Below are 68,082 nucleotides of genomic sequence, written 5' to 3'. Positions count from 1 at the left end.
GCAAATTCTTAGTTTAGCATCACTGGAACACGAACTGTTTGGGGTGGTATCTGGGAAAGTTTGGGTATTAAGGCATCTTTTAAAACAACAAAAACGTCCTTGTTTAACACCTACAACTATAAATGGATGCAATAGGTTTCGAGCATGGTTAAGCCTAATTTGTTATTAGATAAAATAATTGTTAAAATTGCTCACCAACAGTCTATAAAACCAAAAATATTAGAAGTGAGCCCGCTCCCAAAATTGACCATGGGATCCTTTTGGCTACCCTGGGTTATGGGTCAGTGGGCGTAAAAAAACTGCTCTCCCTTGGGTGTACGGAGTCCAACCCTCAGAAATGGGGGTGCTTGTCCCTACCTGGCACCACAAAACCGTGTAGAAAAAATACCTTCTTGGAATCATGTGTGTAAAATAAACTAAAAAATGTATCGTGTGTTTTGTACAATGAACAATGCGTACGTGTTACAAGCCGGAAACCAGTATTTTGGGAGGATGCACGTATCAGCCAAGCCTCAGCGGACGCCTGCAGCCGGAATGCCCCTGTATCGTATACTAGCGATCACATGTACTGCTTCCCAAAGATGGAAGAAGCACGGAGCACGATAACCGCCACCCCGGTTAATTGCTCTGGGTCTCGATTGGCATGATCTAACTGATCGCCTGTTGTCCCAAACCAAGGTGACGAGTCTCTACAACGGACACAGAGGGATATAGGGATGCGGGTCATTCCAATATTACATGCCCATGGAGACACGCTGAAAAAGGTCTGACGGCCTGTCCCTGGTACGACGTTTTTACAGGCCTCTCAGGGCACATTGCCTATTATGGGTCGCCCGTTACTAGTTGTGTTAATAGTGTCCTGTGTCAGCCGGCTCGGAACGGGGTGTACGTGCTGCTGGACAAAAAGAATGTTTCTTAAATTACAGCCACAACCTCCAATGGCCTCTCAGTCTATGGCTCTGAAAGAGTTGTATAAAATACCACCCACTCAAGAATTGTTCTTGAAGGGTCAAAAGGGGGATATGCAGTAGCAGGAGTTTATGTTTGTGTTTTGTATAATTCTGTATCTGAGCTGATTTCAAGGCAGTTACAGACCTTTGAGGGTCACCACTTTGTTGTAGGTTTAGCACGGGGGTAGGCAACCTACGGCACGCGGATTTTCCGTGGCACTCACGCTGCCCGGGTCCTGGCCACCGGTCCGGGGGGCTCTGCATTGTAATTTAATTTTAAATGAAGCTTCTTAAACATTTTAATCTTATTTACTTTACATACAACACTAGTTCAGTTATATATTATAGACTTATAGAAAGAGACCTTCTAAAACCATTAAAATGTACGACTGGCACGCGAAACCTTAAATGAGAGTGAATAACCACTTCTGAAAGGTTGCCGACCCCTGGCTTAGCATTTTAAAATAAGTAGAAGAATGCCGGGATTGTTTTTCTTCTGCATTGCAACTTGATGTTCCTGTTCAGAATTGCTCTGTGTAAATCAATTCTGTGTCGTGTGTGAATGAGGAATGTGGGTTAAGAGATCCGTGGGAAGGCCATCGCTGAACCAGATGCTCTAGGTAGGAACCGGAGACAGACGCAAGGGCTCCAGGAGGCTGTAACTCGCCCCTATTGAAACATCAAAGAAGAGCAAATTAACGACTCTAAAGACGAGACAGGCACCTACCAATGGGGACAAGAGAGCTGGGATCAAAACCAGCCTGGGGTAACTCCCCGAGAGACTTGATGAAAGAACAAGATAAAGGATGAGAAGGACAATTTAAGAAAACAAGCACTCGTCAAACGACAATTGGTTACAACATCACCGTGCAAAACTCATTGGTCCCATTAAAAAAATCACTATATAAACAGGGGGCCCGGCCATGAAACATTGGGTTCATCCTGCCAAGCCTTCCCCAGAGCATCGTGTCTCGACCGACGAAACCCGGCTCCTCCCTACCCATGATCAAGCGAGCTGGCCACTCGATTGATCCAGACGCTGGACTGGTAACTATAACATCGACTGGCGGGACAGCGTGTGTGTGATTGAATGCATATGCTAATTGTTGTATATTCAATAAACGCAGCGTTTTGCCTTTTCTCCTGAAAAAATCCCATGCACTTCTTATAAGCATAACAAGGGGAGGGGCCCCTGCTGCCCCCACCCTGCCCCCTACAGCACAGCCCCTTAGCGCTGCTCTGGGGCAATGGGGCCAGCCCTGACTGCCAGGGGAAACCCCCATGCTGAGCCCCACTATACATTGGAAATCCCATTGAAAAATGAGAATTCAATCCCTGTTTTATAGGATTAATTATTGTCTTTCATGAATAAAATGTGATTCGTGCTGGCGCTAGTTAGACCCCATTGCGGGGCGTGTTAATTAGCTGGCGTTGCTACAGAAATACATTGTGGTCTCTGGACCCAATGTGAGACTCGTCTCTGGTGCAGACCAGCCACCCCTGGGCCAGGGAAACCCACCCAGAGCCTCACCCGCCCCGGCCGGACAGATGGAGAACGGTGTGTAGGGGAGCCGAGGGCTGGGCTGGCAGGGGGCTGCGGGTTGGGAGTGAGGGGCACCAGTAGGGATGGGGGGAGCCCAGGGCTGGGCTAGCAGGGGCGGGGGAGGAGCAAGCCGGGACAAGGGGGGCATTGGGCTGGTGACCTGGGGTAGGGGGGCAGGACGGGGTGGGGGGAGTGAATGCAGGTGACCTTGCCCGGGGCCAAGCAACGAGATGCAGAGCCAGCATGATGGGGCTGACGGAGACGGGCTTGGAGCCCCTGTCCCTGCGCTCGGAGCTGTACAGCCAAGACCCAGCCACCCACGGACCCGCCTGTCTGGCCTGGCGTCCAGCTCTGAGTCCAGGGTCAGGCGCTGGGGGGATGCTGGACTCCAGACCCCGGCAGCTCTTGGGCACATCCGGCCCCTGCCCAGCTGCTGGGGACGGTGGGGGGCCATGGGGCAGATGGATGGTTTGTGGGGATCCTTTCTGCTCAGAGCCACCAGGGGGCGCCAGGGACCAGTCGCGCCATTCGGGACAATGGGGCCATGAGCCAGCAGATGGCACCAGCGTATAACTCTGCCGGTGCCCCTCACTCCCGACCTGCAGCCCCTGCCAGCCCAGCCCTGAGCCCCCCCAGCTCTGCCGGTGCCCCTCACTCCCGACCTGCAGCCCCTGCCAGCCCAGCCCAGCCCAGCCCTGTCAGTGCCCCTCACTCCTGACCCGCAGCCCCCTGCTAGCTCAGCCCTGCACCCCCAGCCCTGCCGGTGCCCCTCACTCCCGACCTGCAGCCCCTGCCGGCCCAGCCCTGCCCCCACAGCCCTGCCGGTGCCCCTCACTCCCGACCCGCAGCCCCCTGCCAGCCCAGCCCTGCCCCCACAGCCCTGCCGGTGCCCCTCAATCCTGACCTGCAGCCCCCTGCTAGCCCAGTCCTGGGCTCCCCCCACTCTGCCGGTGCCCCTCACTCCCGACCCGCAGCCCCTGCCAGCCCAGCCCAGCCTTGCCCCCCAGCTCTGCTGGTGCCCCTCACTGCTGACCCGCAGCTCCCTGCTAGCCCAGCCCTGGGGTCCCCCTGAGCTCTGCGGGTGCCCCTCACTCCTGACCCACAGCCCCACACGGGGCCTCTTGGTTAGAGCAGGGGGGCTGGGAGCCAGGACTCCTGGGATCCCTCCCCAGCTCTGGCAGGGGAATGCGGCTTCATGGTTAGAGCAGGCCCGGATGCCTGGGTTCACCTGCCTGGAAACAGAAAGCCGTGAGTTATGTCACTGCAGCGAAAGGGGTTTTCACCTGAACTCGGCTCCCTTTGAGTCACCAGGCACTGGGGCAAAGTCTCCCCCGCCCCGGCTGTGACCCAGTTTCTGAGCCCCCCCCCCCAGTCCCGGGGTGTGGGAGAATGGAGGAATCGAGCAGCCAAGTGGGCTGAATCTCGCTCTGCCTCTGCTTCCTGCTCCGGTGTGGGGCTCAGCCCTGCGCTGCCCCCTGCTGGGGGGATCTGCACCGAGCGGGGTGCTAGGGGCCTGTGCTGAGGAGGACGGGGGTTGGGGGCACCAAGGGGCTCTCCCCGGGCAGTCAGGGCTGGACCAAATCTTTACCTTCCTAAAATACCGGAGCCAAGATTCCCACTTCGCTTTCTGTCCCCAGCTGTTTATATTGCACAGCAAACCAGCCCCCGTGCCCCACCCCAGAGCCGGCTGCATCTCAGGGCCGGCCGAGGGGTCCCCGTATAACTCGCCCCCGCAGCCCACCCCAGAGCCGGCTGCATCTCAGCACTGAGCAAGGGGTCCTTGTATAACCAGCCCCCGTGCCCAACCCCAGAGCCGGCTGCATCTCAGGGCCGGCCGAGGGGTCCCTGTATAACCCACCCCCGCCAGCCGTTCACCTCTAAACAGCGGCTCATTTTGGGGGGAGGGCGACAGGGCCATTCGGAGAAGCTTTTAGGATTGTGAATTCCCCCTCCCCGCTTACCCAGAAACCTGAGTGAATCCGGGAGCAGGAGGTGCATAACCGCAGCCCTTCCCCCGGGGCCCCCCTGCCCACCCGCCCGGCCGTGGGGTGTGAAGAGGAGGTGAGGTCGAGATTGCTTCTGGGTACCATGTCCGGGGGGGGGAGCCGGGAGGCAGCCGGGCCGGGGCGCCCCGAGGCGCCGGGGGATTTCGGGGCGCGTGCATGGCAGAGGAAGTGGTGGAGACGCCTCGGTTCATCAGTTTCGGAGCCGGCAGGTTAGAGAGAAAAATAAAAACCACCGGGGAGATAAACCGGCCACAAGCCAGCAGGGAGCGGCTGACACACGGGGCCTGGTCTCTGAGCCAGCCGGGCCCCACAGCTCGGCCCCCCCGAGAGGGGACAGGCCCCTGCCCCGTTCCCTGCCCCCCCGAGCCAGCCAGTCCCCGCCCTGGGGCCGGTGGGAGCCGGGGCCCCGGAGAGGGGACAGGCCCTGTTCCCTGCCCCCCGCCCCGGCCACTCCCCGCCCTGGGGCCCGGATCCCGAAGGAACGTTTCCCGACGGAGTCCGCCCCATTCCCCCCGGCGCCCTGCCCCCCCCCCGGGCGACGCTAGCCCCAGGGCGGGGGTTGCTAGCCACACGCCCCGGAACAGCGGCCGCGGGTGGAAGCGAGGGCAGCGTTTCTGTTCCACTGCTGCGCTCGGGGAGTTTTCCTACCGGGGTGCGCGTGAAATAGAACCCAGGAGTCCTGACACACGCTGTAACCACTAGGCCTTGTTCCCCTCCCAGAGCTGGGGAGAACCCAGGAGTCCTGGCTCCCAGGCCCCCCTGCTCTAACCACGAGGCCCCCCTCCCCTCCCAGAGCCGGGGAGAACCCAGGAGTCCTGGCTCCCAGCCGCCCTGCTCTAACCACGAGGCCCCACTCCCCTCCCAGAGCTGGGGAGAGAACCCAGGAGTCCTGACACACGCTGTAACCACTAGGCCTTGTTCCCCTCCCAGAGCCGGGGAGAACCCAGGAGTCCTGGCTCCCAGCCACCCTGCTCTAACCAACCAGCTCCTGCTCCCCTCCCAGAGCTGGGGAGAGAACCCAGGAGTCCTGGGTTTTAAGAGTCCCCTCCTTGGGGGGTTCTCCTGCTTTGCGGCTGGGTCGTCCCCACCTGCCGATCCCAGCATGTGACCCCACTGTGACAAAATGCCCCAGAATGCATTGCAAGGACCCCGTGCGAACCCCCCCGTGCGAACCCCCCGTGCGAACCACCGGCCCAGAATTCCATGCGCCGCACCGTGACCGGCTCTGAGCTGCAACGACCCGCAATGCCGCACGAACGCACCAGCCCGACTCACAGCGCCGCCCGGCAGAAAAGGCCCCACGTCAACGCAAGACGGTCGCAGCCGGTGGGGCAGGGCAATGCCTGTCAGCCCTCGCAAGGCGACAACGCCGAGACGGGGACAAACCACGGTGTAACACACCCCTGCTTCCCAGCCACCAGCGCCGGCCTCCCAGCACAGCCCCGCCCGGTGCAACACGACAAACGCACAAACACGGAGAAACACAACCCTGCTTCCCAGCCACCAGCGCCGGCCTCCCAGCACAGCCCCGCCTGGTGCAACACGACAAACGCACAAACACGGTGTAACACAACTCCTGCTTCCCAGCCACCAGCGCCGGCCTCCCAGCACAGCCCCGCCCGGTGCAACACGACAAACGCACAAACACGGTGTAACACAACCCTGCTTCCCAGCCACCAGCGCCGGCCTCCCAGCACAGCCCCGCCCGGTGCAACACGACAAATGCACAAACACGGAGTAACACAACCCTGCTTCCCAGCCACCAGCGCCGGCCTCCCAGCACAGCCCCGCCCGGTGCAACACGACAAACGCACAAACACGGTGTAACACAACCCTGCTTCCCAACAAGTGACAGCCGCCCAACACAATCACCCACCGCACAAGAAGACACAGTGTCACACATTGATACCACGCACACCATATATCAACACAATGCAACACAATGACAACGAGTGGAAGAGGGCAGTGTGTATCAATCCTCGCAGTAACCCACACAGCCACCCGCAACGCAAAACACACAACGCGACATTGCCCTGAGACGGGACAGACAAGAGTGCAACACAACTGTGCTTTACACAACGAAGAGCAACCACCCCACCCAACCACCCACAACACAACACGACACGGTGTCACACATCGATCCCACGCACACCGTACGTCGACACAATGCAACACAACGACAAAACAGCGCCACAGGGCAACGCCGACTAGCAACCCAGCCCAACACAACAAGACACAACAGACTGTCACAACCGCGCTTCACAGCCACAATCAACAGCCGCCCAACACAACCCCACGCCGCACACCCTGCCGTCTCCGGCACGGGATCACGCCGCGGTCCGAGACCACAACGCGACTCGGCAAAACACAACCACGCCACCCAGCAACACAACCCCACAGCACGGTGACAATGGGTGACGAGGTACACCGAGCCTGGGAGTGGGTGAAAGGGGGCGGGGGGCTGGGAGCCAGGACTCCTGGGTTCTCTCCCCGGCTCTGGGAGGGGAGTGGGGGCTGGTGGGTCTGAACAGGGGGCTGGGAGCCAGGACTCCTGGGTTCTCTCCCCGGCTCTGGGAGGGGAACAAGGCCTAGTGGTTACAGCGGGGGTATACGTGTGTCAGGACTCCTGGGTTCTCTCCCCGGCTCTGGAAAGGGAGTTGGGCCTCGTGGTTAGAGCTGGGAGCCAGGACTCCTGGGTTCTCTCCCCAGCTCTGGGAGGGGAGTGGGGGCTGGTGGGTCTGAACAGGGGGCTGGGAGCCAGGACTCCTGGGTTCTCTCCCCGGCTCTGGAAAGGGAGTTGGGCCTCGTGGTTAGAGCTGGGAGCCAGGACTCCTGGGTTCTCTCCCCAGCTCTGGGAGGGGAGTGGGGGCTGGTGGGTCTGAACAGGGGGCTGGGAGCCAGGACTCCTGGGTTCTCTCCCCGGCTCTGGAAAGGGAGTGGGGCCTCGTGGTTAGAGCTGGGAGCCAGGACTCCTGGGTTCCCCCGGCTCTGGGAGGGGAACAAGGCCTAGTGGTTACAGCGGGGGTATACGTGTGTCAGGACTCCTGGGTTCTATTTCACACACACCCCGGTAGGAAAATTCCCTGAGCGCAGCAGCCGGGTGGGTGGAACAGAAACGCTGCCCTCGCTTCCACCCGTGGCTGCTATTCTGGGGCGTGTGGCTAGCAACCCCCGCCCTGGGGCTAGCGTTGCCCGGGGGGGGCAGGGCGCCGCGGGGAGTGGGGCGGACTCAGCCCGGAGACTTGATTCCACTTTTCTTTGGGGCACCGGCCCCAATCCTGCTCTGGAGCTGGGACTGGATGGGGCAGGGGCCTGTCCCCTCTAGGGGGCGCCGGCCCCCACTCGGCCCCAGGGCGGCGTGAGTGCGGGGGGAAGCCCCAGGTTTCCAGCCCCACGGCGTGCAAGGAGCCATGACGCAGGCAGGGAGCTGGGTCCCTCCGGGAATTCAGCCCCCAATCCCCGCCCAGAGTGCACCGGACATGGGTGGGGGTGAGGAGGCCAAAGTGACGAAGGCTGAACACGGGCTGGGGGTCACATCCTCTGGGCTTCCCAGCAGCAACCCACAGGCCCTGACCCACTTTCAAGGCCAGGTTAGAGCAGGGTGGGGGCTGGGAGCCAGGACTCCTGGGTTCTCTCCCTGGCTCTGGGAGGGGAGTGGGGGCTGGTGGGTTAGAGCAGGGGGGCTGGGAGCCCGGACTCCTGGGTTCTCTCCCTGGCTCTGGGAGGGGAGCGGGGGCTGGTGGGTTAGAGCAGGGGGGCTGGGAGCCCGGACTCCTGGGTTCTCTCCCCGGCTCTGGGAGGGGAGTGGGGGCTGGTGGGTTAGAGCGGGGGGGCGGCTGGGAGCCCGGACTCCTGGGTTCTCTCCCTGGCTCTGGGAGGGGAGCGGGGGCTGGTGGGTTAGAGCAGGGGGGGCTGGGAGCCCGGACTCCTGGGTTCTCTCCCCGGCTCTGGGAGGGGAGCGGGGGCTGGTGGGTCTGAGCAGGGGGGGCTGGGAGCCAGGACTCCTGGGTTCTCTCCCCAGCTCTGGGAGGAGAGCGGGGGCTGGTGGGTCTGAGCAGGGGGGGCTGGGAGCCAGGACTCCTGGGTTCTCTCCCTGGCTCTGGGAGGGGAGTGGGGGCTGGTGGGTTAGAGCGCGGGGGGGTGGGGCTGGGAGCCCGGACTCCTGGGTTCTCTGGCAGGAGGTGGGGCTGTTGCTGGGGGGGGCGGTCCCTGTGCCCAGGGCTCGGGCGGGGGGGAGCAGCGAGCGCCGTGGCGCAGCGGGAGGAAAGCGGAACTGACCCACTTTCAGTGCCGCGAGCGCCGGGGGGGGCGGGGGGGGGGGAATAAGTTGCTGAGCAGTTTCCATGAGCTGGGGGAAGCCCCGAGAGGAACCTCCACCTCCAGGGGCCGGGAGTGCCCGGGATGGGGGGCCTCTGCCAAGAGAGAAATGCACCGGCTGGCAGAGCCCTGGCCCCCCCCCGCCTGTGCCCCTCACTCCCGACCCGCAGCCCCCTGCACCCCCCATCCTGCCGGTGCCCCTCACTCCCGACCCGCAGCCCCCTGCACCCCCCATCCTGCCGGTGCCCCTCACTCCCGACCCGCAGCCCCCCTGCACCCCCCCACCCTGCCGGTGCCCCTCACTCCCGACCCGCAGCCCCCTGCACCCCCCCACCCTGCCGGTGCCCCTCACTCCCGACCCGCAGCCCCCCTGCACCCCCCACCCTGCCTGTGCCCCTCACTCCCGACCCGCAGCCCCCCTGCCCCCCCCACCCTGCCTGTGCCCCTCACTCCCGACCCGCAGCCCCCCTGCCCCCCCCACCATGCCGGTGCCCCTCACTCCCGACCCGCAGCCCCCTGCCCCCCCCACCCTGCCGGTGCCCCTCACTCCCGACCCGCAGCCCCCTGCCCCCCCCACCCTGCCGGTGCCCCTCACTCCCGACCCGCAGCCCCCTGCCCCCCCCTGCCGGTGCCCCTCACTCCCGACCCGCAGCCCCCTGCCCCCCCCACCCTGCCGGTGCCCCTCACTCCCGACCCGCAGCCCCCTGCCCCCCCCACCCTGCCGGTGCCCCTCACTCCCGACCCGCAGCCCCCTGCCCCCCCCACCCTGCCGGTGCCCCTCACTCCCGACCCGCAGCCCCCCTGCCCCCCCCTGCCGGTGCCCCTCACTCCCGACCCGCAGCCCCCTGCCCCCCCCACCCTGCCGGTGCCCCTCACTCCCGACCCGCAGCCCCCTGCCCCCCCCACCCTGCCGGTGCCCCTCACTCCCGACCCGCAGCCCCCTGCCCCCCCCCACCCTGCCGGTGCCCCTCACTCCCGACCCGCAGCCCCCTGCCCCCCCCCACCCTGCCGGTGCCCCTCACTCCCGACCCGCAGCCCCCTGCCCCCCCCCTGCCGGTGCCCCTCACTCCCGACCCCGCAGCCCCCTGCCCCCCCCACCCTGCCGGTGCCCCTCACTCCCGACCCGCAGCCCCCTGCCCCCCCCACCCTGCCGGTGCCCCTCACTCCCGACCCGCAGCCCCCTGCCCCCCCCACCCTGCCGGTGCCCCTCACTCCCGACCCGCAGCCCCCTGCCCCCCCCCACCCTGCCGGTGCCCCTCACTCCCGACCCGCAGCCCCCTGACCCCCCCCACCCTGCCGGTGCCCCTCACTCCCGACCCGCAGCCCCCTGCCCCCCCCACCCTGCCGGTGCCCCTCACTCCCGACCCGCAGCCCCCCCGCCAGCCCAGCCCTGGGCCCCTCCCCTACTCAGATCTCTGCCCTGGGGTTGTGCTACTCATTGTATTGCTCAGCTTGGAGATTTCCGCAAATATGTGTGGAGAAGCCGATGTTACCAAACTGTGGGTTTCAGTTTTGGTGCCGAGGTGGAAGCGTGGGTGTGGGGGAGCCCCGGGCTGGGCTGGCAGGGTGCTGCGGGTCGGGAGTGAGGGGCACCGGCAGGGTGGGGGGGGCAGGGCTGGGCGGGCAGGGTGCTGCGGGTCGGGAGTGAGGGGCACCGGCAGGGTGTGGGGGAGCCCCGGGCTGGGCTGGCAGGGTGCTGCGGGTCGGGAGTGAGGGGCACCGGCAGGGTGGGGGGGGCAGGGCTGGGCGGGCAGGGGGCTGCGGGTCGGGAGTGAGGGGCACCGGCAGGGCTGGTGGGGGCAGGGCTGGGCTAGCAGGGGGCTGTGGGTCGGGAGTGAGGGGGTACCGGCAGGACTGGGCTGGCAGGGGGGCTGCGGGTCGGGAGTGAGGGGCACCGGCAGGGCTGCGGGGCGGGCAGGGCTGGGCGGGCAGGGGGCTGCGGGTTGGGAGTGAGGGGCACCGGCATGGCTGGGGGGGGCAGGGCTGGGTGGGCAGGGGGCTGTGGGTCAGGAGTGAGGGGCACCGGCATGGCTGGGGGGGGCAGGGCTGGGTGGGCAGGGGGGCTGTGGGTCAGGAGTGAGGGGCACCGGCATGGCTGGGGGGGGCAGGGCTGGGCTAGCAGGGGGCTGCGAGTCGGGAGCGAGGGGCACCAGAGAGCTGGGACAGACAGACAGACACCCATGTGGCCGGAACTGGGGAAATCCTGGCCCGGCCTGCCCAAGGCTGAGTTTCTTCCCGCTGTTGTTGTCGTCGGGCGATTGTTATTGTAGGGTCTCTCGGGGGCCGCTCAGGCTGGCTCGTTGTGGCGAGGTGTCTAGGGAGGCGGTTTGTTATCGTAGGGTCTCTCTGGGATACACGGTTGTTAGTGGAGGGGTTTCCCCTGGCTTCAGGCACCCGGGGGGGGGCGCACACCCAGCTGGATGGGTGGGGGTGGGGGCCGCCCCGCCGGCTGACGGGGTGGGTGGCGGGACGTCCCAGGTCCTTGTGCCCCAAGGTGGGGGTGGGAATCGGAGCTGCAGTCGAGATTCACCCGCCCACCCCCCAGCGATGTGGTGTCCCGGGATAGACAGAGACGGACTCAGAGTCCAGGAGCGCCCCGCCCCCACCACAGCGGGAGCAGATTGAGCCCCCCCCAGCCTCGCACGCCTGCCCCACGCCCCACAGCTATGCCCTCACCTCCCGCCACTGCCCCAACCCCATACAAGCCCCACGCCCACCGGGGCACCTCCCCACCTCCCTGCCTCCCCCTCTTTTGGGGGGGAGCCATCTATGAGAGACCCCCCTCCTGCAGGACACTGGGAGGCCAGGGCCAAAACCATGGACCCCCCCACCCAGCTCCCCTCCCTCGGCTCCCCCCAACCCCCTCCCCCTGCGCCCCACCCACTTGATTTCAACCCCCCCAAACTCCCTCCCCCGCCCAGCTTAGCAGGGCCTGGCTGGAGATTCCCGAGGTGCAGATGAGACAAATCTCTGGATGCTCCGGCCGGGGGGAGCCCGGAGAGGCCTGTGGGGGCGGCCGGGATCGGGGAGGGGGGTTCCCCGGGAGATGCCACATAGCGACTCCGGGCTTCCCCAGTGCCTGGGGCCCCTCACTCCCGATCAGCAGCCCCCTGCTAGCCCAGCTCTGCCTTCCCCTCCCACACCCTCTACTGGGGGAACAAAAGGGGGTGGTTTGGGGGTGGGGGATGGGGTGGATGTGATGGGGGCAGGTGCGTTTGGGGGACACAACTTCTCTTGACACGTCAGCCACTAAAGCAAAAGCAGAAGGAAATATGTAGCCTCAAGACCCAAAATAACCCAGGGCCTTCCGCTGGGTAGGTACAATAGAACCCAGGAGTCCTGGCTCCCAGCCCCCCCGCTCTAACCCACTAGACCCCACTGCCCTCTTGGAGCTGGGGAGAGAACCCAGGAGTCCTGGCTCTGACCCACCAGCCCCCACTCCCCTTCCAAGCCAGGGAGAGAACCCCTGAGTCCGAACTCCCGTGCATTAACCACTTGGCCCCACTCCTTCCCTAGCACACCCAACCCGTGGCCCAGGCCCTCTTAAAATACCAGCCCGGATTTCTCAGAGGATGTGACTCACTGGATTGGGTAAGGCAAGAAGATGGTTATTTGCCAAGGACTAAATTTAGCTTCCTTAGAAAGCAAGGAGTGGGTTGGGAGCACCAGGAGACAATGAGCCAAGAGTCATCTGCCTACAGCTTGGATTGAGAGGAGTTTAGACCTGCCCAGCACCAGGAATGGCCAGGACTGGGTGTCTAGGATCGTTGGGTGGGAGGAGATTAGAGGCTGGGAGGACCATGAATGGTCAAGACCTGTCCTCTACGATAGAATCGGAGAATCGTAGGCCTGGAAGGCACCTCGAGAGGTCGACTAGTCCCGTCCCCTGCACGGGTGGCAGGACTCACGATATCGAGACCACCCCCGACAGGGGTTTGTCCAACTTCCTCTCACAAATCCCCCTGGCCCCGGGCAATTTATTCCAGGGCTTCACCACCCGGACAGCCAGGGAGCGTTTCCCAACGTCCAACCGAAACCGCCCTGGCTGCAGTTTAAGCCCAGTGCTTCTTGGCCTGTCCTCAGAGGTTAACGAGAACAATTTACCTCCCTCCTCCTCCTAACAACCGTTACCTACTTGAAAACCGTTCTCATCTCATCTCCTCTCCAGACTAAACAAACCCAGGTTCTCAATCTTCCCTCCTAGCTCAAGTTTTCTAGACCTTTCATCATTTTGTTGCTCTTCTCTGGACTCTCTCCAATCTGTCCACATCCTTCCTGAAATGTGGCACCCAGAACCCGACACAAAACTCCAGCTGAGGCCTGATCAGCGCGGAGCAGAGCGGGAGAATTACTTCTCGTCTCTCGCTTACAACACTCCTGCTACTCCAGCCCAGAAGGATGTTCGCTCTTTTTGCGACAGCGTTACACTGTTGACCCATATTTAGCTCTTGCTCCACTCTGACCCCCAGGTCCCTTTCTGCAGGACTCCTTCCTAGGCCGTCATTTCCCATTGTGCGCGTGCAACTGATTGATCCTTCCTAAGGGGAGGACTTTGCATTTGTCCTTATTGAATTTCCTCCTACTTACTTCAGACCGTTTCTCCAGTTTGTCCAGATCATTTTGAATTTTAATCCTACCCTCCAAAGCACTCGCAACCCCTCCCAGCTTGGTATCGGCCGCAAACTTTATCAGTGTCCTCTGTATGCCGTTATCTAAATCATCGATGAAGATACTGAACAGAACCAGGCCCAGAACCGATCCCTGCGGGACCCCACTCGTTCTGCCCTTCCAGCCTGACTGTGAACCACTGATAACGACTCTCTGGGGATGATTTTCCAACCAGTTTGGGAAAAAGACGAGTAAGGGGAGATATGAATGAGGTCTATAAAAGCATGACGGGTGTGGAGAAGGTAAATAAGGAAGTGTTATTTACTCCTTCTCATAACACAAGAACTAGGGGTCACCAAATGACATTAATAGGCAGCAGGTTTAAAACAAACACAAGGAAGTATTTCTTCACCCAATGTACAGTCAACCTGTGGAACTCCTTGCCAGGGGATGTTGTGAAGGCCAAGACTAGAACAGGGTTCAAAAAGGAACTAGAAAAGTTCATGAAGGATCGGTCCATCAATGGCTATTAGCCAGGGTGGGCAGGGATGGTGTTCCTAGCCTCTGTTTGCCAGACGCTGGGAAAGGGTGACGGGGATGGATCACTTGATGATTCCCTGCTCTGTTCATTCCCTCTGGGGCACCTGGCACTGGCCACTGTCGGCAGACAGGACACGGGGCTAGATGGACCTTTGGTCTGACCCAGTACGGCCGTGCTTATGTTCAGTTTTGCACCCACCTTATAGTAGCTCCATCTAGGTTGCATGTCCCTAGTTTGTTCATGTGGAGCTCATGCGAAACATTATCAAAAGCTTTACTAAAGTCAAGTTCTACCACATCTACCCCTTCCCTCCGTCTACAAGGCTTGTTACCCTGTCAAAGAAAGTTATTACTCTGGTTTGACATGATTTGTTTATGACAAATCCAGGCTGACTGTTACTTATCACCTCATTATCTTCTAGGTGTCTGCAAATTGATTGGTTGATTATTTGCTCCATTATTTTACAATCATAGGACTGGAAGGGACCTGGAGAGGTCAATCTTGCCAGGTCCTGAAGTTAAGCTGAATGGTCAAGGAGGAGAAGGATACAGAGAGCAAGAAAGCCCCTGCTTCATAAAGAAGCCCCGCTCTGTGTCTCTTCTCTGGGGACAACATTAGACCATAGCAGAGGGTAGGGGATATTGGGTAGAGGAAGCCATTTGTGTGATATGGAACAGGCCAGATACCGCGATAGTTGGGCACGTTCATCTTGAAAGAGACACAAGCCCAATTCAAATCTCCGTTTCCAAAGTTTATTGGTTGGCCTGTTTCATAGGCCATTTCAAACAAAAGACAAACAGCTTTCCACCCCCCACTTCCCTCCCCGCATAGGGGGAATAAACACACAATAAATAACCACAATAAATAAAACCCTACACAAAATAAAACCACGCCACCGTTCCCGCAGGAGTGGCAGGAGATTCGTTCCAGCAAACATTCAACGAGTTGGACGCATGAGCCCCACCCCCCGCGTGTGACATTTTAACATAAAACGTAAGACAATTTAAATCCCTGAAGAGACACGAGATCAGGGATTCGACAGTAAACTGTATCTCAGATACAAATATCTCTTCCCCTCACAATGAGAACATCATTCTCTTGAGTAACTCAGGAGTCCTGGCTCCCAGGCCCCCCTGCTCTAACCACTGGACACCACTTCCCTCCCAGAGCTAGGATAGAACCCAGGAATCCTGGCTGTGTGTAATATACATCCATATAGCCAGCTAGGGTCAGGTATACACCGTATACATAAAGGGATCCTATACTGAATCTGTACCGATGGGGGCGTTTTGACAGCTGAGGGCCCAGTGCATAGTCCAGCCACCACAAAGCACTTGCAGCGACATGGCGGGCTGGGGTGAGGGTGTGTTGCTGCTCACGTCAAAGAGCAACACAATGTCACACCTTCCGCCAGCTTGATCTGGAGGGTGGCTGTCTTGTTGGAAAGAAGACTTTGTGACACTCGGAGAGATCATGCAGCGCTAAAGAGAAACATAACACTGCTGTGTGTGTGCGTGGTACGTGCACACAACATTGTGTGATCTCTGCACACACACACACACACACATTCTCCTAAAATCTGGGTGTTTTGTAAACACACAAATGGCTAGAATTGCCAAAAATTGGTGTGGGTTTGTGTCAAAGACCCACAGGCAACAACTGTGTGTGTGTGTGTACACAAAACTGTCTATTATCTGCAGCTGTGTGATACAAACACACAAACATTACCTGCCGTTTTGTGGGTCTACGCGTAGACCCCCCCCAGGACCCCCTTCTGATGCGTATATAGAAGTTTAGAATGTGTGGGCACACGCACAATCGCCTACACTTGCCGTAGGTGTGTACAACACACAAAAAAACTCTCCATGCACCAACACAGCTTTGTTAACCCCAATAAATATAAATACATAAATAAATAAATTATTAGCCACAATAATTAGCAATAATAACCATAAAAATAACACAATATTAGTTAACACAACATTTTTGTAGCTCAGCGGCTCTGACCAGGTGTATCATTCTCTTGGCAGGTTCTTGTTTGGTCCTACCAAGATGCAACCCAATGCCCCATCCTGACCGCCATAGACAAGCCAAGTCTAAAGAGATTGTGGTCCCCTCTGGTCCCTAGAGGTGGGCACATCTGTGGCCCCATGGGGCATATTGGTAGAGAGGCATAAAGGATGTCCATAGAGGTCTTCCGAGCATCTCTGATAGTCAGTTTGGTGTGGTGGGATGCAGGATGGCAGTCTTGGCTTTGGAGGCCAGTTGGGTAGGAGGGTTGAAGGGTTGACCAAGGATGGAAGATGGTGGGTTGACCAAGGATGGAGGATGAGTTGGCCAAGGATGGAAGACGGTGGATCATTATTGGGGAACTCCTAATTCCAATGCGATCACCCCAAAATACACCTGTCCGTTGCTGTTCAGATCTAAATATTGGGCCGAGTGGATTTCAGAGGAGATCTCGTCGCCTTTCATCAACTGGAAGACAGCTCCTTGGTAGATGGACTCGAACTGTACCCCCTTCTCGTTCTTGGCTGCCTTGGACCCCTCGCAGAACGACTTGATGGCCCTCAGCAAGGCAACGTTTTCTGGGTACTCTACAGAGTAGCGAAAGATGGTATGCTGGAGATAAATGGACTCCTCCGGACATTTGTCTCCCTTGAAGACCACCTGGGAGTAGATGAAGTAGAGGCCGTCGGACGGGACCACCAGCTTGTTGTTTACCAGTGCCATCCCGTTCTGCATCATGGTGTGTGCCACTTTGTCAGTCCAGATCAGTTCTTTGGAGTCAGTGGATGCTGGGAGGGACAGAAGAAGGCACACGTGGTCAAAACCCAGCAGGATTATTCCCTAGGATCCATCTATGAGTGGTCAAACCCTACTCGGATTGTCCCCTATGGTCAATCTACTCAGGCTTCGGCCCACGTCATCCCCCAAAATGGGGCCACCAGCCCTTGATAACTCTTGGTCCTAACCTTAGTCTCTCCCCTGCAGTCAGTCTACCCAGGCTTTGGCCTACAACACAGTCCAGTGATGGCATGCCTAATCCTTGACAACACTAGGCCAAAACCTAGAGGGATTGAACCCCCTGCTGTCTGGCATCTCCCAGACTTCGGCCTACAACTTCCACGTAACCCAAATCTTTGGCCTCCATCACTCCGAAAGACAGGGCCCTTCCTCTCTATGTTTATGAGCAGAGGTGCACCGGTGTCTGTGGAAATGTGTGCTTGTGTATGAGTGTGTCTTTGTGGAAGTCTTTGCTTGTCTGTTGCCTGCCTCAGACATAGAAATCTGCAACCACAAGCACTCCTGCCCCCGCCCCTGCAGGGCCCAGTTCCTCAAGCCCTCCCCAGTCCCAGCTGTAAATTCCTCTTACCGACGACATGGGCAGCTGGCTTGTTCAGCGACTGGGCTTGCAACTTCATCGTCATCGGACCTGCTTCAGAAAGGACAAATGGACAAATGTCAGACAGATCGTCCCTTGTTCACCAGCCCCCCCACCTTCTCCTGGCTAGTGACCCCGTCTTCTCTAGATGGGCTTTAGAGAGCTCTGGCTGAGTGGGAAGGCTCCCGGGCTGGGGAGCCTTGCAGTCCCTAGGTTGGGGACTCTCTGGTCTCCTCCTGCTAGGTCACCACGATGCATGGAAGAGGAGAACTGGGATAGAATTGTGCTGGATGCGGACGATGGCCAGATTTTGGTGGGGATGGGTCAGGTTTGGTGGCTCGGGAGGGGAGTTAAGGTGATGTTGGGGAGGTATTATCTTTGCTCCATATGTTCTAGTCTCCCAACATTTAGCTGCTCTCCATGTTTTGGTGGAGCGGAGCCACCCTCCCGAAGCTTCGGGGAGGTCAATAAGCTCTCGAGGCCGATCACCTCGAGGCCCCAGATGTGGCCGGAGTGAGCTGAGATTTGCAGGGCGATGTTTTTCCCAAAGGGGCTAGCAGCGTTGTCCGTTTCCATTTCCTTTCACCACGTCAAATTCGAAACACTTTCAGTGAACGTGATTTTTCAGGGAAATCCCGAGCCAGCAGCCTCGGAAAAAACCCGGAGGCATCTCAGGTCAGGCAACGGGACAGAACAATTGAGACCAGTTGTAATTTGCTAACCCTTTTGGGAAGATGATTGGGGGCCAGTAAATAGATCTATGGTAAATCTGGCAAGAGAAATTTCATCTTGGGAGGGGAGATTTGACTTAAAGCCTGCAATTATCAGTGGGCTAAAGTTGGAAAATAAACCTTGGGAAATACTTACTGAGTTGCTGTGTGTGGCCCGAACTCCTGGGTTCTTTGGGGTCCTGGCAAAGAGAGAGAGAGAGAGGAGAGTTGAGTACAGAGGTTACAAGGTCAAAGTAGGCGTGTGTGTCGGGTGCTGTGTGTACCACACCCAGCAAGAAGCAGAGCTGTTCACATCATTACACACGGCACAGACAGCGGACAAGACCGGCCAGACAAAACATAGCCCAGGGAGCAAGGCTCATGCAAGTGAAATGAGAAATACAGACAGCACAAAACACCCACCCAGACAAAAACACAGTCACCAGATATATACACGGCGTCTAGGCAAAACCCACACCTGGAAAGACAGACACAGAGAAAACCCACAACCCATGCGTTCGTAGGCAAACGGGCAGAGAAATACAAAGAGAGACACAACTCTACGCAGCCCAGAGTGCAATTGTGCCGTTAAAACCACACAGACACCCCCGGCCACAAAGACACACATGCACGCACACAAGCATCCAAGCCACACACGTGTGGACAAACCACACACACACATCAGAATCCACGCAGAGCCACGGTCGGGGAGTTGAAACCCACGCACAGAACGACGCAAAGACACAGACAATCAGAGTCCGACGGCCACAGACGGCGCCGGGCTCTGTGGCTCGGGGGGTTTGCGCCCCCGCCCCGGCATCGTGGCTCACCTGGCTCACCACGGGCCCCCCGTTTCTGAAATGCAGCAGAGCGAAGACGGCCGTGGCTCCCACCAGCAGCAGGAAGGAGCAGATGCTGAGACACTTCCAGCGGCCGTCGCCGGGCCGCGACTCCCGCACCACGATAACGCCCCCCTTCTCGATGTCGCAGACCAGACTTTCGGTACTCATGGCTGCGGGCGTGGCTGGGCTCGGCTTCCTCGGGGCAGGGGTCTCCAGGGTTAGTTTCTGGCCGGGCGAAGAGAGCAGCTGGCCTGGGCGGATTCCCAGGATTTCACTGACGCTGGCAGGCGGATTGAGCCGATTTCCCCGGGTCGAAGGGGCGAACTTAGCTGGTTTCGCTGGGGAAATTCACTCGATTCCACGGGGCGAATTCGGCTGATCTCACCAGCTGTGAAACAGGCGAACGTGGGGAATTTCACCTGAGCTACCGGGCGAGTCGAGCTGATTTTCCTGGAGCGGAGCGACGAAGGGGAGCGGATTTCGCCCTCGGAATTCAGGCAGTTTCCCCGGCGTGGATCTTGGTGGTGCCTCGGTTTCCCCGGCCGGATCTTCACAGCAGCGCCTGTCCCCGGGTGATTGATGAGTGGAGAAGCGTGGCAGCCTCGAGGCATCGGCTCCTATTTATACGCCGGCCGCCTGCACTTCGGAGCCGCCTCCCCCATGACACGGGAGGAAATTTTCAACCCCGAAGCTGCCGCCCACAGAGAGGGAGGGAAAGACAAGAGAGTCTGCGATGGCGAAAGGCGGGAAGAGGAAAGAGCCCAAAATAGAAGGCGTCAAAAGCAGAAGCGGGACCCACGACTGGAACTGTGGTTTTGGGGAGAGGGGAGGTGTGAATCCCGCCCTGGAGAGGGCGGGGGGAGCCCCCCCCGGGGATACCGGGGTCCCCGCCGCCCAGGCCGCCACGCTGGGACCTGGCGGCCTGGGCGTCTCTGTCTGGGGGGGTCACATGGTGGGCTTAGGGGGGGCTCAGGAATGGGGGGGGCTGGCAGCCCCCCAGTGAAGTGAGGGGGGTGGGAAAGGGGTGAGAGTGAGGAGCCTTGAGAAGGGGTGTGTGAGGTCTGTGTCCGGTTGTGAGTGCCTCTCTGCTTGTGTGTGGGTCACTGTGTGTGTGTGTGTGTCCAGTTGCAAGTGGGTCTCTGTGTGGCTGTCTAGTTGTGTGCAGGGCTGTGTGTGTGTGTGTGTGTGTGTGTTTTTGCAGTTGTGTGAGTCTCCATGGGTGTCTCGTATGTGGGCCTGTGTGTGTATAGTTCTGCATGGATCTTGTGTGTGTGCGTGTGGAGTTGTGCAGGGGTCACTGTGTGTCTAGTTGTGTGTGAGTCTCTCTGTGTTTGTGTGTGTCCAATTGTGCGTGGGTCTCTGTGTGTGTGTGGTTGTGCGTGGGTCACTGTGTGTGCTGTTGTGTAGTGGTGTGTGGGTCTGTGTGTGTGTGGTTGTGCGTGGGTCTCTGCGTGTGCCGTTGTGTAGTGGTGTGTGGGTCTGTGTGTGCCATTGTGTAGTGGTTTGTGGGTCTGTGTGTGTGTGTGGTTGTGCGTGGGTCACTGTGTGCCGTTGTGTAGTGGTGTGTGGGTCTCTGCGTGTGTGTGGTTGTGCGTGGGTCACTGCGTGTGCCGTTGTGTAGTGGTGTGTGGGTCTCTGTGTGTGTGTGGTTGTGCGTGGGTCACTGTGTGTGCCGTTGTGTAGTGGTGTGTGCGTCACTGTGTGTGTGTGGTTGTGTGTGGGTCACTGTGTGTGCCGTTGTGTAGTGGTGTGTGGGTCTCTGTGTGTGTGTGGTTGTGCGTGGGTCACTGCGTGTGCCATTGTGTAGTGGTGTGTGGGTCACTGTGTGTGTGTGGTTGTGCGTGGGTCACTGTGTGTGCAGTTGTGTAGTGGTGTGTGTGTGGTTGTGCGTGGGTCACTGTGTGTGCCGTTGTGTAGTGGTGTGTGGGTCTCTGGGTGTGTGTGGTTGTGTAGTGGTGTGTGGGTCTGTGTGTGTGTGTGGTTGTGCGTGGGTCTCTGCGTGTGCTGTTGTGTAGTGGTGTGTGGGTCTCTGTGTGTGTGTGGTTGTGCGTGGGTCACTGTGTGTGCAGTTGTGTAGTGGTGTGTGTGTGGTTGTGCGTGGGTCACTGTGTGTGCCGTTGTGTAGTGGTGTGTGGGTCTCTGTGTGTGTGTGGTTGTGCGTGGGTCACTGCGTGTGCCATTGTGTAGTGGTGTGTGGGTCACTGTGTGTGTGTGGTTGTGCGTGGGTCACTGTGTGTGCAGTTGTGTAGTGGTGTGTGTGTGGTTGTGCGTGGGTCACTGTGTGTGCCGTTGTGTAGTGGTGTGTGGGTCTCTGGGTGTGTGTGGTTGTGTAGTGGTGTGTGGGTCTCTGTGTGTGTGTGGTTGTGCGTGGGTCACTGCGTGTGCCATTGTGTAGTGGTGTGTGGGTCACTGTGTGTGTGTGGTTGTGCGTGGGTCACTGTGTGTGCAGTTGTGTAGTGGTGTGTGTGTGGTTGTGCGTGGGTCACTGTGTGTGCCGTTGTGTAGTGGTGTGTGGGTCTCTGGGTGTGTGTGGTTGTGTAGTGGTGTGTGGGTCTGTGTGTGTGTGTGGTTGTGCATGGGTCTCTGCGTGTGCCGTTGTGTAGTGGTGTGTGGGTCTGTGTGGTTGTGTGTGGGTCTCTGCGTGAGTGTCCAGTTGTGTGTGGGTCTGTGTGTACTTGTGTAGTTGTGCATGGAACTCTGTGAGCGTCTGGTTGTGTGTGTGCCGTTGTGTAGTGGTGCGTGGGTCTGTGTGTCTAGTTGTGTGTGTGAGAGTTTTGTACCTGTGATAAATCTGGGGCTGATCAGCTTGGGGTGACCCACCAGACACCCCGCCTCAAACTCTAGAGATCAGAGTGGATGGATCAACCCCCCGCCCCCTTTTAAGGGCCACATGCCCTGCAGGGAGCCAGGGTCTCCCCACAGGGTTATCCCGGGGGGCTGGCCCTCGATGCTGGCACATGTGGGGGGCTCTAGAGTGGGGGACCCCTAACCCCCCTGACACGGGTGGGCAAGTAGAAACGCCTGGGGGCGGGGGTCTCACCGCCTCGCCCTCCCCTGGGAGACAGATCTTAGTGCCAGCAAACGTTGGGGGTGGGGGGCTGTCAGCTGGGGATGGGACAATGCCAGACAACCCCAAAACCGCTAGGGACTAGGGGCTGTGCCTACGTCACTGCACTGAGCCCCACCCCAAGCCGGGGGGTCATTATTGGGGGCTTAAATTTTAGTGCCAGCAAATTTTTTGGGGTGTGTGTGATCAGGGATGGGGGAGAGCACCCCCAAATCAGCAGGGCTGGGGGGTGGCCAGTCTAAGGGGCCATGGGGCATGCCGGGCCTCAAAGTGGGGTTCAGGGGACCTGACGGTGGGATGGAGGCCCCCAAATGTAACAGCTGGGTAGTGAGGGGGTCAGACTTGTGGGGGGTGAGCGTAGGGTGGGAGGAGAGTTTGGGGTACAGACGCCCCGACCCTGGTCCCCCAAGTGATCCAGCTACAGGCAGAGCTTGTGGGCGAATAACCTGAGACATTGTCAGAAGCTGGGGGGCAGCGGTGGGATCCGGAGAGCAGAGAGCTGGTAGGGATGGGAGTGGGGGGATCAGGGTTTGGGGAGGGCCGTCTCCCAAGGCCCCGTCCCCCCCACCCCAGCCTCCCACCACACGGGAAAATCCAAGAGCCTGAAAGTTGAGGCCTCGTGAAGCAAGAGTCCCACTTGGAGTTTTCAGCTACTTTCTTCTGCTTTCGCTTCTCAAAACAGCCTTTTGAGATGGGATTCGGTTTTGGTTCTGCCTCGTCCCGGGCCCAGGTGGGAGCCGGCGCCCCCCAGACGGCAGCGACCCCATGTCCCATTCCCAGCCCCCCGGAGCCAGCCAGTCCCCGCCCTGGGCCCGGGTGGGAGCCGGCGCCCCCCAGACGGCAGCGACCCCATGTCCCATTCCCAGCCCCCCGGAGCCAGCCAGTCCCCGCCCTGGGCCCGGGTGGGAGCCGGCGCCCCCCCAGACGGCAGCGACCCCATGTCCCATTCCCAGCCCCCCGGAGCCAGCCAGTCCCCGCCCTGGGCCCGGGTGGGAGCCGGCGCCCCCCAGACGGCAGCGACCCCATGTCCCATTCCCAGCCCCCCGGAGCCAGTCAGTCCCCGCCCTGGGCCCGGGTGGGAGCCGGCGCCCCCCAGACGGCAGCGACCCCATGTCCCATTCCCAGCCCCCTGGAGCCAGCCAGTCCCCGCCCTGGGCCCGGGTGGGAGCCGGCGCCCCCCAGACGGCAGCGACCCCATGTCCCATTCCCAGCCCCCCGGAGCCAGCCAGTCCCCGCCCTGGGCCCGGGTGGGAGCCGGCGCCCCCCCAGACGGCAGCGACCCCATGTCCCATTCCCAGCCCCCCGGAGCCAGCCAGTCCCCGCCCTGGGCCCGGGTGGGAGCCGGCGCCCCCCAGAGGGCAGCGACCCCATGTCCCATTCCCAGCCCCCCGGAGCCAGCCAGTCCCCGCCCTGGGGCCGGGTGGGAGCCGGCGCCCCCCAGACGGCAGCGACCCCATGTCCCATTCCCAGCCCCCCGGAGCCAGCCAGTCCCCGCCCTGGGCCCGGGTGGGAGCCGGCGCCCCCCAGAGGGCAGCGACCCCCTTGCAATGGGGTCGAGGGCAGAGAGGAGCCGGCCTGGAACCGGGCCCGGGGCTCGGCCCATCTCCCGGCTGGCTCGGTCGGTCGCTCTGCCAAAGCTGAGTCTGATCTGCCCCCTGCTGGCGGCCCTTGGGAACGGCAGGACTCGGCTCCGGGGTTCCCGGGGTGCCTGTCTTTGCCCCGGGGATGCCGGCCCCACGGCGCCCCTGCCCCCCACCCCGTCAGACGGACAGACAGACAGCGCTAGCCACCGCCACGCCCCTCTTCTAGCTGTGGAGTTATCTATACATCTCTCCTTCCCTCCTTCCCTCCTTCCCTCACCCTGGCATCCCGCCGTCCCTCCCTCCCTCCATCCACTCGCCCCACACTCCTCCATCCCTCCTTCCATCCATCCCTCCATCCATCCCTCCCCCCAGCGTCCTGCCGTCCCTCCCTCTGTCCATCCACTCGCCCCACACTCCTCCATCTCTCCTTCCCTCCTTCCCTCCTTCCCTCACCCTGGCATCCCGCCGTCCCTCCCTCCCTCCATCCACTCGCCCCACACTCCTCCATCCCTCCTTCCCTCCTTCCATCCGTCCATCCTTCCCCCCGGCATCCTGCCATCCCTCTCCCTCCCTCCATCCACTCGCCCCCACACTCCTCAATCCCTCCTTCCATCCGTCCATCCATCCATCCCTCCCCCCAGCGTCCTGCCGTCCCTCCCTCTGTCCATCCACTCGCCCCACACTCCTCCATCCCTCCTTCCCTCCATCCCTCCATCCATCCCTCCCCCCAGCGTCCTGCCGTCCCTCCCTCCCTCCCTCCATCCACTCGCCCCACACTCCTCCATCCATCCATCCCTCACCCTGGCATCCCGCCGTCCCTCCCTCCCTCCATCCACTCACCCCATACTCCTCCATCCCTCCTTCCCTCCTTCCATCCATCCATCCTTCCCCCTGGCATCCTGCCATCCCTCCCTCCCTCCCTCCATCCACTCAGCCCCACACTCCTCCATCCCTCCTTCCCTCCCTCCTTCCCTCACCCCAGGGTCCCTCCCTCCCTCCCTCACCCCCGCACTCCTCCCCCTCTATCTGTTCAGCTGCCCCCCACCTGAGCCACCTGGCTGGGGCCGGGCGCCGAGGTGACCCCCCTGCCCCCCGCAACCCGGCGGGTCCCACGAGCAGAGGCCTGGGTGGTGTGGAGCCTGGGGGGGGGGAAGCCTGGGGGGTCGACACCCGCTGGGTCCCGGGGCTGGGTTTGCAGCCGCTCGCGGGCCAGCGCCCCCCACGGGTGCTCCGGCTGCGGGGGGGCGGGCGTCAGGTGGGCCAATCCCTAGATCGCACCGTCAGCCGGGCCCCCCCGCGATCCCCGCCCCAGGGCCAGGTAACGAGAACCAGGGCCCGGGAGCCGGGAAGCCGGGGCCCGGGTTGGCCGCAGCCACAGCAGCTGGCCGCTCGGGCGACAAACCGGGGAGATTCGGGGAGCCGGGGCGAGGGGCCGACCGGGCAAGGGGCCGAGGGCCGGCCCCCGCCCCAGGATTGTCGGGGCGTCTCCGGCCCTTCCAGGAGCAGCTTCGGCTCTCGATCACGGCGCGGGACGAAAGCGTCCAGCCAGGACTGGCCCCGCGCCCCGGCGAGGAACCGAAAGTGGAAAACGCCGTAAAAACCCCGGGGAGGTTTCCAAAGAGCCCCCCGGCGAGATTCGCTCCCGAGGCCCAGAAAGATGGGGCTGGCGGGAGGAGAGCTGCCCTCAGGCCCTGGAGATGGGGGGGGGGCGAGGGGGGTGCTCCGGAGGGGGGAGGAAGCCCTGGGATCCCCCCCGGGATTACGGAGGCTGAGGGGGGGTCACTTGCTGCCCCGGGGGGCGAAGGATGCTTGGGAAGCCGAGGGGGGGCCCACGCACTGGAGCTAGGCAGGGACGGGAAGGGGGCCGGGCACCAGAGGGTCCGGTGGGACACTGGGGTACGGTACAGTGACCTGCTGGGGGGGGGGTGGAGTCACAAAGAGGGATCCCCCCCTGAGTCCCGGGGGTGGGGGGCAGCGCCGGGAAGGGGCACCTAAGAGCTCACGCTCAGCCACAAGGGGGCGCTGGGGCGGAGGAGGGTGTTATTTACCCCCTCTCATCACCCAGGAGCTAGGGGTCACCCAACGAACTCCATCCGCAGCGGGTTTAACACAAACACAAGGAAGTATTTCTTCACCCGATGCACAGTTAACCTGTGGAACTCCTTGCCAGGGGATGTTGTGAAGGCCAAGACTAGAACAGGGTTCAAAAAGGAACTAGGTAGGTTCATGGAGGATCGGGGTCCATCGATGGCTATTAGCCAGGATGGGCAGGGATGGTGGCCCCGGCCTCTGTTTGCCAGACGCTGGGAATGGGCAACAGGGGATGGATCCCTCGAAAACTGCCCTGCTCTGTTCATTGCCTCTGGGGCAACTGGCATTGGCCGCTGTTAGCAGACAGGACATTGGGCTAGATGGACCCTTGGTCTGACCCAGTCTGGCCCTTCTTATGTTCTTATGCCTGCCCTCGGCACCTTGCTGAGGAGGTCGGCGTCGTTGCACTGGTGGGGAAACTGAGGCACGGAAGGGCGGAGAACCGAGGTGTCCGGGTATGTGTGTCCCCCAAACTAAAGCACTCTCCATTAGGATTACCTTGATCTTGTCAGAGCTGGGGGCTGTCCCAGCCCAGGGGAGCCCTGCCCCCTTTTGGGGGGGTGTCCCAGTCAGGGAGCCCCTCCCTCCCTTTTATGGGGGGTGTCCTAACTTTAGGGAGCCCCACCCACTTGGGAGGTGTGTCCCAGCTGAGCCAGTCAGATCCAACCCCCTCTTTACAAGCCCCTCCCCCAATCTCCCCGAAACGCCCCTGGCTATTTGTGGGGTGCGAGCGGGGGGGGAGGGCATTTGAACCCTTCAGGCGCAGAGAAACGAGCATGAAAACACCATGGCGACCAGTCACAAGTCCTGCTTTAATTCATTGATAGGCCATAAATAAATACATTTGTGGAGGGGCCGAGAGGGGACGCGGGGCCACCCACCCCCCAGCTGCCCCCCCAATCATAAATAAATAAATTACAACCCATCCCCCTAAATAAATAGCTTTGCCTTTCGCTCCCCCCCCAGCCTCGTCCCCCATTTCTGCATGGGGTTGCCCTGATCCGCAGCCCCTCTGCTGGGAGTGGAGCCTAGAGTCTGTGAACCCCCAGGAAGCCAGAGGCGTACCCCTGTAACTTTTGGGGGGGCACCTGCTCCCTGAAAACTCCCAGGCAGGTCTCCTGTCAGTGGTGCTGCCCCACCTCCAAGAGAGGGTGCTTTGGATGAAAACACATTTTTGGGGTGCCATGGGGGGGCCGAAAAAGCTGAACCCCCAGAAGTTCTCTCTTTAACAATGTGTGTGGGGTGTTGCATTCACACACCCCCCCCGCAAATCCAGGAGGACATTATGACCACCTAGCAGGGGGCACCCTTATAATTTGGGTGTGTCTATTCTCTGAACCCCCAAAATATCTCTTGAGTTTTCCCCAATCAGTGACACTGTGGCCCCACTTTTGAAGGGGAACAGCTGCAAGAAAATAGCGAGTGCCCCAAATCTCACCTACACCCCAAATCTCAGTTCCACCACTTAATTAAATCAAAAGGGACCCCAATAAAATTGGGGTGTCTAATCCTGACCCCCTCCAAAAGCTTACACTGGGGGGTGGGGTTAATACAGTCCCCCCCACATGGCAGAGCAGCCTAGAAACTAAAATCAAGGGGCACCCCGATAATTTAGGGGTACAGCTGACCGACCCAAAACATTCTGAGGATTCCCCATTAATAGTACTGTTAGTAAAATCCTCCCAAATCCTAGTGCACCCAGAACATTAAACGGGGGGCAGTGTATGTGTGCAGAAAATTTGGGGGTACATTAACTGGAACCCCCACAATATTTTGAGCATCCTCTTAAACCCCGTGGCTGTTCTTACACCTCCAACCCCACATTGAAGAGCACTGATCCCAGGGGTGCCCCGTCAATAAGTGGACCCCAATAATTTTGGGGTACAGTAAAGTGAAACCCTTCAAATCTTTCAAAGACCCCCGCCCGTGCACTGGCCCAGCAGCTCCAGACCACCCTCAGTGCAGAAGGGGGACCCCACCCCAAAAAAACAGCACGAGCGTCCCACCAGGTCAGAGGGCAAACGCTCCAAACGACAAAGTGCCCTGGCCCGCCAGCAGATGCGCTTCCCCCTCCGTCTGTGTGGACAGCCGGTCCCCCTGCTGCAGGGCAAAGGCTGCCCCCTGGCGGAGGGACCGGTACCAGGGGGCCCTCCCGGGGCAGGCCGTTTTGTGGGCGCTCAAGATGGGGACGTCTTGGGGGTAGGTGTTGGAGAAGAGCAACACGCGGTGGGCCAGGATCAGGGGCTCGTCCCCCGCGGGGCAGGCGGCCCCCAGGAAGGACGCCTGGAAGTAGACGAAATACATCCCCGAGGCCGGCACCACCAGCGAGTCGTTGGCCAGGCGGAAGCCCCCCTGGGTGAAGGAGGCGTCGACGTCGCTTCGCCAGCGGAGCCGCTCGCCGGAAGTGCTGGGGTGGCCTGTTGGGAGAGGGTAGAGAAAGGAGAGGTGGGTTTCAAACCAATGGCTGAAGGGTTCACCCGCCTGGCGGGCGGATCAGGCCACAAACAGCTGAGAAAAAACAGACATGGGGAAACATTGTTTCTACCACTGTTCTAACCGGCACCTGCAGTGCGGTTCACTTCCGGCCTCTGCCAGCAGAGGGCATCGGAGAGGGGCCCTCCCAGGGGCATAGAGAAATGCAGGGAGCGTCCCCCAAGTCCAGCGACTCACCTATAAGATGGGCTGCGGGTGAGGGGGTCCGGCCGGCGCGTTGCCCCAAGGAGATCCAGGAGGCAGCTGTTGGGAAAGACAGAGACGGTTCATTGCCATGGCCAAGGACAGACTCAGGGGGAGGGGTGGGGGGCAGAGCCGGACTCCTGGGTTCCCTGGAATGGATTCCAGACAAGAGTCCGGTTTGGGGTTGGGCTGGGGGGAGCAGGTGTGTGTGGGGGGAGTTACTTACCGGCGTCTTCAGAGCCTCTGACCCCCGCTCCAGCCTCATCTTCTGCCTGTAAATGAGGGGGGAATGCCATGATGAAGCTCTGCCGGTGCCCCTCACTCCCGACCCGCAGCCCCCTGCCAGCCCAGCCCTGCCCCCCCAGCCCTGCCGGTGCCCCTCACTCCCGACCCGCAGCCCCCTGCCAGCCCAGCCCTGCCCCCCCAGCCCTGCCGGTGCCCCTCACTCCCGACCCGCAGCCCCCTGCCAGCCCAGCCCTGCCCCCCCCAGCCCTGCCGGTGCCCCTCACTCCCGACCCGCAGCCCCCTGCCAGCCCAGCCCTGCCCCCCCCAGCCCTGCCGGTGCCCCTCACTCCCGACCCGCAGCCCCCTGCCAGCCCAGCCCTGCCCCCCCCAGCCCTGCCGGTGCCCCTCACTCCCGACCCGCAGCCCCCTGCCAGCCCAGCCCTGCCCCCCCAGCCCTGCCGGTGCCCCTCACTCCCGACCCGCAGCCCCCTGCCAGCCCAGCCCTGCCCCCCCCAGCCCTGCCGGTGCCCCTCACTCCCGACCCGCAGCCCCCTGCCAGCCCGGCCCTGCCCCCCCTTACCTTTCTCTGGAAGTACCCGTACAGCACTGTGCCCAACAGCGCCCCCAGCAGGAGAAAGCAGGTGCCGCGAAGCAGATGCCAGCAGAGATCCCTGCGGCTCTTGGGCCCCAGCTCCAGCAGGAGGGGCCCGGCCCGCTCTGGCTCGGGCTCCATGGGTGGGGGGCTGAGCCGGGAGGCTGAGGGGGCTGGCGGGGAGAGCGGAGCCGGGAGAGCTTGTGACAGAGGCAAGGCGGCCGGAGGAGCCTGTGGCGAGGCCGCTGCCTGGCTCAGCCTCTTTATAGGGGAAGGAGGCCTCAGGCGAGCTGAGGTCAGCGGGGGAACCCCGGCGTTCGGGAAACAGGCGCGGATGTGACCTCGCATGTGAGACAGAAACAGAGAGACTGATTCACGTCCTCCGGCTGGCAGGGGCCCCAGGGCTCACACAGACAGAAAGACAGACAGACAGATGGGGCATGTCTGGGGATAGATAGATGGATGGATGGATGGATGGAGGGGGTGTCTGGGGATAGATGGATGGATGGATGGAGGGGGTGGATGGATGGATGGGTAGGTAGAGGGGATGTCTGGGATGGCTAGATGGACGGATGGAGGGGATGGATGGGTAGGTAGATGTGGTATCTGGGGATGGATAGATGGATAGATAGATGGATGGAGGGGGTGTGTGGACAGATAGATAGATAGAGGGGGTGTGTGGGGATAGACGGATGGATGGATGGAGTATGTGGGGATGGATGGATGGATGGATGGATGGATGGATGGATGGAGGGGGTGTGTGGGGATGGATGGATGGATGGATGGATGGGATGGATGGATGGATGGATGGATGGAGGGGGTGTCTGGGGATGGATGGATGGATGGATGGATGTGGGGGGTGGATGGATGGATGGGTAGGTAGAGGGGATGTCTGGGATGGCTAGATGGACAGATGGAGGGGGTGGATGGATGGAGGGGGTGTGTGGGGATAGATGGATGGATGGATGGATGGGTAGGTAGAGGGGATGTCTGGGATGGCTAGATGGATGGATGGAGGGGGTGGATGGATGGAGGGGGTGTGTGGGGATAGATGGATGGATGGATGGAGGGGGTGTCTGGGGATGGATGGATGGATGGATGGATGTGGGGGGTGGATGGATGGATGGGTAGGTAGAGGGGATGTCTGGGATGGCTAGATGGACGGATGGAGGGGGTGGATGGATGGAGGGGGTGTGTGGGGATAGATGGATGGATGGATGGAGGGGGTGTCTGGGGATAGATGGATGGGATGGATGGATGGGTAGGTAGAGGGGATGTCTGGGATGGCTAGATGGACGGATGGAGGGGGTGGATGGATGGAGGGGGTGTGTGGGGATAGATGGATGGATGGATGGAGGGGGTGTCTGGGGATGGATGGATGGATGGATGGATGTGGGGGGTGGATGGATGGATGGGTAGGTAGAGGGGATGTCTGGGATGGCTAGATGGACGGATGGAGGGGGTGGATGGATGGAGGGGGTGTGTGGGGATAGATGGATGGATGGATGGAGGGGGTGTCTGGGGATGGATGGATGGATGGATGGATGTGGGGGGTGGATGGATGGATGGGTAGGTAGAGGGGATGTCTGGGATGGCTAGATGGACGGATGGAGGGGGTGGATGGATGGAGGGGGTGTCTGGGGATAGATGGATGGATGGATGGAGGGGGTGTCTGGGGATAGATGGATGGGATGGATGGAGGGGGTGGATGGATGGATGGGTAGGTAGAGGGGATGTCTGGGATGGCTAGATGGACGGATGGAGGGGGTGGATGGATGGATGGGTAGGTAGAGAGGGGGTCTGGGGATGGATGGGTAGTTAGATGTGTGTGGGGATAAATAGATTTCTAATCCATGCACCCTATTACAAGCTCTGGGAGGGGCGTGGGGCGTAGGGGTGAGAGCAGGGGGATGGGAGCCAGGACTCCTGGGTTCTCTCACTGGCTCGGGGAGGGAAGGGAAGGGGCGGGGGTGACCGTGCAGCGAGGGAGCTGCCTGACCTCCTGTCTGGGGGAAGCCCTGTTTCCCCTTTCGTTTGGTCCCAGACTTCCATGCCCCAATCCGCGAGTGTCCGGAAATCGGCAGGTGGTGCCAGGACAGCCACTGCCCAGGGCTGGGCCCCCCGGCAGCCGTGCCCGAGACGTGGGTTGCACGGCCCGGCTGGGGAGATGCAGCCGCTCCCACTGTGCATTCTTTGCGGGCTCAGACCCCCTTGCTCCCTTTGGGGTGTCGGGACCCCATTGTCACAAGGGGGCCTAGGGATCATTAAACCCCAGCTGGGGCTGGGTCTTGGGGCTCCCTGTATAACTAGTCCCTGTGCCCCACCCCAGAGCCAGCTGCATCTCAGCGCTGGGGGAGGGGTCCCTGGGTAACCAGCCCCCACGCCCCACCCCAGAGCCAGCCGCAGCTCAGTGTAGGGCCAGGGGTCTCGTAGACTCATAGATATTAAGGTCGGAAGGGACCATTATGATCATCTAGTCCGACCCTCTGCACAACGCAGGCCACCGAATCTCACCCACCCACTCCTGCGATAAACCTCTCACCTCTGTCTGAGCTACTGAAGTCCTCAACTCCTGGTTTAAAGACTTCAGGGAGCAGAGACTCCTCCAGCAAGTGACCCGTGCCCCACGCTGCAGAGGAAGGTGAAAAACCCCCAGGGCCTCTTCCAATCTGCCCTGGGGGAAAATTCCTTCCCGACCCCACATATGGTGATCAGCTAAACCCTGAGTATGTGGGCAAGTCTCACCGGCCGGACACCCAGGAACGAATTCTCTGTCGCAACGTGGATCCCACCCCATCGAGCATCCCATCACAGGCCACTGGGCCTATTAACCATGGATGGTTAAAGATCAATTAATTGCCAAAATCATGTTATGCCATCACACCATCTCCTCCATAAACTTATCGAGTTTAATCCTGAAGCCAGATAGGTCTTTTGCCCCCGCTGCTCCCCTTGGAAGGCTGTTCCAGAATTTCACTCCTCTGATGGTTAGAAACCGTCGTCTAATTTCAAGTCTAAACTTCCCGATGGCCAGTTTATATCCATTTGTTCTTGTGTCCACATTGGTACTGAACTTAAATAATTCCTCTCCCTCTCTGGTATTTATCCCTCTGATACATTTGTAGAGAGCAATCCTGTCTCCCCTCAGCCTTCTTTGGGTTAGGCTAAACAAGCCAAGCTCGAGTCTCCTTTCATAAGACAGGTTTTCCATGCCCCGGATCATCCTAGTAGCCCTTCTCTGTACCTGGTCCAGGTTGAATTCATCCTTCTCCAACATGGGGGACCAGAACGGCACCCACTATTCCAGGGGAGGTCTCACCAGTGCCGTGTATAACGGTGCTAACTCTCCTTATCTCGGCTGGAAACACCTCGCCGGATGCCTCCTAAAACCGCATTGGCTTTTTCAACGGCCACATCACGTTGGCGGCTCGTAGGCATCCTGTGGTCAACCAATACTCCGAGGCCCTTCTCCTCCTCTGTTACTTCCAAGTGATGCCTCCCCAGCTTATAACTAAAATTCTTGTTATTCATCCCTGTGACGAAGTGGGACGGTTCTTAATGTTTCCTCTGAATAGTGTGGGGGTGCCTCAGTTTCCCCTAGGCAGTTCTTAAGTATCTAGGGGGTGGGGTAAGGGTGTATGATCATTGCAGAGCCCTAGAGGGCCGGTGTGTGCAGGGGTCTGGACACAGACAATGGCCGACACCCTGTTTCCTGGCAACTGATGGCCTGGGCCCTTCCCCCCTGCAAGGTGAGAGCTAAAGGGTTGGAGAACAAAGGAATCCGGTGCCCTCCTGGCCCAGGAAAGGAACAAAGCCCAGGGGAGGAGGGGCTGGAGGGGGTTTCAGTTTGGGGCTGGCTGGGACATGGAGTGAAGGGCAGACGGGGTTGTCTGGCTCACTGCCCCCCAAAATGGACCCAGCTGAGGGGTCCTGTTCTCTGCACCTGCAAGCTCTGTGTTAGACCATGCTCCTGTCGTCTAATAAACCTTCTGTTTTACTGGCTGGCTGAGAGTCACGTCTGACTGCGGAGTTGGGGGGCAGGACCCTCTGGCTTCCCCAGGACCCCGCCTGAGCGGACTCGCTGGGGGGAAGCGCACGGAGGGGCAGAGGAGGCTGAATGCTCCGAGGTCAGACCCAGGAAGGTGGAAGCTGTGTGAGCTGTGTGTCCTGAAGACAGGCTGCTCCCAGAAAGGCGACTGCCCCAGAGTCCTGACTGGCTTCATGGGGAGCAGTTCCAGAGCATCGCCCAGGGACTCCGTGACAATCCCTAAATGCCCGGCCTCGCACTTCTCACTATTCCTATTCCTGTTCCTCCGGTGTACAAGGTCATCCAGGTCCTCCTGTAGGATGTCCCGGTCTCTCTAAATTGGCAATACCTCCCGGCTTTGTCATCCGCAAACTTCATTAGCACACTCCCGCTTTTTGTGCCGAGGCCAGTAATCAAAAGATTAAATAAGATTGGTCCCAAAACTGATCCCTGAGGAACTCCACTGGTAACCTCCCTCCAGCCTGACAGTTCACCCTTCAGTGTGACCCGCCGTCGTCTCCCCTTTAACCAGTTCCTTCTCCACCTTTCAGTGTTCATACTGATCCCCAACTTTTCCAATTTAGCTAATAATTCCCCATGTGGCACCGTATCAGACGCCTTGATTCTATGATTCCTGAAATCGAGGTGAATTAGATCCACTGCGTAACCAGCCCCCGCGCCCCGCCCCGGAGCCAGCCCCAGCTCCGTGCAGGGCCAGGGGTCCCCGGGTAACCAGCCCCCGCGCCCCGCCCCGGAGCCGGCCCCAGCTCCGTGCAGGGCCAGGGGTCCCCGGGTAACCAGCCCCCGCGCCCCGCCCCGGAGCCGGCCCCAGCTCCGTGCAGGGCCAGGGGTCCCCGGGTAACCAGCCCCCGCGCCCCGCCCCGGAGCCGGCCCCAGCTCCGTGCAGGGCCAGGGGTCCCCGGGTAACCAGCCCCCGCGCCCCGCCCCGGAGCCGGCCCCAGCTCCGTGCAGGGCCAGGGGTCCCCGGGTAACCAGCCCCCGCGCCCCGCCCCGGAGCCGGCCCCAGCTCCGTGCAGGGCCAGGGGTCCCAGGGTAACCAGCCCCCGCGCCCCGCCCCGGAGCCGGCCCCAGCTCCGAGCAGGGCCAGGGGTCCCCGGGTAACCAGCCCCCGCGCCCCGCCCCCGGAGCCGGCCCCAGCTCCGTGCAGGGCCGGGGGTCCCCGGGTAACCAGCCCCCGCGCCCCGCCCCGGAGCCGGCCCCAGCTCCGTGCAGGGCCGGGGTCCCCGGGTAACCAGCCCCCGCGCCCCGCCCCGGAGCCGGCCCCAGCTCCGAGCAGGGCCAGGGGTCCCCGGGTAACCAGCCCCCGCGCCCCGCCCCGGAGCCGGCGGTGGAGGGGAAGCGGAGGCAGCCCGCCAGGGTTTCCTGCCCCCTCTCCCCAGCGCTAACCAGAGCAGATGCTGAATCGAGGTCCAGACCACGTGGCCTTGGCTGGGACCCAGGGTGTGTGTCCGGCGTTTTGTGTGTGTGTGTGTGTTGGGGGGGGGCAACCCGGCCTCCCAGCCCCCTCCCACCCAGTGAGCCCCCGCCCCGCTCCACAGGGACCCTTCTGAGCACACTAAGGTGGGACACACAACAGCCCCCTCCCCATCAACTCAGACACAATCACGCACCCCCCAGGCACACACACAAACACACACGCAGCTACACAACACAACACCCCCCAAACGGAGCACACACACCCAGACACAACACCCCCCCCAAACGCACACACCCAGACACAATACACACACCCAAACGCACACACCACACCCAGACACAACACACACACACAAACGCACACACACAGAGAACACACCACACAACGTGCATACAAACTCAAACTCATCCACCCAGAGTGAACACGCCACACAACACTCCCCCCCCCCGCAGGTAACACACACACCCCTCGAGAACACACACAGACCCCCCCACACCTACCCCCCCTTGTGTGTCCCCAGTGACTGTCAGCTTGGGGGGTCCCTGTGGGTGCAGGTGAAGCTGGGCCCCCCCCGGCTCCCCGACCCGCAGGCCCCCCCCCCCCCGGGCCTCTCTCCCTCTCTCTCTCCGTCTGGGCCCGTTTCCTTCCCTCCTTCCTCCCTTCCCGTAACTCAGCCGGGCCGGGGCCGGGAGGGGGCAGATTCTGTGTAACCTGCCCCCCCCACCCCCGCACCCCGTGAATTCCCCTGGCCGCTGCCTTTCTTTGAAAGGGAAAGCGGTTGAGGTGAAGAAGGGAAGGAAACAGTCACAGCGAAAGGCGGGGGGGGCTGTTGGTTAACCGTCAGGGGGGCAGTTGGACGGGTGCCCATGGTGTGAGGAGCCCAGAGGCCGCGGCGGGCGGGTGGGCAGGCCCGCGTGTGCAAGGGGGAGTTACTGGTGTGCAGATGGGGGGGCACAGGGATGAGGTTTAACCGGGCAGGGTTCCGTTGCATGCCATGGTGGCTCGCACACGTGCAAACCCGGAAAAGCGTGCAAGATTTGTTCCTGTGCCACGGTGGATCACACACGTGCGAGCACAGGGCAAAGGCACACATGTGCAAAGGGGGAAAACGCGCAAGAGGTTTTCGCGTGCCGGGGATCACACCCACGTGAGCACATGGCAAAGACGTGGGTGTGCAAAGGGTAAAGCGTGCAAGAGTCTTTTACGTGCAGCAGTGGCTTGCACACGTGCAAGTGTGACACAAAAGCACTTGTGCGCACGGATGCCTGGCTCTGGATCATGCCACTGTGGATTTCTCCAGCCTCGTGCGAGGGCAGAGCCGTGCGAGCTTTACGCTGGGACCGGTCCCTCTGCCGGCGACCCCGAGGGTCACCCCTGCGTGTGCAGGCCACCCATGTGCAAACACAGGGGGCTCCGCGTGCCCAGGCAGACGGGCCTGCTACAGCCCTCGTGCCTGGCCGTTTCACGCACACGGCTGGGCATTCGGCACCCGCAGCCAGGGCCTGGGCGTGTGTGACGGCTGGGAAGGTGCCCGCATGCGGGTGCTTTACAGGAACATGAGGGGCTGTTTGCTGGTGAATTTTGTGTGTGGAAAGAGGTGCAAAGACAGGGGTGCAGGGCGTGCAAAGGGGCTGGGGCCGACGCGTGGAGGGGGTCTCTGTCTGGGCGAAACCGTGCGTGCAAAAGGCGAGGCTCAGCCGTGCCGGCGGTGATTGGCCGCGCGTGAGACGTGGGGTCACGTGAAGGGCGTTTCCGTCGGTGCAAATGGTGCAAAATCGGGTCCCCCCCCGCGTGTATCACACCCCGCTCAGCTGGCCTGTTTTCAGCACGCACTAAGAACACAGATTGTCACGGGGCCGGGGGCAGGGGAGAGCCCCCCCCCAAAACTCACCTCCCCCCCAGTCCCGCAATCACAGCCATCATCGGCTTCCCCCCCTTTCCCGTCCCTTCCCCCTCCGAAGTTCGCTCGCTGCGCCGGAGAAGCCAGGCCCCGTCAGCTGCTCCAAGCGGCCCCGACTTGCCCAAGCATCTTGAGCAAGACCGGCTCGCCCGACCGTCCCCTGCCACCAAACCCACATCCTGTCCCTCTCCGAAAATCGGCTGCCTGTGACCGACCGGCCCCCCCCAGCCCGCTGCCCGGGGCCCCGGCCCCGCTTCGCTGCAGCCGGTGGCTTTTCTCGGGAACTCGCTCGGGCTGCGTTGACCCCGTTGTAATTCCCCCCAACTCCCCCGCCCGCCCCGAGCCTGGCTCTCGGCTAAGATCAAAGGCCTGCCTGAGCGTGGTCTGGCGAGACGCTCGAGGCTGGGCTGATGTCCCCCCCGGCCCCCGCCGTCTCGGCCCCCCACAAGACGGGACACGCTGAAGGTTACGTGACTTACGGGAACCCACCACAAGCTGCATTCGGCCGGCATAGAGCTGACCCCAGATGGGCACCGGAGCTAGGGCAGGTCGCAGAGCTCGGTCCAGGGAGCGAACGGGGGTCCAACCACACACCCCGGTCCAGCCGCAGGCGACCTAGCGGAGAGGAAGTGATCGCAAACCGCACCCGACCTGGATAGCGCCAACCTCAGCTGGTCCCCCACGATCCCTCAACGGGAGAACGCGGCTTGCGAAATCGCCCCGGGGGGCCTGACGGTAAGGACGGGGAGAGCGAGTCGGAGCAGTTCGGCCGCTGCCCCCTGCCCCGTGCTGGGGACCGCAGTTCGTGCTGGGAAACCGGAGCGGGCGCCCAGAAGGGGCAGGAGAACGATCACAGGGTTGGAAAACAGAAGCTCTGCCCAGCTGAACAAAGAGACCGACCAGGGGGTGACGTGATCCCAGGCTAGAAGTGACCCGGGCTCTGAGATCTGGCGGCCAAAGCTGCAGCCCGTGGCTGGAAGTGGCCACTAGACAGATTCAGCTGTCCAGTTGTAACAGAGAGGGGGAACGAACAATTCCCCAAGGGCCGCGGTGGATTCTCCATCCTAACTCGAGCTGGGCTGGTTTCCTCAAAGATCTGCTCCCGCTTGAGTAGGCCTGAACTCAGGGAAGTCCTCGGGCCTGCGCTATCCAGGCGGTCAGACCAGACAGTCCCGCCCGGACGTAGAGTCCGTGAATTCTTATTTGCCGGAGCGCTAGGAGCGCCGATCCCAGACCAGGCTGCCGCGTAGTGGTCAAACCAAGGGCCCGTTTGTTAGCGGTAGGAGAAAGTCTCTGCTGTTCCCTCCCGTGGAAGAAATAGGAGACGTTTAATCCCAAATTCGGCCGGCATCTGGTGGTCGGAAGTTGTTTCAGATCAAAGCATGACCGACGATGCCCCACCCCATGGTCTCTGGGGCGGGGGATAAGTCTATGGAGTTTATGGAAAGCCACCAGACACCTAAGCTAGGTCCAGCTACCTCCACTGCAGAGACAGTGAGGAGACCGAATCACCTCGAGAGCAACCCGGGTCCAGACAGCCCTGCTTCGGAAATGTTCACCCCAGTCAGGTGATGTGGGGAGCTCAGATGTTTGTACCCTCGGGGGACCCACCACAAACCCAACCTAGCCCTAGGCATCTCTGCTCCAGAGGGGGCCCCCAAAGATCAGCCAGACAAGGCAGTTTGGTCCACGTAGCTTCAGGGAACTGGCCACAAATGCAAGCTAGACCCAACTAAGCGGCAAGTCACGGTTAAGGGCAACGGAGCAGGGCTCTCAGATTTGCTGGGGAGGGGGGAAGGGTCATGATCTCCTGGCAGATCCGGACCAATCACTGTTTCGACTGCTGTTCTCATCGGCACCCGCAGCAGGCGGGAATAAGGAAGGAATTAGGCCTCTCCTAGGGGAAGCCAGGTTGCGAGTTGATGTGGGAAGAGGACTCAGCAGGGTGGAGGATGGGAGGGTCGGTGACGTCTGCTGGAACAGAGAGATCTTGGCTCATCAGGGAGTCTATAGGGTGAGGTAACCGGGTTGCATAACCTGGGGCATCTCTTCCACTCCCATCTGGTATATTTTTGGCTCTGGGATGCAGCGGGGTCACTTCTGCTTCCGGCTCCAGGGGCCGAGGTGGAAGAGCGAGAAATCTCCCACTGACGTGAGGGGTAGAAACAAACCTATCATGGAATTTACATCGCGACCTGCAACCCCCAGCCCTGCCGGTGCCCCTCACTCCCGACCCGCAGCCCCCTGCCAGCCCGGCCCTGGGCCCCCCCAGCCCTGCCGGTGCCCCTCACTCCCGACCCGCAGCCCCCTGCCAGCCCGGCCCTGGGCCCCCCCCAGCCCTGCCGGTGCCCCTCACTCCCGACCCGCAGCCCCCTGCCAGCCCGGCCCTGGGCTCCCCCCAGCCCTGCCGGTGCCCCTCACTCCCGACCCGCAGCCCCCTGCCAGCCCGGCCCTGGGCTCCCCCCAGCCCTGCCGGTGCCCCTCACTCCCGACCCGCAGCCCCCTGCCAGCCCGGCCCTGGGCTCCCCCCAGCCCTGCCGGTGCCCCTCACTCCCGACCCGCAGCCCCCTGCCAGCCCGGCCCTGGGCTCCCCCAGCCCTGCCGGTGCCCCTCACTCCCGACCCGCAGCCCCCTGCCAGCCCGGCCCTGGGCCCCCCCAGCCCTGCCGGTGCCCCTCACTCCCGACCCGCAGCCCCCTGCCAGCCCGGCCCTGGGCCCCCCCAGCCCTGCCGGTGCCCCTCACTCCCGACCCGCAGCCCCCTGCCAGCCCGGCCCTGGGCCCCCCCAGCCCTGCCGGTGCCCCTCACTCCCGACCCGCAGCCCCCTGCCAGCCCGGCCCTGGGCCCCCCCAGCCCTGCCGGTGCCCCTCACTCCCGACCCGCAGCCCCCTGCCAGCCCAGCCCTGCCGGTGCCCCTCACTCCCGACCCGCAGCCCCCTGCCAGCCCGGCCCTGGGCTCCCCCCAGCCCTGCCGGTGCCCCTCACTCCCGACCCGCAGCCCCCTGCCAGCCCGGCCCTGGGCCCCCCCAGCCCTGCCGGTGCCCCTCACTCCCGACCCGCAGCCCCCTGCCAGCCCGGCCCTGGGCTCCCCACCCCCAGGCCAGCTCTGGAACGGTTGAAGACGTTGGCAGGGGATGACTCACGAGCCGGGTCGTGAGAGAAATCGGGAAAGCCCTCGGTGAGGATGCGGTTTGGGGTGAAAGGCCCCAGGCCCCCAGTAAGATCAAAAATAGAAGCAGGCGTTTCACTTTGTGTCTATGCAAAACAGCCTCCAGCCTCCAGGGACAGGACGGGATCTCAGATCCACCAACTCTGACCTCCCCCGGGTCAGACCCTGGGCCCATCAACCCTGGCCTCCCGCCTCCTCCCTCCCACCCTGGGTCAGACCCTGGGCCCATCTACCCTGGTGTCCCGCCTCCTCCCTCCAACCCTGGGTCAGACACACGGGCCCATCTACCCTGGTATCCTGCCTCCTCCCTCTCACTCAGGTCAGCCCCTGGGCCCATCTACCCTGGTATCCCGCCTCCTCCCTCCCACCTTGGGTCAGACCCTGGGCCCATCTACCCTCATCTCCTGCTCCTCCCTCCCACCTGGGTCAGACCCACAGGCCCATTTACCCTGGTCTCCCGCCTCCTCCCTCCCACCCCGGGTCAGACTCTGGGCCCATCTACCCTGGTCTCCCGCCTCTTCCCTCCCACCCCGGGTCAGACCCACGGGCCCATCTACCCTGGTCTCCCGCCTCCTCCCTCCCACCTGGGTCAACCCCTGGGCCCATCTACCCTGGTCTCCCGCCTCTTCCCTCCCACCTGGGTCAACCCCTGGGCCCATCTACCCTAGTATCCCGCCTCCTCCCTCCCACCCCAGGTCAGCCCCTGGACCCACCTACCCTGGTCTCTCACCTCTTCCCTCCCAACCTGGGTCAGACCCTGGGCCCATCTACCCTGGTCTCCTGCCTCCTCCCTCCCACCTGGGTCAGACCTTGGGCCCATCTAGCCTGGTATCCCGCCTCCTCCCTCCCACCTGGGTCAGACCCACAGACCCATTTACCCTGGTCTCCCAGCTCTTTCCTCCCACCCTGGGTCAGCCCCTGGGCCCATCTACCCTGGTGTCCCGCCTCCTCCCTCCAACCCTGGGTCAGACACACGGGCCCATCTACCCTGGTATCCTGCCTCCTCCTTCCCACCCCAGGTCAGACCCTGGGCCCATCTACCCTAGTATCCCGCCTCCTCCCTCCCACTCAGGTCAGCCCCTCGACTCATCTACCCTGGTCTCCCACCTCCTCCCTTCCACCGGGGTCAGACCCTGGGCCCATCTACCCTGGTCTCTCACCTCTTCCCTCCCACCCTGGGTCAGACCCTGGGCCCATCTACCCTGGTCTCTCACCTCTTCCCTCCCACCCTGGGTCAGACCCTGGGCCCATCTACCCTGGTCTCCAGCCTCCTCCCTCCCACCCCGGGTCAGACCCATGGGCCCATCTACCCTGGTCTCTCACCTCTTCCCTCCCACCCTGGGTCAGACCCTGGGCCCATCTACCCTGGTCTCCAGCCTCCTCCCTCCCACCCCGGGTCAGACCCATGGGCCCATCTACTCTGGTCTCCCGCCTCCTCCCTCCCACCCCGGGTCAGACCCAGGGCCCCTCTACCCTGGTCTCTCGCCTCTTCCCTCCCACCCTGGGTCAGACCCAGGGCCCCTCTACCCTGGTCTCCCGCCTCCTCCCTCCCACCCGGGTCAGACCCAGGGCCCCTCTACCCTGGTCTCCCGCCTCCTCCCTCCCACCCCAGGTCAGACCCACGGGCCCCTCTACCCTGGTCTCCCGCCTCCTCCCTCCCACCTGGGTCAACCCCTGGGCCCATCTACCCTGTTCTCCCGCCTCCTCCCTCCCACCCCATGTCAGACCCACGGGCCCATCTACCCTGGTCTCCCGCCTCCTCCCTCCCACCCGGGTCAGACCCAGGGCCCCTCTACCCTGGTCTCCCGCCTCCTCCCTCCCACCCCAGGTCAGACCCACGGGCCCCTCTACCCTGGTCTCCCGCCTCCTCCCTCCCACCCCAGGTCAGACCCACGGGCCCCTCTACCCTGGTCTCCCGCCTCCTCCCTCCCACCTGGGTCAACCCCTGGGCCCATCTACCCTGTTCTCCCGCCTCCTCCCTCCCACCCCAGGTCAGCCCCTGGGCCCATCTACCCTGGTCTCCCGCCTCCTCCCCTGGTCCCGTTAAAAGCAGAGGTTGAGCCGTGTTAAGGGCCGGCCTGGAAATATTGGTCTCTGCTGCCACCGCGTGGCCGTTCCGCAGAACCGCAACTGACACCCCCCGCATGCGCCTGCAGAGCGCAGCCAGGAGCGTGTGCCCCCGGCCCCATTGCCCCAGGGGGTGCTAGGGGCCGGGGCAGCGGGGGGCAGTGCCGGGCGCTGGGCTGCAGGAGGCGGGAGGCAGGAGGGGTCGGGGGTAGGGGCAGCAGGGGGAGCCCAGCAGGGGGCGCTGAGCCGGGCAGCGTGACAAGGGCAGTAACACGAGTGACGCAGAGAGATTTTTATTACAATGTCGCACCATAAATAAACCAGGCGCTGGCGATCAATACGGGGCGAGGGGGCAGGACGGGTCCTGGGCCAGCGGCTGCGTTAGGGGCCGTAGGAATTGTGCTCAGACACGCGCTCACCCACACAAGAAGTGCGCGTTACATCCCATCTTGCACGGAGCCCCACGAGGGCCGCGCGCCCAGAGCCCCCGTCTCGGCTCCAGGAACGGGGTGGGGGGGTCTCACCGCAGAACAGCGGAGCTGCCCCCGGTGGAGTGTCCCCGCCCCGGACTCCCCCTTCCCGCTGGAACGGCCCTGCCCAGGGGCACCAGCAGCCGGCCCATAAATACATAAATAGACAAGTCAGTGCTTCGATAAAGCCGCAAACGCCGCCTTCCCGCAGCACGGATCGTTCGTAAGGGTAATAAATGATCATAAATTATCAGAGAAGCACAATAACCGAGCAGATTATCCTCTCCTCCGGCCCTGCTTCGCAGTGAGGGTCTCCCCTCCGATGACTCGAACAGACCAGCCCCCTGCTTAGCTCCCACATCTCCCCCCACCCAGCCTAGTCCCTGCTGAGCACCGGGATCTCAGGGGGGAGGTCGCCCAGCTGGGATCAGAACAAGCCCAGCCCTGCTTAGCTTTCAAAGCCTAATAAGCGCTGAGCGTACTAAGCCGCAAGGGCACCTCCTGCTGCAGTCGCCTTTGGTGGCTGGAAGGTTTCCGGGCCGCTAACGCGCAAGGCAGGATGTTTCTAAGGCTTCGGCGGGAGAGCTGGAGGGTAGTAGGGGGCAGCACCGGGGGGCAGGGCTTTAGGGGGCGCTGAGGGAGGAATAGGAAGAGGCAGGAGGGTATGGAGGGAGAGGAACCCCTCGCCCCCAAAGCTCACCCCCCCGTCCCGGACGTGTCCACCACCACCTTGACGTAGAGGGTGTCGTCTTTGAGGTAGTTTTGGAGCTGTCCGTGGGGGGCAAAGAGGGGGCTCCCGCTAGCCACGTTGAGCTGGCCCTGGGGCTGCTGGAAGGACGTGCTGCAGGGGTCAGGGGCGAAAGTCTCCCTCAGGGCCGGCCTCTTCTGCCAGGGATCCAGGAGGTAGAAGGTGACCTTGCGGAGGAAAGGCCAAGGCAGGAGATCGTCGTAGGGCCCCTTGGCCAAGGCCATGAACAGTGACAGGTGAGTCCCCTGGCCGGCCCCATCCCCGTCCGGGTAGAGCCGGAGGCAGAGCCGGTAGCCGAAGGGGTGGGTGGCGAAGACCGAGGAATAGATGGACGTTCTCCTCCCGGCCTTGGCGTCCCCCAGCAGCTTGGAGAACCCTTGCAGCTTCCACACCAGGGTCCCGTCGGCGCTGGCCAGCGCCAGGGACGTAGCTGCGGCTCCCCGAGCCCCGTGGGAGCAGCCAGATGGCTCGGCGGAGACCCCCGGGGACGGCTGGTCCTGGAGGCCCCGGCGCTGGAGAGCTTGCATGGCACCGGCCTGGCTCCGGAGCTCCCGGCGCAGGGAGGTCACCATAACCTCCAGCTGCTCTATCCTCCGCTGGAGATCCAGGGGCGGGGCGTCCTGGGGGAGGATGGGAGAGGGGTCAGCTCCCATCTGGCTACCGCCCTGTACATCTGGCTGGGCTCCCCTGCCCCCCTGCACATCTGGCCGCACCCTGCTTCCCCTCAGCCCCCCAGCCTGCCCGTCTGGCTAGCTCCCCAAACATCTGGCCACAAGCTGACATCTCCCCTTCCCCCTTGCACATCTGGCTGCCCCCCCCCAAACATCAGCCTACATGCTCCTCCCCTCTCCACATCTGGCCACCAGGCCTCCTCCTTTCCCCTGCACATCTGGTGGCTGCCTTGTGACTCACCATCTGGGAGTTCCTGCCCCCCCAGGGGACACCTGTCATCACGTGGACCTCCAGGTCCTTCGGAGCTGACTTCTCCTCTGGGCCGGGACTCACCGCTGGGGGGCAGAGGTGCTCCTGCAGCGGGAGAGAGGAGAGGGTTAGAGGATGGGGGGTGTGGGGAGGGGGCAGCGTAGCGGGACGACGCTGGCCTGGGGGAGGGGAGAGGCGGGGGATCAGGGGGTAGAGGGAAAATGGGGGGGGGTTAAGGGGACTGCAGCGAGGGCCGTGGGGGTGGGGCCGTGGGGGTCAGAGGGGATGGAGTCTGGAGGGAGCAGCAGTGGGGGGTGCCATGGGAAGAGGGAGAATCTAGGGGGTGGTGATGGGAGATGGGGCCTGGCCACATCGATGGGCGCCCTGCGGAGAGAGACAAGCAGTGAGATTAAAAAGGGGAACTGGCCCTTTAAGAGCTCCAGCTTGCCATTCCCAGGGACGGCCACCAGGGGGCACAACTGCACCATCAATACAGTCCCAGAGCAGACGTGGGCCTGGCTGGCTCAGGGGGGCGGGGAACGGGGCGGGGCCTGTCCCCTCTAGGGGGCGCCGGCTCCCACCCGGCCCCAGGGCAGGGATTGGCTGGCTCAGGGGGGCGGGGAACGGGGCGGGGCCTGTCGCCTCTAGGGGGCGCCGGCTCCCACCCGGCCCCAGGGCAGGGACTGGCTCAGGGGGGCGGGGAATGGGGCAGGGGCCTGTCCCCTCTAGGGGGCGCCGGCTCCCACCCGGCCCCAGGGCGGGGACTGGCTGGCTCAGGGGGGCAGGGAATGGGGCAGGGGCCTGTCCCCTCTAGGGGGCGCCGGCTCCCATCTGGGGCTGGGGTGTGTCTGTGTCCCGGGTTCTCACCAGGTAGGACGCCAGGGTCCCCATCCAGCTGCAGCTGGCTCTGGGGCAGGTCACGGCCGTGCTGAGAGCGTCTTTCTCGGCCGCTCGGTCCTTGTGAAACTGAGGAAGGAGAGAAAAGAATCAGTGAATCCGCCCGCTCTGCCGGTGCCCCTCACTCCCGACCCGCAGCCCCCTGCCCCCCCAGCCCTGCCGGTGCCCCTCACTCCCGACCCGCAGCCCCCTGTCCCCCCCCAGCCCTGCCGGTGCCCCTCACTCCCAACCCGCAGCCCCCTGCCCCCCCCAGCCCTGCCAGTGCCCCTCACTCCTGACCCACAGCCCCCTGCCCCCCCCCAGCCCTGCCGGTGCCCCTCACTCCTGACCCACAGCCCCCAGCGTTTTCCTGGTGACACTCACCTGGTTGGGGCTCAGTCTCTTGCTACAGACGCAGCAGGTCACCTTGTCTGTGTCCCTGTGAGGAGACAAATCCCGTCGTCAGAGTTCAGCGCAGCCCCCCCCCCCCCCCCACGGCGGGGACACGGGTTAGACGGGGCCCGGCTGTTTACAAACATGTCAGAGACAGACCCCCTCCCGGTGCCCCTCACTCCCGACCCGCAGCCCCTGACCCCCCACCCTGCACCCCCCAGTGCCCCTCACTCCCGACCCGCAGCCCCCTGCTAGCCCAGCCCTGGGCCCCCCGAGACCTGCCGGTGCCCCTCACTCCCGACCCGCAGCCCCCTGCCCGCCCACCCTCCTGGTGCTCCTCACCCCCGACCCGCAGCCCCCTGCTATCCCCACCCTGCCGGTGCCCCTCACCCCCGACCCGCAGCCCCCCGGCGCTCACCCCAGCAGTCGCCGGACGCAGGCCGTGCAGTACCGATGGCCGCACTCCGTCTGCTGGGGCCGGATGAGCAGGAAGCCACACGCCGAGCAGAGCAAGCCGGAGCCCCGGGCAGGATCCACAGGCCTGAGGCCTGCCCCGAACTTCACCATGGTCCCCCCTGGGATGGGCGGCTGGGCGCTGGCGACGGGAGACATCTGCTCGGGGCAGGACGGGTTCGGGGTTTATACGGCACCGGCCCCGGGCGGGAATTCCTGCCCGTGAGTCACCCTGTCCCAACCCAGCTGTGATGTGAGCAGAACGACGCCAGAGCCTTCCTCTTGGGTCATCCTGACGGGGAGCGAGGGGTGTGACGGGGGTGTGTGGAGGAGAGACGGGGTGGGGCAAAGAGAGAAAGAAAACAAACAAAGACAGAAGAAGAAAGAATGAAGAAAAGAAAAGGGAAAAGGAAAGAAAATGGATAGAAGCAAGGAAGCAAGAGGGAAATTAAAGGATAGAAAGAGAAAACTGATAAAAATGGAGGAAAGAAAGAAAAATCCCAAAGACAAATGGATAGAGAGAGAAAGAAAAAATGGATAGAAATAGAAATAAAATGACAGGTTTCAGAGTAACAGCCGTGTTAGTCTGTATTCGCAAAAAGAAAAGGAGGACTTGTGGCACCTTAGAGACTAACCAATTTATTAGAGCATAAGCTTTCGTGAGCTACAGCTCACTTCTTCAGATGCATATCGTGGAAACTGCAGCAGGCTTTATATATACACAGAGAATATGAAACAATACCTATTCCCACCCCACTGTCCTGCTGGTAATAGCTTATCTAAAGTGATTTCCAGCACAAATCCAGGTTTTCTCACCCTCCACCCCCCCACACAAATTCACTCTCCTGCTGGTGATAGCCCATCCAAAGTGATAACTCTTTACACAATGTGCATGACAATTAAGCTGGGCTATTTCCTGCATAAATCCAAAAAGCTTATGCTCTAATAAATTGGTTAGTCTCTAAGGTGCCACAAGTCCTCCTTTTCTTTTTGAGAAATAAAATGGGTGCAAATAAAAAGGGATAGAGAAAAAGGATAGAAAGAAACAAACTGAGAAAGAAAACCATGAGTTAAGGAACAAGGGGAGGAAAGAACAAACATCAGAACGAGGGCATGAAAGGATGAGAGAAGAAAGGGACAAAGAGCGAATGAAGGAATAAATGAACGAGCGGGGCACACGGGAGGGAACGAAGGGCTGCATGAAAAAAGAAAGAGGGATGGAAAAAGGCGGGAAAGAAAAAAGGAACCAGAGGATGAAGGCGGGAAAGGAGGAAAGGAAAGGAAAGAAGGAAGGAATGAGTCAGTGAGAAAAGAAAAGAACGAGCGAATGCGCGAAGGAAAGAAATCGGATGAAGAAAACTGAAGGAGGGAGTGAGGGAAAACCCGAGGAACTGAAGGAGGATGAAGAGACGAGGGAAGGAGAGACAGAACGAGGCAAAGGAGGAGAGACCGAAGGGATGGACGGCCGAGGAAGGGTGGGGGGATGAGAGAACGGCAGACAGACGGGAAGAGAGGACAAGGAGGAGGGACGGGCAGGGTCGTCTGGTGCCAGCCGGGCAGGGCTGGGAGTCGGGGTTGAGCCCGGGAGCAACCGCCCAGGTCGGGCCGCTCCCCAGAGACACTCGCATGGGGACAGTCTCAGTGCGGGGTTCTGAGGGGATGGGGGCTCGGTGCCCCTCACTCCTGACCCGCAGCCCCCTGCCGGCCCAGCCCTGCCGGTGCCCCTCACTCCCGACCCGCAGCCCCTGCTAGCCCAGCCCTGGGCTCCCCCCCCGCCCCCCCGGCTCTGTGGGTTTGCTGAGGGCTGCTCCCTTCGTCACCCGCCTGGGAACTGGGGCCCGGCTCTGGCCGCAGGCCCAGCGGCTCCTAGTTACCAAACTCTGAGAAGAGACATTGAGCAAGAGGAGCAGGGAGGCGCTTCCGGAGCAGGAGGCCGCTTGCGGGGGCAGGGGAAGGGGATGTTCAGTGCGTGGGGCAAGGAATTGTGGCGCAGGGTGGGGTGAAGTTAGGGGACTAGGCAGCCCCCGCTCCTGTAACCCCCCTCCCGCAGCTGGGGAGAGAACCCAGGCGTCCTGGCTCCCAGCCCCCCTCTGCTCTAACCACCAGCCCCCCCCCCTCCCAGAGCCGGGGAGAGAACCCAGGAGTCCTGGCTCCCAGCCTCCCTTGCTCTAACCACCAGCCCCCACTCCCCTCCCAGAGCCGGGGAGAGAACCCAGGAGTCCTGGCTCCCAGGCCCCCCGCTCTAACCAACAGATCCCCCTCCCCTTCCAGAGCCGGGGAGAGAACCCAGGAGTCCTGGCTCCCAGCCTCCCCTGCTCTAACCACCAGCTCCCACTCCCCTCCCAGAGCCGGGGAGAGAACCCAGGAGTCCTGGCTCCCAGCCTCCCCTGCTCTAACCACCAGCCCCCACTCCCCTCCCAGAGCCGGGGAGAGAACCCAGGAGTCCGGGCTCTGTACAAGAACCGAACCTTTATTGACACAGCTGCACTGCGTGGGTGCGTGTTCGTGTTATTTGGCCGCCTCGGCCAGGCTGTTGAGCTCCTGGGACAGCGCCGTGACCGTGGCCAGGATCCGGCTCCGGTCCGGTTCCGCCAGTCGCCCCCCGCAGCGCTGGGCGAATTTATCCGGGTGCCACAGGGCCTGCTGGCGCCGGAGCCGGCGGCGGTAGGCGCCCACGTCCGAGGGATCCGTGCCTTGCATGGCGACAGCGGCCATCTCCGCCACGGAGCCCCTGGGGCAGGGCCACGGGACGTCCCCGTAGCACAGGGGGCGGGTGGCATCGGGGGCGAAGACGCGGGCGCAGCCCTCCTGGTAACGCTGCCGCTTGGCTTCCCGCAGCTCCTCCTCCTTGGTGCGGGCGCGTTCCCGGTAGAGACGAGACTCCTCCTCCAGGGGGCGCTGGGAGGTGTGGCGGGGGGGCTGCGCAGCTCCGTTGTCGGGGACCTGAGGGCCAGGCCCCGCCCTCTGGGGGCCAGGCCCCGCCCTCTGGGGGCCAGGCCCCGCCCACTGGCGGTCTTTCCGCCTGTATTCCCGTGCTATGCGCTCTGCCCACTCCTCGTAGGGTTCTGGGTCCGGGTGGGCCGTGCAGAAATCCTCTGGGGATGGGGGGAGAGACGAGGAGGGTGGTGTTAGGTGAGAATTTCCCCTGTAGGGGGCACCAGGGCTGATCTGACACTGCCTGGCTCAGGGGGGCGGGGAACGGGGCAGGGGCCTGTCCCCTCTAGGGGGCGCCGACTCCCACCCGGCCCCGGGGCAGGGACTGGCTGGCTCAGGGGGCGGGGAATGGGGCAGGGGCCTGTCCCCTCTAGGGGGCGCCGACTCCCACCCGGCCCCGGGGCAGGGACTGGCTGGCTCAGGGGGGCGGGGAATGGGGCAGGGGCCTGTCCCCTCTAGGGGGCGCCGACTCCCACCCGGCCCTGGGGCAGGGACTGGCTGGCTCAGGGGGCGGGGAATGGGGCAGGGGCCTGTCGCCTCTAGGGGGCGCCGACTCCCACCCGGCCCCGGGGCAGGGACTGGCTGGCTCAGGGGGGCGGGGAATGGGGCAGGGGCCTGTCCCCTCTAGGGGGCGCCGACTCCCACCCGGCCCCAGGGCAGGGACTGGCTGGCTCAGGGGGGCGGGGAATGGGGCGGGGCCTGTCGCCTCTAGGGGGCGCCGACTCCCACCCGGCCCCAGGGCAGGGACTGGCTGGCTCAGGGGGGCGGGGAATGGGGCAGGGGCCTGTCCCCTCTAGGGGGCGCCGACTCCCACCCGGCCCCAGGGCAGGGACTGGCTGGCTCAGGGGGGCGGGGAATGGGGCAGGGGCCTGTCCCCTCTAGGGGGCGCCGACTCCCACCCGGCCCTGGGGCAGGGACTGGCTGGCTCAGGGGGCGGGGAATGGGGCAGGGGCCTGTCCCCTCTAGGGGGCGCCGACTCCCACCTGGCCCCAGGGCAGGGACTGGCTGGCTCAGGGGGGCGGGGAATGGGGCGGGGCCTGTCGCCTCTAGGGGGCGCCGACTCCCACCCGGCCCTGGGGCAGGGACTGGCTGGCTCAGGGGGGCGGGGAATGGGGCGGGGCCTGTCGCCTCTAGGGGGCGCCGACTCCCACCCGGCCCCAGGGCGGGGACTGGCTGGCTCAGAGGGGCTGGGAATGGGGCCTGTCCCGTCTAGGGGGCCATGCAGGGTCCCTACCTTCGTAGCGCCAGATCTCCTGGTATTCATCTTGGCATTCCCCGAGGAGCTTCTGGCGCCATTCCCAGTCCCTGTCCCGCTCCCCGCCGCTCTCCTCAGATTCCTCCGGGGGCTGCTGCGGAGAGTCATCGGGCATCAGAGAACCAGCACGGGCTGGGACGTCGCCGTCACACCTGGCCCCCGCGCTGAGGCAGGGCCCAGCCAACCTAGACCAGCCCTGACAGGGGTTTGGCCAACCTGGTCTTAAGCCTCCCGGGACGGGGATCCCGCGACCTGTCTGTGGACGCCGATTCCAGAGCTCAATTCCCCTTAGAGTTAGGAAGATTTTCCTGGTATCTAAACAAAAGTGCCTTTGGTCCGGATTAAGCCCGTTACGTCGTGTCCGGCCTTCAGCGAACGTGGGGAACCATCGATCCCCGGTCCCTTTACACCAGCCCTGAACGTATTTGTAGACTGTTCTCAGGTTCCCCCATCACTCTTCTTTTCTCCAGACTAAACGTGCCCCGTTTTCTAACCTTTCCCCCTAGGTCAGGGCGTCTAACCCTTCACTCATTTTTGTTGCTCTTCTCCGGCCTCTCGCCAATTTGTCCCCCTCTTTCCTAGAGCATGGCTCCCAGAACTGGACCCAGGACCCCAGGTGGGGCCTCACCCATGCCAAGCAGAGCCGGACATTTACCTCCCGTGAATTACACACGACACTCCGGTTAACACACCCCTGAATAAGAACGGCCAGACTGGGTCAGACCAAAGGCCCATCGAGCCCAGTGTCCTGTCTTCCAACAGGGGCCAGTGCCAGGTGCCCCAGAGGGAATGCACAGAACAGGGAATCACCAAGTGACCCACCCCCTGTGGCCCCGTTCCCAGCTTCTGGCGAACAGAGTGATGTCAGCCTTTTGATTTCCCTTGTAACCCGTTCTGACGTCGATGCCTTTCCTCTTGAACTCACTTAAAATCGATCGTTCTGCAGCTAATAAACTTGTTTTACGGTTTTCTCTAAACCCGTGTGGATTTTGATCGCAGTTTTGGGGGATCTCTACTTCGGATCACAGGCTGGTGCGAAATCATTACCCAGCTTTGGACTGATGGACTGATTACGGGCTTACCCTGTCCAGGAGGGGGCCTTGCATACTACAGATGTCAAACTAACAGGCCTATAGTTACCCAGATCACTTTTCTTCCCCTTTCTTAAAAATAGGAACTATGTTTGCAATTCTCCAGTCATACGGTACAACCCCTGAGTTGACAGATTGATTAAAAATTCTTGCTAATGGGCTTGCTATTTCATGTGCCAATTCCTTTAATATTCTTGGATGAAGATTATTTGGGCACCCCGATTTAGTCCCACTAAGCTGTTTGAGTTTCACTTCTACCTCAGACATGGTAATATCTACCTCCATATCCTCATTCCTATTTGTCATGCTACCATTATCCCTAAGATCCTCTTTAGTCTTATTAAAGACTGAGGCAAAGTATTTGTTTAGATATTGGGCCATGCCTAGATTATCCTTGATCTCCACTCCATCCTCAGAATCATCAAGTGATCCATCCCCTGCCGCCCATTCCCGGCATCTGGCAAACAGAGGCTAGGGACACCATCCCTGCTCATCCTGGCTAATAGCCATTGAGGCACATATCCTCCACAAATTTATCTAGTTCTCTTTTGAACCCTGTTATAGCCTTGACCTTCACAACATCCTCTGGCAAGGAGTTCCACAGGTTGACTGTATATTGTGTGAAGAAATACTTCCTGTTGTTTGTTTTAAACCTGCTGCCTATTAATTGCATTGGGTGACCCCCAGTTCTTGTGTTATGAGAAGGAGTAAATAACATTTCCTTATCTACTTTCTCCACATCAGTCATGATTTTATAGACCTCTGTCATATCCCCCCTTAGTTGTCTCTTTTCCAAGGTGAAAAGCTCCAGGCTTATTAATCTCTCCTGTCAGCTCTGTGTTCTTGGGGAACCAGGGCGCAATATCCAGCCTGTCTGACTCACGAAAAGACCCCCCCCACCTCAGCCTCTACTTGAACCAAAGCCGATCAGAAGACAGACTTACAAAACGCAATAAAAAGGCCGAGGGAGACACACCTAAACCCCTGGGACAAGAGTGACAGGATTAAGGAAACTCCCTTGGCCTCATTTGCATCGAAGATGGGACAGGGAGGCATCGCCATTAGCATACAGATTGGAGAACAGGGACTCGGAGGAAAGAACCACACTGAACTCTGGGACCAGAAAAGCAGGGAAGCAGTGCATGATGGGGGATCTCTGCTCCAGATGTTAATGAACCCACGCCTGCACACACCCAGCTCAGTCGTTATCAAACCAATTCTAGTCATGAATCCCTTACTGGTATCCAAAACAGTGACGCTCCCAAATCGCACGGTGGATTCCCTCCAAGGAACACGGCCCACAGCCAGGAATGATCAGCTCCCATGGTCTAGCCTGAACAAAACACCTTTGGGATCCTCCCTTGTTTACACATCAACAAATCTAGCGTCTCCCTTGAACCATGGTTCTTTCCCTACAGAAACCCCAACCCACGCTCAAGGAAGTGCTCTGATGCCTGGATCCAAAAGCTGCATCCGTTCCACCGGGACTTCATCTTCTCCTGAGTGATCGTGCGGGGGGCTCTGCCTGATTCCAGCCCTCCGGACCCTCAGCTACCAAGGCCAACGGGGACCCCCGATAGATTCAAGCGTCATGGAGTGGTGAGAACCCAGCTCTCTCTCTCTAGGTATAGGCTTCTGACCCTGACTTGTGGGATCAGTTGTAGTTTTCTAAACTTGACTTTTATAATTTATAATTTAAGTTAGATTTAATACAGTAACTGTTTTGTTTGTTTGGCTCCTCTATGGGTATTACCTCTCTCTATCCCCCCCTCGTGGGTGTTTTTCGGCTTCCCCATTTGCTCTGCAGCAACGCTCCTCGTACCTCCCTGCAGCGCCCAAAACTCCTGAGGGGTTTGTTCATCCAGTGGGTTACGACCAGAAGAAGTGTAACGTGAAGTGGGGACAGGGACGTGCTGAACCCGGGGCATGTGAGGGTGGCAGCTTGGAGGTGCTGCTTGACCCAGCCTGCCGAGGCCAGGAGCACCTAAGGGGTCAGCTTGGGAGTGCTGATTAACCCGGCCCCTCCAGACGCGCTCTGTTACTGTGTGTGTGTTCGTCTGATTCTGGGGCTGGAGGAGCCCAGCCCTGGGGAGCCCCGGTCCTGCAGGGTAGCGCCCTTGGGAGGAAACTTGCAGCAGGGAGAAGTAAAACTCCGTGTGAACACAAGTAGTTCACGGATAGAAGTACAGACCCCCCCCCGCCCCCCCAAAAGACTAACCCTAATAAATGAGCCTACCCCAAAGTAATGAGCAAATCTGGTAACAACCCCCTACTGAGCCCCCCCCACCCCGCTCCCTGCAGCGCAGACCCCGAGCACTGCCCTAGGGCACTGGGCACGGACAGGGGAGAGCGCCTCCTACCGAGCCCCAACCCGGCTCCTTCCAGCACAGCGCCCCCTGGTGGACCAGATCGGTACCTGCTCCTCCTTCACGGGCCCCAGAAGGTCCCTGGGCGTCTCCCCAGCCCGGTTCCGGATCCCCATGGCCCAAGGGGAGTGGCTCTGCAGGCTGGCAAAGAGGACTTTGTACACTGGAGAGGGAGAAAGGGAGAGGTTAGTGGTGCCCCCTGGAGGGAGCAAATGCCATCCTGGACGCCTGGGTCCCCAGCCCCCATCGTGGTCTATGCCCCCCAGACTCCTGTTCCTGGGTTTTCCATTCCATGTCCAGGTCTCTCCCGCTTTCCTGGGGTTGTGAACTCAGTGGCACCCCCTAGTGGCCAGTGACCTGCACTACAGGTTGCATCTGAAAGAAGAGTGGGGTCTAGTGGGTTAGAGCAGGGGGGCTGAGAGCCAGGACTCCTGGGGTCTCTCCCCAGCTCCGGGAGGGGAGTGGGGTCTAGTGGGTTAGAGCAGGGGGGTGCTGGGAGCCAGGACTCCTGGGTTCTCTTCCCGGCTCTGGGAGGGGAGTGGGGTCTAGTGGTTAGACCGGGGGAGAGGTGGGTGGTGCTAGAAGCCAGGACTCCTGGGTTCTATCCCTGGCTCCCATTGCCTCCCCCACCAGTGGTATCCTCGAAGCACTGCAGCCCAGAGGTGAGGCCTGGGTTCAAATCCCTTCCCCCCCGGCCGGGATCTAAAGGGCCGGTGCTCACCGCTCTTGCCCTTGCGGGCGGCCTGCCGGGCGGCGTGGTGCAGGGCCGTGTCTCCTTGCCGGTCCTGGAGGGCGGGGTTGGCTCCGTGGCCCAGGAGGATCTGGGCAGCAATGGGGTCTCGGTGGGCGCAGGCATGGTGCAGGGGGGGACGGCCCTTGTGCCGCCCTGGCTGGTCCAGGTCCAACACCTCCCGGTGGCGGGTGAGGAGCGAGCGCAGCCGGCGGTGCCGGCCAGACTCCACGTAACGCCAGAGGCGGCGCTGGTGACGCGAGGCCATGGGGATGGGCCTGTGCGTTGGAGCGGGAGATGGGGTTAGAGACGCCAGTTGCTGCTCATCTCCCTGATCACCCCACATCCCCCTTGCTGACCCAAGACTCCCCCATCATCCTTCCTGCCCACCCCCTGCCACCCCGTAGGCCGCCCATGTCCCCCTTGCCCATCCCTGCCCCCCGATCTCCATGTTCCCCTTGCCCACCCCCTGCTCCCAGATCCCCCTGCCAACCCCGAGAGCCCTCCTGCCCCCAAAATCCCTTCTGAGGGCCCCCAAGTTCTCCTTGCCCATCCCTGCCCCACAGAATCCCCCTGCTGACCCCCACATCCTCCGTATCCCCCATGCCCACCCGCTGCCCCAGAACCACCCAGCATCCCTCCTGCCCACCCCTGCCCCACACAACCCCTCTTGCTGACCCCCTGCCGACCCCCAGATCCCCCCTGCCCCCCAAAATCCCTTCTGAGGACCCCCGTGTCCCCCTTGCCCATCCCTGCCCCACTAGATCCCCCCAGAGTCCCCGGGCACTGCGCCTCTTCCTTCCCAGCCCCCCACCCCGTCCTCACACCCCAGGCCCCCCCCGGGGCGGCGCTACCCACCCGGAGCCGCTGGCTGGGGGCATGTTAATCGCTTGTTGAGTTCGGCACCACGGGGGGAAGGGGAAAACGCCAGGACCGGAAGTGGGGCAGAGGAAGGGCGGAAGTAGGACGGAAGTGACCTCATACCTGCCAATGTGGAGGGAGAGGGGGTTCGTCCACTGGGGGGGCCGACTCGCCTGGGGGGAAGCGGGGACCCGGAATCGATGGGTCGATTAGTCGTTAACCTGGCAACCAAGGGGGGAGGGTGGAGACTGGGAAACCGGAAGGGGAGGCAAACGAGGGGCGGAAGTGAAGCGGAAACGGCGTCACGCCGCCTGCCACAATGGGGCGTTTGCCCACAGTCCAGGTGCAAAGACCGAGAGGGTCCGGGTTGGAAACAGGAGGCCGAAAGGGAAGGTTCCGGGTGTGTTTGGTTCTGGGATCTGCAGGGGTTAAAAGCAGGTTGGCGGTGACGGAAGGCAGTAGAGGAAGTGGGCCCAAGGCAGGGCGGAAGTGGACCGGATATGGCGTCAGGTCTATAGCCATAGACGACTTGCCCACAGTTGGGTGCCACGCTCTCGATGGTCCGGGTGGGAAACACGAGGGGGAGGGTTCCGGGGTGTGGTGGGTCCCGCAGGATTTAAAGTGGGGGTGGTGTGGGGGTGGGGTGAAAATGGGATTAACGCTCCAAAAGGCGGGGGAGACAGTGGAGGTGGATTTCAAGGGCAGAAACAAACCGGAAGTGGCATCAACCCCTCTAACCTAAACGAAGGACTTGCCCATAGTTCCTCATGGGGTCCGGGTGGGAAACAGGAGCCGCGTTGGAAGGTTCCGGGATGTATTTGGGGGGTATCAGAAGGGGAGTGAGTCCCCTTCCCCAGGTCAGGGACGATGGGGAGCTGATAGGTGCGGAGGGGAGAAAAGTGCGGGCGGGAGAAAAATCCCACAAAAATGATAAATACCAAAGGGAAAAAATCAGACATTAATTCCTCCCGGTGTTTCAATTACTTCTCTACATTGTTGATTGATTTTCCTCAGTGATTTTTATTTAGTTCCTCCTTCTTATTTCTCTCTTTTCCCTTCTTCCCCCACTCATCATTTTAAACAAATAATATTTGCAGGGGGAACAAAATTCCAATGTATAGGGGAGAAAAGATTTTCATGAAAAAAATATTGTGTTTTTTTTGGGGGTAGGGTGGGTGGGGGAGGGAAGTGTCCCCATTTTCAGGGATAAAATGACACATTTTCATTGAGGGGAAATGATGTTCCAGAACAAAATATCAAATTTTCAGGAAAATATCTTTTTTTTTTCATAGCAAACTTTCAGAAATGATTGTAAGGTTCTGGACTACGACAAGGGGACTGAAGAGAAGAGGGAAGTGAGGGAGAAAAGTAAAAGTTTTTACCCAAACACATTTTTTTCAATAAAGTCTGACAACAGACAATTTTTCACATGAAGAAATATGGTCAGGTTGGTCGCTCAGACCAGTTCCACTGCCCACATGATGCTGAGCTGGGCGAGCGTTTCTCTTCGTGCTCAGTTAGGAAGAGGGACCAGACGCTGCGTTAATTACCCCCAGCTGGTCACGCTCCACAGGGAGGCGTTGCAATCACTCCGGAGAGGACAGGGAAATAACACACAGGGACGTGATATAGTTATACCCAGGAGGCCACAGAGAAGGCATTTCCTGAGGGTCAGACCATGCCCTAGTAGATTATTCCCTGCCGTAGAGAGGACTAGTGGGGTTTTGTTGGGGTTCACATGGACTTTCATGCCCATAATTTTCTTCTGCTCTCCCTCAAACCCTGTGAGGGTCTCCTCCTGTGGGGAATTCCCTGCTGGCGGCGTGGCTGTGAGTGTGAGGGACTCAGGTGGTGCTGGGTGCGGAGGGACTCAGCGCCGCTGGGCGTGGTTGGAGGTGTGTTCCCTGCGTCCTGGCGTCTGGATTTTAATCTCTGCGTAGTGCAGGCTTTCGCTCTCCTTGGCCCCCCGGCTGCCGTGGCCCTGTATTTGACAGACACACTGTGAGGATGCCATCACCCCAGATCTGGTCTCTTAATTCAGGCCAATTTAGGCAGCTCCCAGGGAGCAAATCCCAAAGTGTTACCCCAGATTGGAGGGGTTGGGAGTCAGGACTCCTGGGTTCTCTCCCCTCACTGTATTGTACCAGTCCTTATTAGCACCCGGAGACCAGACCCAAGCACTGTATGGAACAGGGCCCAGCCTGCATTGTCTCACCTTTGGCTGCCGCTGGCGGGGCTGCGAGGGGGGCGGTGCTGCGGAAGAAGGGAGAAGAAAGGAACGTTAAAACGGAGGTGTGTGAGAGAGAGTCTGGGGTGAAGAGGGAAGCAGCAGAAATCTAGGGACTGGGGAAGAAGGAGGGAAGTGCACAAATGCACAAAGCCTGGGAAACAAGCAGGGAGAACTGGAAGTCCTGGCAAAGTCAAGGAATTATGATGTGATTGGAATAACAGAGACTTGGTGGGATAACTCACATGACTGGAGTACTGTCATGGATGGATATAAGCTGTTCAGGAAGGACAGGCAGGGCAGAAAAGGTGGGGGAGTTTCACTGTATGTAAGAGATTAGTATGACTGCTCAGAGCTCAAGTATGAAACTGCAGAAAAACCTGAGTGTCTCTGGATTAAGTTTAGAAGTGTGAGCAACAAGGGTGATGTCGTGGTGGGAGTCTGCTATAGACCACTGGACCAGGGGGATGAGGTGGACGAGGATTTATTCCAGCAACTCGCAGAAGTTACTAGATCACACGCCCTGGTTCTCATGGGCGACTTCAATCACCCTGATGTCTGCTGGGAGAGCAATACAGCGGTGCACAGACAATCCAGGAAGTTTTTGAAAATGTAGGGGACAATTTCCTGGTGCAAGTGCTGGAGGAACCAACTAGGGGCAGAGCTCTTCTTGACCTGCTGCTCACAAACCGGGGAGAATTAGTAGGGGAAGCAAAAGCGGATGGGAACCTGGGAGGCAGTGACCATGAGATGGTCGAGTTCAGGATCCTGACACAGGGAAGAAAGGTAAGCAGCAGAATACGGACCCTGGACTTCAGAAAAGCAGACTTTGACTCTCTCCGGGAACTGATGGGCAGGATCCCCTGGGAGAATAACATGAGGGGGAAAGGAGTCCAGGAGAGCTGGCTGTATTTTAAAGAATCCTTATTGTGGTTACAGGGACAAACCATCCCGATGTGTCGAAAGAATAGTAAATATGGCAGGCGACCAGCTTGGCTTAACAGTGAGATCCTTGCTGATCTTAAACACAAAAAAGAGGCTTACAAGAAGTGGAAGATTGGACACATGACCAGGGATGAGTATAAAAATATTGCTCAGGCATGCAGGAGTGAAATCAGGAAGGCCAAATCACACCTGGAGTTGCAGCTAGCGAGAGATGTTAAGAGTAACAAGAAGGGTTTTTTCAGGTATGTTAGCAACAAGAAGAAAGCCAAGGAAAGTGTGGGCCCCTTACTGAATGAGGGAGGCAACCTAGTGACAGAGGATGTGGAAAAAGCTAATGTACTCAATGCTTTTTTTGCCTCTGTCTTCACGAACAAGGTCAGCTCCCAGACTACTGCACAGGGCAGCACAGCATGGGGAGGAGGTGACCAGCCCTCTGTGGAGAAAGAAGTGGTTCGGGACTATTTAGAAAAGCTGGACGAGCACAAGTCCATGGGGCCAGATGCGCTGCATCCAAGAGTGCTAAAGGAGTTGGAGGATGTGATTGCAGAGCCATTGGCCATTATCTTTGAACACTCATGGCGATCAGGGTAAGTCCCAGAATACTGGAAAAAGGCTAATGTAGTGCCCATCTTTAAAAAAGGGAAGAAGGAGGATCCTGGGAACTACAGGCCAGTCAGCCTCACTTCAGTCCCTGGAAAAATCATGGAGCAGTTCCTCAAGGAATCAATTCTGAAGCACTTAGAGGAGAGGAAAGTGATCAGGAACAGTCAGCATGGATTCACCAAGGGCAAGTCATGCCTGACTAATCTAATTTCCTTCTGTGACGAGATAACTGGTTCTGTGGATGAAGGGAAAGCAGTGGACGTGTTGTTCCTTGACTTTAGCAAAGCTTTTGACACAGTCTCCCACAGTATTCTTGTCAGCAAGTTAAAGAAGTATGGGCTGGATGGATGCACTACAAGGTGGGTAGAAAGTTGGCTAGATTGTCGGGCTCCATGGGTAGTGATCAATGGCTCCATGTCTAGTTGGCAGCCGGTATCAAGTGGAGTGCCCCAAGGGTTGGTCCTGGGGCTGGTTTTGTTCAATATCTTCATTAATGATCTGGAGGATGGTGTGGATTGCACCTTCAGCAAGTTTGCGGATGACACTGAACTGGGAGGAGTGGTAGATACGCTGGAGGGTAGGGATAGGATACAGAGGGACCTAGACAAATTGGAGGATTGGGCCAAAAGAAATCTGATGAGGTTCAATAAGGATAAGTGCAGGGTCCTGCACTTAGGATGGAAGAACCCAATGCACCGCTACAGACTAGGGACCGAATGGCTCGGCAGCAGTTCTGCAGAGAAGGACCTAGGGGTGACAGTGGACGAGAAGCTGGATATGAGTCAGTAGTGTGCCCTTGTTGCCAAGAAGGCCAATGGCATTTTGGGGTGTATAAGTAGGGGCATTGCCAGCAGATCGAGGGACGTGATCCTTCCCCTCTATTGGACATTGGTGAGGCCTCATCTGGAGTACTGTGTCCGGTTTTGGGCCCCACACTACAAGAAGGATGTGGATAAATTGGAGAGAGTCCAGCGAAAGGCAACAAAAATGATGAGGGCACTGGAACACATGACTTATGAGGAGAGGCTGAGGGAGCTGGGATTGTTTAGTCTACGGAAGAGAAGAATGAGGGGGGATTTGATAGCTGCTTTCAACTACCTGATAGGTGGATCCAAAGAGGATGGATCTAGACTATTCTCAGTGATAGCAAATGACAGGACAAGGAGTAATGGTTTCAAGTTGCAGTGGGGGAGATTTAGGTTGGATATTAGGAAAAACTTTTTCACTAGGAGGGTGGTGAAACACTGGAATGCGCTACCTAGGGAGGTGGTGGAATCCCCTTCCTTAGAAGTTTTTAAGGTCAGGCTTGACAAAGCCCTGGCTGGGATGATTTAATTGGGGATCGGTCCTGCTTTGAGCAGGGGGTTGGACTAGATGACCTCCAGAGGTCCCTTCCAACCCTGATATTCTATGATTCTATGAGGGAGAAGGAAGGATGTGTCGGGGGGAGATGGATAGATGGACAGACAGCACTGTTCCCTCTAAACTGTGCGCGTGTGCGCACGCACAGAGATCGTAAATCCCACGTACACGGAAAAACACCATGCACACAAAAATTTGCACAGAAGAAATTTTTTGCACACATGGCCTGTCAAAAATTAGAGGAAACATTGACAGACAGCCCAGCATGGACCCAGTGGACAGACGGCAGCTAGGATGTGTTCACTAGAAGAGGCCCTGGCCCATAGGGGCCAGGAGGTTAGTTGGGGGGAAGGCTTTGGTTTGGTACCTTGGTGTCTCTTCAGGAGGAGGGTGGCCACCAGGCCGATAATGAGAAGAAGCCCCAGGGCAATGGCAACCTGGTACAGGAGCTCCCGGGTGCAGCACCCTACGGGGGCAGGTTTTTTACCTGGGCGATGGAGAGGAGCGTTAGGGGATTCTCAGCCCCGTGAACCAGGCAGTCCCCTGCCCTGGGGCCGGAGAGGGGGAAGGCCCTGTGCCCCATTCCCCACCTCACCTGTGTCACTCTGGTTTCTCCCCATCACCTGCAGCTCGGTGCCCGCTCCTGTCCCGCTCTCTCCCTGGTGGATGCTGATGTGACACTGATACAGACCAGAGTCCCGCTTCTCCAGCTCCGACAGGGTCAGCGTGGCCTCCCCTTTCCGGAGCAGATCCAGGTGGGACATATTGAGCCTCCCCTTGTAGAAGGGATGGTCAGATTCCAGCACGACTCTGGGTGCTCTAGTCCACGTTGCTTTGGCCATCCTGCCAAGTCTGTTCTCGAAGGAGCAGCTGAGGTTCACGGTCTCGCCGGGGGACGCTCGGAGGACAGTGGGGCTCTGAAGGACTGTGAGACCTTCGTGAACTAGGGCAATAAACATTACAGCAGCAAAGGAAAATGACGACGAGTGGTATCAAGACACACCCCAGCCGCCCGAAACCTTAGAAGCACAGAGATAAGAAACTAAGGGGAAAGAATTTTGCGTTCCTGTCCACCTTGCTATTGCTCACAACACTCTTGATAACACACTGCACAGGGCTTTCACTTCCACCCCAACAGAACCCAACATCAACACTGCTATGTGCACGGCAGATGCTCACAGAGACGTTAGACGTCAAACCACTCAGGACAGTTAAGTCCAAAGCAGACTGCACAGAGTTGCAAAGGGATCTCACTAGACTGGGTGATGAAATGGCAGATGAAACTCAAAGGTAATAAATGCAAAGTCATGCCACTGGGAAACATAATCCCAACTACACATATAAAATGCTGGGGTCTAATTTAGCTGTTGCATCTCAAAAAGATCATGGATAGTTCTTTGAAAACATCCGCTCACTGAGCAGCGGCAGTCAAGAAAGCAAACAGGACAGTAGGAACCATTAGGAAAGGAACAGATAACAAGATGGAAAATACCATAATGGCACTAAATAAATCCAGGGCATGCCCACACCTTGAATAGTGCATGCAGTTCTGGTCACCCCATCTCAAGAAAAGATACATTAGAATTGGAAAAGGTGCAGAAAAAGGCAACAAAAATGATGAGGGGGATGGAACTGTTCCATGTGAGGAGAGATTGAAAACACAGGGACTGTTCAGCTTAGAAAAGAAACGAGTAAGGGGGGGATATGATAGATATAAAATCACGACTGGTGGGGAGAAAGTGACTAGGGAGTGTAAATTACCACTTCTCATAACACAAGAACCAGGGGTCACCTGATGAAATTAACAGGCAGCAGGTTTAAAACAAGCAAAAAGAAGTACTTCTTCACACAACACACAGTCAACCCGGGGAACTCACTGCCAGGGGATGTTGTGAAGGCCAAAACTATAACTGAGCTCAAAAAGGAATTAGATAATTTCCTGGAGGATATGCCCATCAATGGCCAAGACAGTCAGGGATGCAACCCCATGCTCTGGGTGTCTCTAAATCTCTGACTGCCAGAAGAAGGGACTGGACGACAGGGATGGATCACTTGATGATTGCCCTGTTCTGTACATTCTCTCTGAAGCATCTGGCACTGGCCACTGTCAGAGACGGGATACTGGGCTAGATGGACTGGGCTAGATGGACCAGTCCGGCCATTCTTATGTTCTTCCAGGAGGATTGCAAGTCACACTACTTTATTTCCTAGAATTCAGAATCCTAACACACAAAACCCCCAAACCAGAGAGAGAGAAAAGAGGCTGCTCCCTAAGGCAGAGAGGAATAACTCACCCCACATTAGTTTAGGCTGGGTCTCTGCAGACTGACTCTGATCACATGGAGACCTCTAGGCTGCAAGCAGGCCCAGGAGACCCGCTTACAAATTAAAGTGGCAGCTTGTCAGTTTAACAGTTTTAAGTACACCACAAACACATGCTTCGACTTTATTCAGTTTGTGCTCCAAGCTACAGCGGGTGGAAATGTTTCCCAATGGAACGTTTGTCCCTTGGAAATGCTGTTTTATTGAAATGATGACAACTTGTTTAGCAACGGGGTGGCTGGCATGAAAAAGCGTTTTGATAGGGTCGAAAGGGAATGGTTTGATTTTTCAGTTTCCAAACTTATTTGGTGTTATATTATTAAACAAGAGTCAAAACTGAAATGAAATGCTTCAGTTTTATGGAAACAGAATACATCTGGGTTGACCTGAAATGACATATCCGTATCTATCCATCCACACATGCGCCTGTCCTATCCATACATGCACCCTAGATCCATAGCTATCTATCCACCCCTAGCTCTCTAGCTATAGATAGACAGGATCTTGGCTGGACGATAGCTAGCTAGCTAGATACAGATGCCCTAGGGATGGGGTATGGATGGACAGATATTAATTTAGGGGTGGGGTGGATGGGTAAATAGAAAGATAGAATCATAGAATCATAGAATATCAGGGTTGGAAGGGACCCCAGAAGGTCATCTAGTCCAACCCCCTGCTCGAAGCAGGACCAATTCCCAGTTAAATCATCCCAGCCAGGGCTTTGTCAAGCCTGACCTTAAAAACCTCTCAGGAAGGAGATTCTACCACCTCCCTAGGTAACGCATTCCAGTGTTTCACCACCCTCATAGTGAAAAAGTTTTACCTAATATCCAATCTAAACCTCCCCCACTGCAACTTGAGACCATTACTCTTCGTTCTGTCATCTGCTACCATTGAGAACAGTCTAGAGCCATCCTCTTTGGAACCCCCTTTCAGGTAGTTGAAAGCAGCTATCAAATCCCCCCTCATTCTTCTCTTCTGCAGACTAAACAATCCCAGCTCCCTCAGCCTCTCCTCATAAGTCATGTGTTCTAGACCCCTAATCATTTTTGTTGCCCTTCGCTGGACTCTCTCCAATTTATCCACATCCTTCTTGTAGTGTGGGGCCCAAAACTGGACACAGTACTCCAGATGAGGCCTCACCAATGTCGAATAGATAAATAAGAAGGATCTAGGGGGAGGGATGAATGGGTGGATGGACAGATAGAGATGGATCTAGGAATGGGGTAGATAGACAGAAGGACTGATCGGGGTAGATCTAGGAATGGGGTTGATTGTTGCTTGATTTTAGAGGATGGTATATTATTGTTGACTTGACATTTGATCTGACCAGAAGATGAGGAAGTTCTTGTCCCAGAATCAGACCACCCAGAATTAAATGCCGTGAGTTCAATATCTTGTAAGGACCTTCGAGGTGGATGACAAGGACATGCAGGCTGAGGAGAAAATGCAGCCTTAGAGACTTATTAAAATAAGTGAAAAAGCTACCAAAGCTCCACAAGGGAATAACACAGCTCTGGGGGTACCTGTCACCTTAGTCTTTACCAAAGCTTCCTAGACTAGCACCCTCACAGGGGCACCTGGTGGTAGGAGGCAATGGACCAGCCTTATCCCTGGCCTGCCAAATGGGTCCAACGGTGCTTGAGACTGACGGTGAACAATAGAGCTGAAGGGTCAGATGCCGAGGAGCGAAGATGACAGCAGACAGTGGAGAAACTCAAAAGCTGAAGAAGACGAAGCTGCCTGCACACGGTGGGTTGCCCTCCTATAAGACATCTGCAATATCTTAAATATGCAAGCTAGTACCCAACCTTCTGTGCCCAAATCTAACTTCCTCACCCACATAATATTGGGGTGCACTTATTCTGTAGGTTAGTGTATTCACACATATTAATGCCAATTGGCTCATGCTCAGATGTGTTATTTCTTGCCCAAACTGGTTTCTGGTCATTACTTCCACATTCCTGCGGTGTCCCATGTGGTCACCATGAAGTCCCGAGTTTCTTAGATAAACATGTTTAGTTCCCCAAAATCTAAAAGGGTATCGGTTTGGCCATAAAAATGAGCCTAAGGTCACGAGCCCACTTAGCCATACTGATGCTCACTTGCTGAAGCTAAACATACAGGATACAGGCCTGTAGGTCCTGTTACAGCCAAACAAAATAAAGTAATCCAATGCAAATGTATTTAGCAAGGGGAAATTAGTTTATGTAAAAACAACGAGGAGTACTTCCGGCACCTTACAGACTAACAAATTGATTTTGTTTTCTATAGTGATGAACGCTTATGCCCAAATAAATTTGTTAGTCTCTAAACTAAACACTCACACCTTCTTGTCCACTGTTTCAAATGGCCCACCTTGTTTACATTGGCCTCATTAACCCTACAAAAGTGATTTCCACTCCTTCTTGTCAACTGTTGAGAATTGCCTACTTCCAACTTAAATTGAATTGGCTCGTTAGCACTGACCCCGCACCTGGTAAGGCAACTCCCATCTTTCCATATGCTGTGTATTTATACCTCCCTACTGTATTTTCCACTCCATGCATCTGATGAAGTGGGTTTTAGCCCACGAAAGCTTATGCCCAAATAAATTTGTTAGTCTCTAAAGTGCCACAAAGACTCCTCATTGTTTTTGCTGATACAGACTAACACGGCTACCACCCTGAAACACAATAAAGTAATCCAATGTAAATGTACAAGGCAAATATACCAAAGCAAACCAATAAATAAAGGCAGAACATAATAAAGCAAGCCAGCAGATTAGCCTTCTGGGCTACAAGGTGGACAGACAGAGATGAATCTAGGGGTTGGGTAGGTGGAAAGAAAGGCAGACAGAGATGGATTTAGGCATGGGGCAGATGGACAGAAGGACAGACAGAGAGGGATCTCGGTATGCGGCAGATGGACAGAAGGACAGACAGAGAGGGATCTAGGGATGGGATAGATGGACAGAAGGACAGACAGAGATGGATCTAGGCATGGGGCAGATGGACAGAAGGACAGACAGAGAGAGATCTAGGGATGGGGTAGGTGGCTGGATGAACACTTTAAATTAGTACCTGCTCCCCAGGTGGGGATGAGGAGGACAACGCAGAGGACAGGGCTCAGGGCTGGTGGTGGCTCCATGGTCCCCGCTCTCTGGGCGGCTCCGTGGGGCCTGCTCAGCTCAGCCTCAGCATCCTCCGGAAGCATCAGCCCCAGGGGTGGTGGAAAGTTTTGTGGTCAGCGCATCTGAGATGGCTGCAGCGAGAAGCCAGGGACAAGGGCCGGATGTGTGTGTGTGTTTGAGCATGTGCTATTCACTGTGTGAGGGACTGGCTGGTGTGTGTGTGTGTGCGTACGTGTGTGTGTGCACACATCCCACTGCCCCCTAGAATCAGCCGCATTCATCTGTGTCCTCTAGCCCCTCTACTGCGTATGACTGAGGAGGATTCCCCTTACTTGGACTGGGGCAGTTGGGGTGTTTAGAGCTGGGGCATCTGGTCTGATGCCCTGCCCGGCTGCCCTGGTGCAGGGGGCAGAACAGCAGCAGCTGGCATCTCCGGGAGCATCCTGGCTTAGTGGTGGTCCCCAAGAACAGCTCCCCTACCAGGGCTGCATCCTACACTGGACCACAAATCCCTGCTCTGCTCTCAGACCAGGGGGACCAATGGGCTTGAATTCCCACCCTGGGTTGGCGATCTGGCCCTGTCAATTTTCCACGTCTTGTTCATCGGCTCTGTCACAAGACATTTCTAACCACACATTGTCCTTAGTGGCACGACCTTGAATGGTTGGCCGACAGCTACACCACACCGCTGGCTCGTGATATTCAGAGGAGCTGTCAGGTTGCGTGTAGTTCTGATGGGGATTTGGGGTAATGTGGAGCCATTATCTGTCCAAAACGACCCTGCCAAATTGTACGTGTGGCTGGAGGTGGGTAAAATCTTCTCCGTCAACAGCTGCATTTCGGGGTTGCCCCTCGTTTCCCTTTACCTCCAGGAAGTCCTATTTTCTTGGATGAACTTATCTCCGCTGACTGAGACATGCCAATGTGCCACCACTCCCACCCACCGCCGCTCCAATCAGCCCCAGCTCGGGTGGCCAGTTTTGGTTGGAGTATTCCTGGAGTTTCCATCCCATGATGTAAATCTTAATTAATGATTAACCCTGAATTGTTGGAGTCTCCAGGACAATGGTGGAAGATTGGCAATCCAAGGACACAGATGACAGCGTGGTTGTGGACAGGGGTGGGTGGAGAAGGGATGGCGCCTAGCGACCCAGAGTGAAGGTGTCGGGTGGTAGGTGGGCTCATGGGAAGGAGTCTGAGAGTGGAAGGGCAGATGGGGTGGTTGTGTTAAGGGGCTGTAGTTCCTTGTTTTTGTGGGGTGTTGTTTTGTCCACTGACCCTGGTTGTTTCATGACCTGCTTTGGGTGTTAAATTTGACAAGGGGTGCTTGTGAATTTCTACCGATGGGGAAAGCTATGGGATCTATCTGTCAGGACTCCTGGGTTCAATCGTAGGTTCTGGTTAAGTGTGGTTGAGCAGAAAAGGATTCCCAGGCTCTCCTGACTCTAACCCACTAGTTCCCACTCCCCTCCCAGAGCTGGGAGAGAACTCAGGAGTCCAGACCCTTTGTCATCCCTCAGTTCAGGTCTGTGCAGAGCCTGGTGCGACAGGGACCCCGATGTTTCTCAGGAGCGAGAAGATCTGTGCAGCACTGAGCACCATGGGGTGGGGTCCCTTTGCTACTATGGTACTTTCTGCAGTTTCTGTGGTGGGCTGAAACGTGCCGAGTTGCTCGGGGCTCTGTCTTCACTTTCACCCCTGCGCATCGTGGTAAGAAACAGGAAATTCAGCATCTTGCACGACTGCAGCTTTTGCAAAGGTGGCAGCAGGTGGGCCTGGGGGGAGGGGGGACCAGGGGTGAGTTACAATTAGCTACAGAAATGTCAGAGTCGGGGGCATGTGCGACACACAAATAACTGACCACGGTTTCCGTCCCGTCAGCTGGAGTCGATCTCTAGGCGCTCAGCTTGCAGTGCCAAAAATGCTTCTAGCCCTCACAGGTGCAAAGAAATCTCTCTAACCAGGGGTGAGTGGGACCCATGCCTGAGTCTGCAGAGAGCGTGAGCTGATCGCTCTGAGAGGGGGGAGCTGCCCCGAATGTGATCCAGGCAGTGATGGGAGTGGGCTGGCTCGGGGGGGGGGGGGTGTCTATCCTGCTAGAATTTTACTTTCCACCCAAATTTGCAATTTCTCACCTTTTTGTCCCAATTCAGGAGAAAAACAAGTGTTAAAATATAGATGGAAAATCTGTTTTCTGAACATCTGACCAGGGAGTGCTTGAAATTCCACCCAACATCCCTTCCTCATGTAGTCTGAGACGGGGTGAACAGCCTTATTTTCGAGCCTTCTATCACCTCCTCTTCTCTGTTTCAATCTCTCGTCCTACACCGAGTCGGGACCTAGGGTGTTTTCAAAACAAACATTTGCACTTTGGAAAAGTCAAAAGCCTGAAGAAACTCGCCCCGTTCGTTCTGCTAGAACTTTCCTCGCAGCAAGGTGAGTCGTACATTCACAAGACAAATATATGTCTGAGTGCAAATGTGTTTGTTTCAATAACGTTGATATTTACGTAAGGAGAAGCAGATATATTTCATAAATGCAACTACCACTGGGGTGAAGCTTGACAGGTATTATTATATATAGAACATTATTTTTCTAAAAAAAAATCATTATTTCCCATAAATGCAGCTAGCACTGGGGTGGAGCGTATTGTGTCAGCAATTATATATAGATGTAA

The 68,082-nt window shown here is 59.5% G+C and overlaps 4 protein-coding genes across 5 annotated transcripts; all 4 read right to left on the bottom strand.

Moving 5' to 3' along the window:
• Positions 1-16,326: 16,326 nt before the first annotated feature.
• On the bottom strand, positions 16,327-19,070 carry TNF (tumor necrosis factor). Its single transcript, XM_078848451.1, has 4 exons — positions 18,891-19,070; positions 18,218-18,260; positions 17,342-17,404; positions 16,327-16,763 (listed from the first exon to the last, which is right to left on the bottom strand). The coding sequence occupies exons 1-4, from the start codon at positions 19,068-19,070 to the stop codon at positions 16,327-16,329; spliced, it is 723 nt and encodes a 240-aa protein (XP_078704577.1).
• Positions 19,071-27,653: 8,583 nt separating this feature from the next.
• LOC144929267 (lymphotoxin-alpha-like) lies at positions 27,654-36,521 on the bottom strand. The gene is made up of 6 exons (XM_078848384.1): positions 36,493-36,521; positions 35,749-35,975; positions 29,125-29,309; positions 28,546-28,591; positions 28,314-28,379; positions 27,654-28,060 (listed from the first exon to the last, which is right to left on the bottom strand). Exons 1-6 carry the CDS (start codon positions 36,519-36,521, stop codon positions 27,654-27,656), a joined length of 960 nt encoding a protein of 319 aa, XP_078704510.1.
• A 5,436-nt stretch (positions 36,522-41,957) lies between these two features.
• LOC144929302 (TNF receptor-associated factor 2-like) lies at positions 41,958-45,888 on the bottom strand. The gene is made up of 5 exons (XM_078848450.1): positions 45,563-45,888; positions 45,136-45,190; positions 44,743-44,841; positions 43,867-43,980; positions 41,958-43,574 (listed from the first exon to the last, which is right to left on the bottom strand). The coding sequence occupies exons 1-5, from the start codon at positions 45,754-45,756 to the stop codon at positions 42,903-42,905; spliced, it is 1,134 nt and encodes a 377-aa protein (XP_078704576.1). The 5' UTR covers positions 45,757-45,888; the 3' UTR covers positions 41,958-42,902.
• Positions 45,889-48,047: 2,159 nt separating this feature from the next.
• Positions 48,048-55,042, bottom strand: NFKBIL1 (NFKB inhibitor like 1). 2 transcript variants are annotated; one of them, XM_078848697.1, is made up of 5 exons: positions 54,958-55,042; positions 53,965-54,251; positions 53,294-53,406; positions 49,766-49,880; positions 48,048-48,692 (listed from the first exon to the last, which is right to left on the bottom strand). In XM_078848697.1, the coding sequence occupies exons 2-5, from the start codon at positions 54,239-54,241 to the stop codon at positions 48,106-48,108; spliced, it is 1,092 nt and encodes a 363-aa protein (XP_078704823.1). In that variant the 5' UTR covers positions 54,242-54,251; positions 54,958-55,042; the 3' UTR covers positions 48,048-48,105. The 2 variants fall into 2 exon arrangements, with proteins under 2 accessions (XP_078704823.1, XP_078704822.1); XM_078848696.1 differs by lacking the exon at positions 54,958-55,042 and adding an exon at positions 54,832-54,896.
• Positions 55,043-68,082: the final 13,040 nt, after the last annotated feature.

The sequence above is a fragment of the Lepidochelys kempii genome, chromosome 14 (genome assembly GCF_965140285.1).
Source record: "Lepidochelys kempii isolate rLepKem1 chromosome 14, rLepKem1.hap1, whole genome shotgun sequence".
Taxonomy (NCBI): Eukaryota; Metazoa; Chordata; order Testudines; family Cheloniidae; genus Lepidochelys; species Lepidochelys kempii.
The sequence above is the reverse complement of the archived record's forward strand: the minus strand, read 5'-3'. Positions and strand labels throughout refer to the sequence as shown.

Bases quoted from the DNA above. Each gene is read 5' to 3' on its own strand.
- LOC144929267 (XM_078848384.1), bottom strand. From the start codon at position 36,521: ATGGCTGTGATTGCGGGACTGGGGGGGAG. The intron at 35,976-36,492 runs GTGAGTTTTGGG...CTGCACACGCAG, and splicing joins ATTGCGGGACTGGGGGGGAG to GGGTGACCCTCGGGGTCGCC. The intron at 28,061-28,313 runs GTGAGTCGCTGG...CTCTCCCAACAG, and splicing joins ACCCGCAGCCCATCTTATAG to GCCACCCCAGCACTTCCGGC.
- LOC144929302 (XM_078848450.1), bottom strand. From the start codon at position 45,756: ATGTCTCCCGTCGCCAGCGCCCAGCCGCCCATCCCAGGGGGGACCATG. The intron at 43,981-44,742 runs GTGAGAACCCGG...CTCCCGCTGCAG, and splicing joins GGACCCTGGCGTCCTACCTG to GAGCACCTCTGCCCCCCAGC. The intron at 43,575-43,866 runs GTGAGTCACAAG...ATCCTCCCCCAG, and splicing joins GGGGCAGGAACTCCCAGATG to GACGCCCCGCCCCTGGATCT.
- NFKBIL1 (XM_078848696.1), bottom strand. From the start codon at position 54,854: ATGCCCCCAGCCAGCGGCTCCGG. The intron at 54,252-54,831 runs GTGGGTAGCGCC...TCCAACGCACAG, and splicing joins CCCCCAGCCAGCGGCTCCGG to GCCCATCCCCATGGCCTCGC. The intron at 49,881-53,293 runs GTACCGATCTGG...GACTCTCCGCAG, and splicing joins GGCCCGTGAAGGAGGAGCAG to CAGCCCCCGGAGGAATCTGA.
- TNF (XM_078848451.1), bottom strand. From the start codon at position 19,070: ATGAGTACCGAAAGTCTGGTCTGCGACATCGAGAAGGGGGGCGTTATC. The intron at 18,261-18,890 runs GTGAGCCACGAT...TCTCTTTGCCAG, and splicing joins GGGGGCCCGTGGTGAGCCAG to GACCCCAAAGAACCCAGGAG. The intron at 16,764-17,341 runs GTAAGAGGAATT...TGTCCCTCCCAG, and splicing joins GCCAGCTGCCCATGTCGTCG to CATCCACTGACTCCAAAGAA.